Here is a 72,089-nt window from a genome sequence, read left to right as displayed (position 1 = left end):
ACAGGCACACATGTAAAAAAAATTAAGGTGGCAAATGAGATTGTTGTATGTGAGAGATACAATAAAAGACCTGAGTATAGAAAAGTACTTTTATTTCTGTGTGTGTGTGTGTGTGTGTGTGTGTGTGTGTGTGTGTGTGTGTGTGTGTCTGTCTGTCCACCTGTCTGTCCTATGTGAGTGTATGTACATATGTGTGTTTGGGTACCCATGAAGGCCAGAAGAGGGCATCAGATCCCTTGGAGCTAGAGTTGCAGGCATTCATGTGACATCTGGCATGGGAGCTAGGATCTGAACTCAGCAAGTATTCTTAACCACTGAGCCACCTCCCCAGCCCCAGCTATATAGGACAGAGATCCTGACAGGTAGAACAAGAGATAGAGTTCCACTTTCTACAATTCAGAGAGAGTTCCCACATAGTAACCCATGAGACTATATAAGTCACAGGCACTATCTCAAGGCAAAACCCAGGCAAATTCTTCACACCTTGGGGGAAAGCAAGTATCTGCAGCCTCATAGTGTAAAGCGCTTGCCTATAAAGTCAAGGAAGTGTTGCTCAGGAGCTCAAGTGCAGCTTCTCCGATGTGAACTAGCATCTAGGAAATGATCTGCTAGGACCTAAGCTCACAGTTGAAGGAAGGAGGAATCTGAGGTCTCTCTGCTAAAGGAATGGAGACAAGAAGTGAGCCAAGAGAAGAAAGGACTCCTGTAGAAAACATTCTAGGATCAGGCGAGGGAGAAAATAAAGAGGACACCCTTCAGTGCAAGCTAGGAGTATGAAGAGTTAAGGTCATAATTGTATAGCGAAAAAGAAGAAAGGAGGGGAAGAAGCCTTGTAATAGAACTGTTCTAATTGACTGCTGACTCTACAGTGCTCAGATTCGCCAGGTAATTGCTCAATTCTCCATTTCATTTCATCTGTTCGGTAAGAGCTGTAGAGCTACTTGGGGGGGGGAGTGGGCTTAAGAACTGATTAAGGGAAATCACTCCTTGCAGGCCTTAGGTTATTCTTGTAAAAAGTGATGCCAGAAAAATCATAATTAAAATGAGAACACGATGAATAACAAGAGCCCCTTTCCTTGAATGTGAAATATATTTTAACAGCTACCTCTGCTAAGAGACCCAACACGTTCGACCTTCCAATAAGGATAAGCAGCATTTCCTATCAGAGTGAAATAGAAACGATAAATCAAATGTTTCATATCTAACGTCTGAGCCAGCTCCAGTGAGTAAAATTCCTCTCTCCAACAGTTCGGTATTTTTTCACTGGCTGGCTATCAGACTTCCTTGACTCTGGAACTATATGGAGCCTGCTTCTTCATCTTAAATCTGGGAAACCATCATCAAGAGCTACAGTCTTGACTGCCTGTGACATACTATCCGAGATAAAGAAGATGGTCGATAATAAATAAGCCGGGGTGTGAGATTCTATCAAGTACATATGGTTGAGATGGAATCATGGGGACAGAGGAAAGAGGGGCAGAACGCCTGAAGCTGGCCAGGGCAAGGTTGCAAAATAAGTCCTAAGGAGACCGCAGACAGCAGGAGGCACAAAACAGCATTAGCTTAAATGCCTTTGGAGAAGAGTAAATTGGGATAATCTAATTCTCCTGATTCAGGTACAAGGAAATGCACCTTCGCTAAGCCTAGATTATTCCTCCATGGTCTTCGCAAACTCAGTGTGGAGCACGACAGCCTCCTTCCCTGGGGGAGAGCTTAGATTTCAAATGATTCAAGTGCTTATAGAAACTTCCGGTATGGTTTTTTCAGGGGTGCTGTTTGCTAATGGAGACTATTCAGAGCTATTCCGCTGACTGGTGCCCTCTTCCTACTGAAAGCATAGAAGCACCTTCCCTCAGCCATTTGGTTCAGAGCAAAATAAACTACACTACCATGATTATAGTCGCGCTCCACAAAGTTTTGAGAGCTCTTTGGTCATCCTGATGGTCCACTATAGAGTGCCAGGCTAAAGAACCTGGAGTGTGGTGTGGCCTGTGAGGCAGCAGGAACTACCCCAGAACAGGCACTTGACAAGTAACCACAGAGTCTTTCATAGGCCCAGCCAACATTTTCAATAAGAGACAGCTTTGGAATACCAGGAAGCCTTGGTGCCCTCCCCTTGTAAGCTTGGGCTAAATTAAGTAGGTGAGAGTGCGATTGACTATTACAGTAATGAGGCTCACCTCTTTCTCCCACGGCCAGCTTCCAGTCACCGTCCTAGCCACTCCTCGATACACTGTACTAGGAGAGCCTCAGGACAGCCTCAGAGCCATAGCTCAGAAAAAAAATGACGTTCAATGTAACTTGAAAGTGGAAAAGAAATTCATGAAAATAGAAGAGTACATGTAAGAAGTGGGGGACAGACACATGGAGGGGCAGAAAAGCCAGAGGAGATGATAAACCAAAATAAAGGATGTATGAAAGAAGTGGGGGACAGACACATGGAGGGGCAGAAAAGCCAGAGGAGGTGATAAACCAAAATAAAGGATGTATGAAAACACCATAAAGAAAGCACAATTTTGTATGCTCATTACATATACATATATAAATATATAAATATATAGTTACATAATTGTACATATGTGTATATATATATATATATATACAGTTAAACTTTTAAATAAATAAATAAATAAATAGATAGATAAATAAATAAATAAATAAAATGAGCCTAGAATTCTGAAAGCATAACTGCCCCATCTGGAAACAACTGTCATTTACCTCTGGCAACAACCATCCACCTTCTTGCCTGAAAATGCCTTGAGTTCTTGCCTCTAGGCCCCATTAGAATCATCTGGGGGTGTTCGAAGAGAAGAATACCAGCACTCCCAACACCTAAGCTGTACCCCTAGAGAGTCTGGTTTGGTCAGTTGGGAACAAGTTCCCACCTGGCAGCTGTATGCTACAAAAGCTCCCAGGAGACTGATAATGTGAAGACAGGGAGGCCTATCAGGTCATGTGCCATCTCCTCTGGGTGGCTCTTCACAAGACCGGTGACTATTCTGAGCACCTGGCAAAGATGACTAAGCTCTACTTGCATTTAGAACCTGGAGGTTATCAGATGTCCTCCTCAAGACCTGCTAGAATAAACATTGCCTGTTTGTTCAGATGCAATAACTACTACTGGCTGAAGGTTTGCTCTGGACCAGATACTGTGCAGGCAACAGAGACATGAACATGGGCTTCAAGCTGTTTCTCCATTTACTTAGTGCTCCCTTGGGTCCCTCCCCAAAGCCCGGTTGATTCGTTTATGTGTTTATATATAATACATATGCCCAGATTCATCTACCTAGTAATCTCACAGTTCACACGCATCTGCAGCTGATACGTTACATCTTTCTGAGGTTCTGTGTGATGAGCATACAAGAAAGCAGACAGTCTGAACATGAGTCACACACCCGCTACTCTCCCAAGACTTATCTCCTGATCAAGTGTCTATGAGATTAGCCAAAGGATGGAACTAGTGTCCAATATTAAAGAAGCCTAAACAAAACACCTTATTCTCTCTCTCTCTCTCTCTCTCTCTCTCTCTCTCTCTCTCTCTCTCTCTCTCTCTCTCTCTCTCTCTCTCTCTCTCTCTCTCTCTTCCTCCCCCTTTGCCCTTTCAAGTCTTTAATTCTTACCAAGCAGTCAGAAAAAACACAATCATAAAACCAGACTTCATAGTCCTTGTGTGTGGCTGAAAGCTTTAGGGGAAGGGAAGACAATCTGCTGTCATAAACAGCCTCATATTGGAGCTTAAAGATCAAAGATCCAGGCCCACAAGACGGCCCTAATCCACCACTAACCCCTCTCCTTCTGAGGTGCCTCTGGCACACTTTGACCTGCGTTCCTGACTGCGGTTATGTGAGCATCTGTCTTCCCTGCTGGAATAGCTGATCCTCAATCTGCGGTGCACTCACTTCTGTGTCTCTGTCCCCCAACAGAGACTGGATCTGAATGCTGTATCTGAATACTTACTGTGTGCTTTATTCTGGAGACTCTTGCTTGTTAGCTCTCATTGTCTCTGAGCCCAATGAGGTGGATAAGTCTACTGTCCCACATACAACTGTTAGCTCCAAATAACTGTGGAGATCACAGTGGAAGCAGATTGTCTTGCATGAATTCCGGCTTCTGACCCCCTCAGTAACATTTGGTATATGCACCAGAGTTGTACAGCGTCACTACAATCAATTTTGGAAACCATTAGGAATTTGGAAACCATTTAGAACCAATCTTAAAATCAAATTTGGAGATACTTTGTCACCCAAAAATTAAATACTGTATGCATTAACTGTGTACCTCCATCTGCCCTAAGCCCTCCATGACTCCAGCCTTTAATCTATGTTCTGGATATTCCACATAGCAGGACCGTGAGAGGTGTGGTCTTTATGACAGAGCCCTTTCATGATATCATTTTCAGTGTTGATCCTGCTATAGCATGTGTGTTGGTTACTTTTCCTGTTGCTGTGACAAAACACCCAACGGAAGGAACTGAAGAAGGGAATGTCTATGTTGGCCTGTAGTTTCAGGGGACGCGGTCTGCCATTGTTAGGAAGCAAGCAGATTGACTCTGTGGCTACAGAACAGAGCTGCTGCTTCTCACACGGCAGCCAGACCAAGAAGCAGAGAGCTAGACAGGAACTGGAGTGGATATAAGACTTGATCCCAATGATCTACTGCCACCAGCAAGGACCCACATCCCAGAGAGTCCACAGCCTCCCCCCCAACAGTACCCACCAACTGAAGACCAAGCATTCAAACTGGTGAGCCTGTGGGGGTGTTCACAGAGCCGGCCCATGGCAGTGTACATCAGATGCCATGTTTCCTTCACCGCCAAATCACTTCCACTGTCCTGACAGATTTCATTTTACTTATTCTCTTGTTAATAGACGGTAAGCTGTGTCTGCTTCAGGTGCATGGGTGGATGCATGGGTGCCTGGGTGTGGGAGGGTGAGTGTGTCTGTGATATATGTGGGTGTCTGTGTGTATGAATGTGTGTATGTATGCATGTGCATATGTGTATAAGAGTGTGAATGTGTGTGTATGTGTGTATATATGTCTGTGTGAGTGTGGGTGCGTGTATCTGTGTATGTATGATGTTTGTGAGTGTGTGTGATATGTGTAATAGTGAGAGAGAGAGAGACAGAGACAGAGACAGACAGAGACAGAGACAGACAGAGACAGAGGGGGGGAGAGAGAATAGACCAGAGATTGATATCAGGTGTCTCTATCACTTTTCACCGTTTTGGGTGCGAAAGGGATACACAGGGTCTCTTCAATGAACCAGGAACTGGCCATCAAACTACAGTGTTCCAACTGTCACTGTAACTGCCCCACCTCCAGTACTGCAATTACAGATGGTTGCGGCATGCCCACTGTTTACTGGGTTGCTGAGATCCAAATTCAGGGGTAAGCACTTTACCTACTGAGTCATCTCCCTCACCCTGCTTCTATAATTTTATATGTCATGAATAATGTTCCTATGACCATCTGTGAGCAAGTTCTGTATGGATGTCTGTTGTTAATGCTCTTGGGCATATGCATAAGAATAAATGACTGAGTCATATGGTAAATGTGTGGTTAACCTTTGAGTAACTGCCCATTTTCTGAATGAAATAGTCACAAATCTTGCCCTTGTGTCTGTGACCCGGAACAAATGAGTTCCCCTACCAAGTCTCGATTTCCTCATCTGACAAATGAGGTAATATATCCCAAGGGGACTCTTTATGCACAGTGCTGTCCACTGCCTGACAAGAGGTTTCTAACAGGAGCAAGCACCTATGACACTGCAAACGGCCTTCTGGTCACTCAGCCTCTGTACTTTGCGTTACAAGAGCTTGTACCATAGATGGCTTGAGCATAGCCTCGCAGCAAGTTAAATGGAGAATCTCAGACTGAAAAATCACACAGCTTCCCTGGGTCATTTCACCAGTCTCTGAATTTAGTGAAACCATACAATAAACTGGGCTCTGCGTGCGGGCGTGTGTGTGTGTGTGTGTGTGTGTGTGTGTGTGTTGCCGTAAACTGGACTTCTGCCCAGAAACAAGTAAAGAAGAAATCAATAGCCCAAGTTATATATGCTAATGTAATTTGGTGGGGAAAGCAGCACTGTGGACTCTGTTAGAACAACATTTTCTAGACTCCCAGAGTTGCCTGCCGACAGCAAAGCAAACGTCAGCAAAACCGGTCCTCATGGTAGGTATGCACCCTAGCTCACAGGGAAGTGTGAACCAAGTTCATGGGGGCAGTGTGAACCCCCAACCCATCTGAAGGCCCCATTAGCATTTCTGGTTCCACCACAAACAACTGAGGAGTTGTTATTTGAGGGGGTTGGGCTCCCTTAGGAAGATGCACTTCACTGCAGAAGCTGGTTGCAGAGTTACTTTGTAAATCCCTGGAGAGGAAGAAGACAGGAAAAGTTGGCAAAGATTGAGCACACAATATTTCACATTCTACATAATGTAGGCAACAGTTCTGCTTTGGGGACGGTAGTAGACATTTGGAGAAACCTCTCGGAACACTTGAGAAAACAAGGACTTATACCTGTTACCACAGATCTAGTAATAGAACCAAGCCGAAGGCTAAGAACTGGTGAGGCTGTACCATTATGCTCTGCTCCACATAGACACTGGGGTCACAAGCAGGAGTGAAGCCAAGAGCTTCGGTCTTCCAGCCTGAGCCACAGCGCTCTCTGCGTTAATGCAAATCACAGAGCAAGAAAAACTAATCTGTTCTTTTCCTAGAGACATTAATCAAACCTATCAAGATACGCAAGATGGGGAGAGGGAGAGAAGGGAAAGAGGTAGGAGAGATGGAGAAGAAACAGGGACAAGGCAGGCGGAGGGACGGAAGAGTGTGGTAAAAGATTTAAATGAAAAATATAGCTAATTTGCTTACTATTACCATGGGAAAATTAACGAGAAACATAAGTTTTCCAGGAAACTTTTAAGTAACTAAAAGCCACTTGGGAGGTTCATTATTTGAAAACAGATACACACACACACACACACACACACACACACACACACACACACACACACACACACTTCAAAATGAGCATAGCAGCCCACTCAATTTTGACTGAGAATCCAGTTTTTACTAAGTGAAAATATTTACCCGATGAATGCACCTGTCATTTGCTGCTGTAAAGGAGCCGGATTCCAAGGGTGGCAGAGAATCCTTCAGCGACCCCATCATAGGAGGCAACTCCCAGAAGGCCTGGAGCCTAGCAAACACTACTCATACATAGGGCAGGAGCCAGGAGATGGAGTCTGCCAGGGAACGAGGATGAAACCAAGGTATGAGGAGGGAGATGATTTTCTTTTTCTCTGGAACATATTAGCTGTAGTTCTGAAGGTAAAAAAATGGAAAAATTCCATTTCTGAATCTGAGATGTTCATGCTAACACCTGAGGCTTTGACAGGCTGTTGCCTTCCCCAAGCTAATCTGCTCATCGTTGGTCTCTCACAGACACCTCTTCGGTAGGCTGAGTTCCGAAGCTCTCAAGGCCTATGTGTGATTTGAGTGCTTCTTCAGTACTCTGAAGTCACTTCCATAGAACCGTCTGTCTCTGCTTCATCTCTCCCATGGATTGAAAGCTTCCAGAAGGAAAGGCATATAAGGTGTCTGCAGGACAACCCAGTGTTGACACATATAAGGACTACCAAGGAACACGGTTCATTTAACTGAAGTCCCTTGTCATGAAAGCAGGGAATGAGCCTCTCCCCAAGAGTGGAAGCAACACTGAAAGAACATGCCATCTAAGACAGGTCCAGTTCTGGGGAGAGAAGGACACCAGAGTTGGTTATGAAGAAAGATGCCACAAGAACAAGGTGCCACCCATCATCGATCACCACTAGTGGCCATTTCTTCTTCAAGCTGACTCAGCAAAGACACTGCTTGGTAGTTCTACATTAAAAAGCCAAAGTCCTCCTGGGCATATATCCACAAGATGTCCCAACCGGTAAGAAGGACACATGCTCCACTATGTTCATAGCAGCCTTATTTATAATAGCCAGAAGCTGGAAAGAACCCAGATGCCCCTCAACAGAGGAATGGATACAGAAAATGTGGTACATTTACACAATGGAGTACTACTCAGCTATTAAAAAGAATGAATTTATGAAATTCCTAGCCAAATGGATGGACCTGGAGGGCATCATCCTGAGTGAGGTAACCCAATCACAAAGGAACTCACACAATATGTACTCACTGATAAGTGGATATTAACCCAGAAACTTAGGATACCCAAGATATAAGATACAATTTGCTAAACGCATGAAATTCAAGAAGAACGAAGACCAAAGTGTGGACACTTTGCCCCTTCTTAGAAATGGGAACAAAACACCCATGGAAGGAGTTACAGAGACAAAATTTGGAGCTGTGACGAAAGGATGGACCATCTAGTGATTGCCATATGCAGGGATCCATCCCATAATCAGCTTCCAAACGCTGACACCATTGCATACACTAGCAAGATTTTGCTGAAAGGACCCAGATATAGCTGTCTCTTGTGAGACTATGCTGGGGCCTAGCAAACACAGAAGTGGATGCTCACAGTCAGCTATTGGATGTATCACAGGGCTCCCAATGGAGGAGCTAGAGAAAGTACCCAAGGAGCTAAAGGGGTCTGCAACCCTATAGGTGGAACAACAATATGAACTAACCAGTACCCCGGAGCTCTTGTCTCTAGCTGCATATGTATCAGAAGATGGCCTAGTCGGCCATCACTGCAAAGAGAGGCCCATTGGACTTGCAAACTTTATATACCCCAGTACAGGGGAACGCCAGTGCCAAAAAGGGGGAGTGGGTGGGTAGGGGGTTGGGGAGGGTGGGTATGAGGGACTTTTGGGATAGCATTGAAAATGTAAGTGAGGAAAATACCTAATAAAAAAATAAATTAAAAAAAAAAAGCCAAAGTCCTTTACAGCGACACAGGATTGTCATTAAATGAAGAACGTAAATCCTGAGCACAGATTAATGGAACAGATGCAGGCAATCCTGAGTTCAAATCTCCACGTTCCCCCCAACTCCCAAAGAAGTAGATCGCTTCATTTCTATGCCCTCGGTTTTCTTACCTGCAAACTAAAAATGATAACAGCTGCCACTGCAGAGTTATGCTGATTAGATTAAGTCACAAACGGCATATATTTGGCACTCTATTAAGTGGTATTTCTTGGTGATAGATGTGCATGTGTGACAATGTTTCAGCAGCACTTAGAGCTATGATTCCCAAATATTTACTAAATGTGTTCCTGTTGTGTCAGGCCGTGTAAAGACAAGCTACATTTTCTCTCCTTGGGGAAATGGCGGTGTACTCAGTTAAACAGACTCACATCCAGCTGCAGCACAAGGTTAAGACATTTGCCTGAGGTCCTCAGGTGGCAGAAGAGGGACAGAAATACAGATCTGATTATCTCTAGTTGTTCCTGTTCCCCATAGCTCTGCTTTAATGGGAATGAAAGATGGGCGCTTCTTCAGTGGTTGTGTCTTTTCTACAGAAAGAAAACCAGAGAAGAAAATAATATAATAAAATGTTGCGGGCTGGTGAGATGGCTCAGTGGGTAAGAGCACCTGACTGCTCTTCCGAAGGTCTGGAGTTCAAATCCCAGCAATCACATGGTGGCTCACAACCATCCGTAATGAGATCTGACTCCCTCTTCTGGAGTGTCTGAAGACAGCTACAGTGTACTTACATATAATCAATAAATAAATCTTAAAAAAAAAACAAAAACAAAAACAAAAAAACATTTCTTAAAAAAAAAAAAATGTTGCTGCATGGTCGCTTCCAATGGATGCACTGGGGGCTATAACAGAAAGGAAACAGGGACAAAATGATGCTGTTATATTTAGTGTGCCATCCATGGTCATCCAAACCAGAACTGGGACCAGTAAGGACTACAGAGACATTTCCTCAAGAGCAGGAAATACTGATAGGCTTCTAGGCTGGTCCTGATTCTTTGTAACAAAACAGATGGCTATTAAAAAAGGAATGGGGAACAAGCCAGAGAAAAATCCTGTGTAGACAAGTGTAGTCTTCACACCTCATCAAGGAAACTTCTCTTTGCAAAAGATAGAGTTCCACTACAGAAAACCACAACCAATCAAAATGCAGAGTTGTGTAGCCGAGTTCCAGTGGATGTATCTACAATACACTTCCAAACCTGAGGCTTAAGAAGAAACATTGAAGAAGAGGGAGCAGAAAGACTGTAAAAAGCCAGAAGACCAGGGAGTTTACCTGTGAGAACATGTCTCCTACTAACATCAGAAGCTACACGCATAAAGTCTCCCTAACATGACCACCCAAATGTGAGCTGAGCAAGGATCACATCAATGGACATGCCAAACTGGATGAGGAGAAGCCCAAAGGGCATCAACCCTACACAAAGAGCTATAGACAACTGGGGAAGGCTGGGAGCAGGAGAGGCGGCCTTCCCCAGGAAAGAGCCCAACAGCTGGCTATCCGGGGCCAAGTGATCAGCCCTGAAAACATACACAGGTACCATGATACAGCCTGAACAGGGTCTATTTAGAAATAAATATACACATATGTATGCAATTTAAAAAGAGTGAAAAAGGAGGTCATGAATTTGAAGGAAAATAGGTAGGGGTATATGAGAAGTTTGGAGAAAGGAAAGGGAAGACAGAAATGTTATAATTAAATGATCATCTCAAAAAATAAAGAAATGGAAACAATCCTGTATGAAATGGTGCCGAGGGGATGCTTCCACTGGTAACTGCTTGCCTTATAAGCATAGAGACCTAAGTCTGATCCCAGAATACACACAAAAAAAATAAATTAAGAAAAATCTGAGTGCATCTGGCACATGCTGAAGTCTCAGCACTGGGAAGGCAGTGGCCAATTCTTGAGGCTCACTGGCCTGTCTGTCTACCTTAATGGTTGAGTTTCAGGCCATTGAGACACCTTGTCTCACAAAACTGGAAAGGGGCTGGAGAGTTGGCTCAAAGAGTAACTTCTCTTTTTTTTTTTTTCCTTTTTTATTTTCTTTTTTTATTAGGTATTTTCTTCATTTACACTTCAAATGCTATCGTGAAAGTTCCCTATACCCTCCCCCTGCCCTGCTCCCCAACCCACCCACTCCTGCTTCCTGACCCTGGCATTCCCCTGTACTGGGGCATATAATCTTTGTAAGACCAAGGGCCTCTTCTCCCAGTGATGACCAACTAGGCCATCTTCTGCTACATATGCAGCTAGAGACATGAGCTCTGGGGGTACTTGTTAGTTCATATTGCTGTTCCTCCTATAGGGTTGCAGACCCCTTCAGCTCCTTGGGTACTTTCTCTAGCTCCTCCATTGAGGACCCTGTGTTCCATCCAATAGATGACTGTGAGCATCCACTTCTGTATTTGCCGGGCACTGGCATAGCCTCACAAGAGACAGCTATATCAGGGTCCTTTCAGCAAAATCTTGCTAGTGTATGCAATAGTGTCTGGGTTTGGTGGCTGTTTATAGGATGGATCCCCAGGTGGGGCAGTCTCTAGTTGGTCCTTCCTTCCATCTCAGCTCCAAACTCCTTTCATCTCTGTAACTCCTTCCATGGATATTTTGTTCCCCATTCTAAGGAGGAACGAAGTATCCACACTTTAGTCTTCTCCTTCTTGAGCTTCATGTGTTTTGCAAGTTGTAACTTGGGTATTCTAAGTTTCTGGGCTAATATCACTTATCAGTGAGTGCATATCATGTGAGTTCTTTTGTGATTGGGTTACTTCTCTCCAGCTGCAGAGTTGGCTCAAAGAGTAACTTTGCATTTGTAGACAATGAAAAGTCAGTTCCTAGTACCTACATGGTGGCTCACAATCATCCACAACTCCTATTTCAGGAGAACTGATACCCTCTTCTGACCTCCATGAGCTCTAGGCATATGTGGTATATATTCATATATACAGAAAAAAATCTATTCAAATAACAGCCACAAGATACAAATATATATATACATGTCTATATATATATAGAGAGAGAGAGAGACATGTATATGTGTGTGTGTTTGTACATACATATCAAAAAATAAAAAATGGAGATGGATCGCTGAATAAACCCATTTCTGTGCAAGCTTTAGGACCTGAGCCTGAATCCCTCAAGGCACAATGCCCACCACTGGAGACAGGCAGATCCTGGGAGCACACCCTAGCATGAGTTTTGAGCAGGGTGATAAATATGGATCTATTTTCATGCTTCTACATGGAGATGTTCAGTTAGACCAGCACTAGTTGTTGAAGATTCTTTCTTTTTTTCCATTGTATGGTTTTTGCTTCTTTATCAAAAATCAAGTATCCATAGGTGTGAGTTTACTTCTGGGTCTTCAGTTAAATTCCACTAATCAACCCATCTGGTTTTAGGCAAATGTCATGCATTCTTACTACTATTGCTCTATAGTATAGTTTGAGGTTAGGGATGATGATTTCTCCAGAAGTTCTTTTATTATACAGGATTATTTTCACTATCCTAGCTTTTTATTTTTGCATATGAAGTTAAGAATCGCTCTCTCAAGGTCTGTAAAGACTTATGTTGGAATCTTGATGGGAATTGCATTGAATCTGCAGACTGCTTTTGATAAGATGACCAGTTTTACTATGCTAGTCTTGCCAATCCATGAGCATGGAAGATCTTTCCATAGAACAGATTGGGAAGAGATCTTGACCAACCCTACATCCAAAAGAGGTAAGATATATCCAAAATATATATATTTTTTAAAAAACTCAATTAGGTACCAACAAACCAAATAACTCACTTTTTAAAATGGGGTACAGAGCTAAACAGAATGGATCCATCCCATAATCAGCCTCCAAATGCTGACACCATTGCATACACTAGCAAGATTTTGCTGAAAGGACCCTGATATAGCTCTCTCTTGTGAGGCTATGCTGGGGCCTAGCAAACACAGAAGTGGATGCTCACAGTCAGCTAGTGGATGGATCACAGGGCCCCCAATGGAGGAGCTACAGAAAGTACCCAAGGAGCTAAAGGGGTCTGCAACCCTAGAGGTGGAACAACAATATGAACTAACCAATACCCTCTGGAGCTTGTGTCTCTAGCTGCATATGTAGCAGAAGATGGCCTAGTCGGCCATCATTGGAAAGAGAGGCCCCTTGGTCTTGCAAACTTTATATGCCTCAGTACAGGGGAACACCAGGGCCAAGAAGTGGGAGTGGGTGGGTAGGGGAATAGGGGGCGGTATAGGGGATTTTTAGAATAGCATTGGAAATGTAAATGAAGAAAATACCTAATTAAAAAAAAAAGAAATGTTTAACATCCATAGTCATCAAGGAAATGCAAATCAAAACTCTGAGATTCCATCTTAACCCAGGTGATAGTACATGCTGGTGAAGATTGGAGCAAGGGGAACCCTCCTCCATTGTTGGCGGAAGTGAAAATTTGTACAATCACTTTGGAAATCAATCTGGTGGTTTTTCAGAAACACTGGTTAGTATGACTCTAAGGAGGAAGGGCTTGAATGTTAGAAAAATCATTAGTAATTTATAGGCACAAAAGGTGAAAGGAGATCCGGCCGGATCAGCACCGGGGTAGCTAGAGCACAGGGTCGGCTGACACCCGCCAGCTACCCACGACCCCCGCCACAGGATTTTGAGACTGCTGGTGAGTGGAACACAGCTTCTGCTCCAGTCCACTCACGCGGGACCTGAGACTGCTCTGGTTGGGGAGAGAGAAATCCAGCCTACATAGGGCCACAAGCCTCTTCCGGTCAGAAAAGCACCAGGTTAGCTAGGGCGCAGGGTCGGCTGATACTCGCCAGCTACCCACAACACCCGCCACAGGATCTTAAGACTTCTGGAGAGTGGAACATAGCTTCTGCTCCAATCCAATTGCGCGCAGGACCTGAGACTGCATTAGTTAGGGAAGCAGAAAACCAGCCTGAGTAGGACCACAGGCCTCTTCCGGCTGGACCAGCACCGGGATACTGCCAGCTACCCACGACCCCCGCCACAGGATTTTGAGACTGCTGGTGAGTGGAACACAGCTTCTGCTCCACTCTTTAAACAGTGACAAGGACAACAACTAACCCCAGAGATTACCAGATGGCGAAAGGTAAACGTAATAATCTTACTAACAGAAACCAAGACCACTCACCATCATCAGAACCCAGCACTCCCACTTCGCCCAGTCCAGGGCACCCCAACACACCGGAAAAGCTAGACACGGATCTAAAAGCATATCTCCTGATGATGGTAGAGGACTTCAAGAAGGACTTTAATAAAACACTTAAAGAAATACAAAAGAACACTGGTAAACAGGTAGAAGACAATAAAGAGGAAGCACAAAAATCCCTTAAAGAATTGCAGGAGAACACTGCTAAAGAGTTACAAATCCTTAAAGAAAAACAGGATAACCTAATCAAACAGGTAGAAGTCCTTAATGAAAAACAGGAAAACACATCCAAACAGATGATGGAAATGAACAAAACCATACTAGACCTAAAAAGGGAAGTAGACACAATAAAGAAAACCCAAAATGAGGCAACACTGGAGATAGAAACCCTAGGAAAGAAATCTGGAACCATAGATACCAGCATCAGCAACAGAATACAAGAGATGGAAGAGAGAATCTCAGGTGCAGAAGATTCCATAGAGAACATTGGCACAACAATCAAGGAAAATGTAAAATGCAAAAAGATCCTAACTCAAAACATCCAAGAAATACAGGACACAATGAGAAGACCAAACCTACGGATAATAGGAGTGGATGAGAATGAAGATTTTCAACTCAAAGGACCAGCAAACATCTTCAACAAAATTATAGAAGAAAACTTCCCAAATCTAAAGAAAGAGATGCCCATGAACATACAAGAAGCCTACAGAACTCCAAATAGACTGGACCAGAAAAGAAATACCTCCCGACACATTATAATCAGAACAACAAATGCTCTAAATAAAGATAGAATACTAAAAGCAGTAAGAGAAAAAGGCCAAGTAACATATAAAGGCAAGCCTATCAGAATTACACCAGATTTTTCACCAGAGACTATGAAAGCCAGAAGATCCTGGACGGATGTTATACAGACACTAAAAGAACACAAATTCCAGCCCAGGCTACTATACCCAGCCAAACTCTCAATTAACATAGATGGAGAAACCAAAGTATTCCACGACAAAACCAAATTCACACATTATCTCTCCACGAATCCAGCCCTTCAAAGGATAATAACAGAAAAAAACCAATACAAGGACAGGAACCACGCCCTAGAAACAACAAGAAGGTAATCCCTCAACAAACCTAAAAGAAGACAGCCACAAGAACAGAATGCCAACTTTAACAACAAAAATAACAGGAAACAACAATTACTTTTCCTTAATATCTCTTAATATCAATGGACTCAACTCCCCGATAAAAAGACATAGACTAACAAACTGGCTACACAAACAAGACCCAACATTTTGCTGCTTACAGGAAACTCATCTCAGAGAAAAAGATAGACACTACCTCAGAATGAAAGGCTGGAAAACAATTTTCCAAGCAAATGGTATGAAGAAACAAGCTGGAGTAGCCATTCTAATATCTGATAAGATTGACTTCCAACCCAAAGTCATTAAAAAAGACAAGGAGGGACACTTCATACTCATCAAAGGTAAAATCCTCCAAGAGGAACTATCAATCCTGAATATCTATGCTCCAAATACAAAGGCAGCCACATTCATTAAAGAAACTTTAGTAAATCTCAAAGCACACATTGCACCTCATACAATAATAGTGGGAGACTTCAACACACCACTTTCACCAATGGACAGATCATGGAAACAGAAACTAAACAGGGACACAGAGAAACTAAGAGAAATTATGAATCAAATGGATCTGGCAGATATCTACAGAACATTCTATACTAAAACAAAAGGATATACCTTCTTCTCAGCACCTCATGGTACCTTCTCCAAAATTGACCACATAATTGGTCACAAAACAGGCCTCAACAGATACAAAAATATTGAAATTGTCCCATGCATCCTATCAGATCACCATGGATTAAGGCTGATCTTCAATAACAAAATAAATAATAGAAAGCCAACCTTCACGTGGAAACTGAACAACACTCTTCTCAATGATACCTTGGTCAAGGAAGGAATAAAGAAAGAAATTAAAGATTTTTTAGAGTTCAATGAAAATGAAGCCACAACATACCCAAACTTATGGGACGCAATGAAAGCATTTCTAAGAGGAAAACTCATAGCTCTGAGTGCCTCCAAAAGGAAACTAGAGAGAGCACACATTAGCAGCTTGACAACATACCTAAAAGAACTAGAACAAAAGGAAGCAAATTCACCCAAGAGGAGTAGACGGCAGGAAATAATCAAACTCAGGGGCGAAATCAACCAAGTGGAAACAAGAAAAACTATTCAAAGAATCAACCAATCAAGGAGCTGGTTCTTTGAGAAAATCAACAAAATAGATAAACCCTTAGCCAGACTCACTAGAGGGCACAGGGAAAGCATCCTAATTAACAAAATCAGAAATGAAAAAGGAGACATAACAACAGATCCTGAAGACATCCAAAACACCATCAGATCCTTCTACCAAAGGCTATACTCAACAAAACTGGAGAACCTGGATGAAATGGACAAGTTCCTAGACAGATACCAGGTACCAAAGTTGAATCAAGATCAGGTTAATGATCTAAACAGCCCTATATCCCCCAAAGAAATAGAAGCAGTCATTAATAGTCTCCCAACTAAAAAAAGCCCAGGACCAGATGGGTTTAGTGCAGAGTTCTATCAGACCTTCAAAGAAGATCTAATCCCAGTTCTTCACAAACTATTCCACAAAATAGAAACAGAAGGTACTCTACCCAACTCATTCTATGAAGCCACAATTACTCTGATACCTAAACCACAAAAAGACCCAACAAAGATAGAAAACTTCAGACCAATATCCCTTATGAATATTGATGCAAAAATCCTCAATAAAGTTCTTGCTAACCGAATCCAAGAACACATCAAAACAATCATCCATCCTGACCAAGTAGGTTTCATCCCAGGGATGCAGGGATGGTTCAATATACGGAAATCCATCAACGTAATCCAGTATATAAACAAACTCAAAGACAAAAACCACATGGTCATCTCGTTAGATGCGGAAAAAGCATTTGACAAGATCCAACACCCATTCATGATAAAAGTCTTGGAAAGATCCAGAATTCAAGGCCCATACCTAAACATGATAAAAGCAATCTACAGCAAACCAGTAGCCAACATCAAAGTAAATGGTGAGAAGCTTGAAGCAATCCCTCTAAAATCAGGGACTAGACAAGGCTGTCCACTTTCTCCATACCTATTCAACATTGTACTTGAAGTCCTAGCCAGAGCAATTCGACAACAAAAGGAGATCAAAGGGATACAAATTGGAAAAGATGAAGTCAAAATATCACTCTTTGCAGATGATATGATAGTATATATAAGTGACCCTAAAAATTCCACCAGAGAACTCCTAAGCCTGATAAACAACTTCGGTGAAGTAGCTGGATATAAAATTAACTCAAACAAATCAATGGCCTTTCTCTACACAAAGAATAAACAGGCTGAGAAAGAAATTAGGGAAACAACACCCTTCTCAATAGTCACAAATAATATAAAATATCTTGACGTGACTCTAACTAAGGAAGTGAAAGATCTGTATAATAAAAACTTCAAGTCTCTGAAGAAAGAAATTCTAGAAGATCTCAGAAGATGGAAAGATCTCCCATGCTCATGGATTGGCAGGATCAACATTGTAAAAATGGCTATCTTGCCAAAAGCAATCTACAGATTCAATGCAATCCCCATCAAAATTCCAAATCAATTCTTCAACGAATTAGAAAGTGCAATCTGCAAATTCATCTGGAATAACAAAAAACCTAGGATAGCAAAAACTCTTCTCAAGGATAAAAGAACCTCTGGTGGAATCACCATGCCAGACCTAAAGCTCTACTACAGAGCAATTGTGATAAAAACTGCATGGTACTGGTATAGTGACAGACAAATAGACCAATGGAATAGAATTGAAGACCCAGAAATGAACCCACACACCTACGGTCACTTGATCTTCGACAAGGGAGCTAAAAACATCCAGTGGAAGAAAGACAGCATTTTCAACAAATGGTGCTGGCACAACTGGTTGTTAACATGTAGAAGATTGCGAATCGATCCATTCCTATCTCCTTGTACTAAGGTCAAGTCTAAGTGGATCAAGGAATTTCACATAAAACCAGAGACACTGAAACTTATAGAGGAGAAAGTGGGGAAAAGCCTTGAAGATACGGGCACAGGGGAAAAATTCCTGAATAGAACAGTAATGGCTTGTGCTGTAAGATCGAGAATTGACAAGTGGGACCTCATGAAACTACAAAGCTTCTGCAAGGCTAAAGACACCATCAATAAGACAAAAAAACCACCAACAGATTGGGAAAGGATCTTCACCTATCCTAAATCAGATAAGGGACTAATATCCAATATATATAAGGAACTCAAGAAGGTGGACTCCAGAAAGTCAAATAACCCCATTAAAAAATGGGGCTCAGAACTGAACAAAGAATTCTCACCTGAGGAATACCGAATGGCAGAGAAGCACCTGAAAAAATGTTCAACATCCTTAATCATCAGGGAAATGCAACTCAAAACAACCCTGAGATTCCACCTCACACCAGTCAGAATGGCTAAGATCAAAAATTCAGGTGACAGCAGATGCTGGCGAGGATGTGGAGAAAGAGGAACACTCCTCCATTGTTGGTGGGATTGCAAGCTTGTACAACCACTCTGGAAATCAGTCTGGCGGTTCCTCAGAAAATTGGACATAGTACTACCGGAGGATCCAGCAATACCTCTCCTGGGCATATATCCAGAAGATGTCCCAACCGGTAAGAAGGACACATGCTCCACTATGTTCATAGCAGCCCTATTTATAATAGCCAGAAGCTGGAAAGAACCCAGATGTCCCTCAACAGAGGAATGGATACAGAAATTATGGTACATATACACAATGGAGTACTACTCAGCTATTAAAAAGAATGAATTTATGAAATTCCTAGCCAAATGGATGGACCTGGAGGGCATCATCTTGAGTGAAGTAACACAATCACAAAAGAACTCACACAATATGTATTCACTGATAAGTGGATATTAGCCCAAAACTTAGGATACCCAAGATATAAGATACAATTTGCTAAACGCATGAAACTCAAGAAGAATGAAGACCAAAGTGTGGACACTGTGCCCCTTCTTAGAATTGGGAACAAAACACCCAGGGAAGGAGTTACAGAGACAAAGTTCGTAGCTGTGATGAAAGGATGGACCATTTAGAGACTGCCGTATCCAGGGATCCATCCCATAATCAGCTTCTAAACGCTGACACCATTGCATACCCTAGCAAGATTTTGCTGAAAGGACCCAAATATAGCTGTCTCTTGTGAGACGATGCCGGGGCCTAGCAAACACAGGAGTGGATGTTCACAGTCAGCTATTGGATGTATCACAGGCTCCCAATGGAGAAGCTAGAGAAAGTACCCAAGGAGCTAAAGGGATCTGCAATCCTATTGTTGGAACAACATGATGTACTAACCAGAACCCCGGAGCTCTTGTCTCTAGCTGCATATGTATCGAAAGTTGACCTAGTCGGCCATCAATGGAAAGAGAGGCCCATTGGACTTGCAAACTTTATATGCCCCAATATAGGGGAATGCCAGGGCCAAAAGAATGGGAATGGGTGGGTAGGGAAGTGGGGGGCGCTATGGGGGACTTTTGGGATAGCATTGGAAATGTAATTGAGGAAAATATGTAATAAAAGTATTAAAAATTAAAAAAAAAAAAGGTGAACGGAACAACTTAGAGTGGGAATGTGGAGGATCCCCTGGAATCAGTGGACTTTCTTTCCTATGCTGTGATATTTTCATGTGCTATTGGGAAAAGTTAAAAATTCAGCAATCACCAAATTACCAAAGCCCAACTCTACTTGCAAAACACTCTCTAGAACTCAAATGTGTTTCCCCAGACTTCAGCAATTCTACTTCCCCTGTAAACTCCATTTACAGATGGAAAAACCGTTCAGTGATATTAGGTAACTTGATTATAGTAAATAAAATAGAGTTCCTTTTACACTTTAGTAAGTAAATCTACTTAAATGGGCCTGAGAGTAAATTAACCTCTCATGCATTCCTAAGACAGGATGTGATTAAAATGACGTTTGATTGGATGTATTGTGTCAGTTCCTATGTTGACCCTGAGTTTAACATAAAGGCCTTTATGCCTTTTAAAAAAGTACAGATCTGGAGTAATACCCAGATGGCATATGTACCCATTGTTGACTGCAACAAAGTTTCTCAACCTGTAGGTTATACCTTTCGTGTAAATGAATGTGAGCTGATGAAAATTTGGTAACCCCAAAATTTTTCTTAATGAGAAACAATCAAAAATAATTTAAGATCTAATGCACAATGCATCTGCGATGTTTCTGCCAGTGCTGATCCTTGTTGCATTGTGTGGCTTTAAGGCAGCCTTGGCTCTGAATGTGTGACATGCATACTCCATAGTGTGCATGTGGTCACACTATGTATGGCCAGCAGTGGTGCCTGGTGCTTTGTCTGAGATTCAGTAGTATTGAGTGGTAATATGTTTTACTCAATTACAAAGTTTTCTGTTCCTATAATAATATAATGGCTTCAATATGAAAAGCATAGACTTTTAGAATTTTCTTACCATCATTCCTGAGTATGTAATTATCAAAATCATCAAACTCGGTAGCGTACTGTGTTAGACAATAGAGTATAAAGTTGCTTTTGGTCTTTAATAAATGCTAAGGTTATTTGTGTACAAAACAGAGAGAGAGAAAAGAACCTTTGCTTTTGGTTTAATTTGTTTTATCGGTTTGGCTTGGTTTGGTTTGGCTTGGCTTGGCTTGGCTTGGTTTGGTTTGGTTTGGTTTGGTTTGGTTTGGTTTGGTCTGGTCTGGTCTGGTCTGGTCTGGTCTGGTCTGGTCTGGTCTGGTCTGGTCTGGTCTGGTCTGGTCTGGTCTGGGTTGGGTTGACTTGGTTTGGGTTGGGTTGGGTTGGTTTGGTCTGGTCTGGTCTGGTCTGGTCTGGTCTGGTCTGGTCTGGTCTGGTCTGGTCTGGTCTGGTCTGGTCTGGTCTGGGTTGGGTTGACTTGGTTTGGGTTGGGTTGGGTTGGTTTGGTCTGGTCTGGTCTGGTCTGGTCTGGTCTGGTCTGGTCTGGTCTGGTCTGGTCTGGTTTGGTCTGGTCTGGTTTGGTTTGGTTTGGTTTGGATTGGTTTGGTTTTATAGCTCAGGCTGACTTTGAACTGTATGTGAAGCTGAGGATTACCTTAGACTCCTGATTCTCTTGCCTCTACAAGTATTAAGTATTAAGATTCTCGGCACATAGTACAATGGGCAAACGATCATGTTTTCAAGAAGAATGAGTGAAACCAGAGATTATAAGTGTTCCTCGGAGAACATAACTAAAAGTTAGTATGGGAGGCTGAGTAGGGAGCCAGCCCGTGTAGATAAAGCCTTCTGTACAAGGACGTCTAACTGTACATCATACTTTCAGCAGAATCAAAATTTGGGTAAGGTAGAGACTGACTGGATATAGAAGGCCTGTGCTTGCATCTCAGCTCTGCCAGAATGCTGACTCTATGGTTCAAACAGACAAGTCACTGAGTCTGCCTGGGTTTCACATATTCCCTCACCTACAAAGGAACCATATGTGCATCACAGCAAAAATGAGCTAATACCATTAGACATAGCTCAGACCCAGCACACAGACCTCAGAATACAGCCTATGACAAAGCTTTCTGAGGACTCCACTTTGTGCCTGGGCTTTGTTACTGTACTTCTCTCTCAAGCATCCTTTCACATAGGACTTGACCACATTATTCTCTAGGGAACAGAAAGATGTGTGGAGAGGAGATAGAGCAGGCTCACTGCAGGGCTAATTGTCAGTCGCCCTTGTCCTAGCCCTAGCTTGAGGAAATCACTTTCTTCTTCTGATGGAGTTTTCTCATCCTTAAATGTAAGGGCAGCAACTTATAAGCTCTAAGGTCCCTTGGGTCTCAATGTTCTATATTCTCTTGGAAGAGCCCCTTCCTGAGGCTGGGAGTCAACCCAGAGCTCTGGAACATTTTATCGCCCAATTAACATCATTTATCCAACATTTTTGTCAGGTATATGCTTCGATTCCTGGCATTCTGAGCCAATTCTGCGATTCAGACTTCTTGGACAACTCCAGTGTTTCAACAATCTTCAAATACATGGCATCAAGAATGCCATTTTCCCTTCATCTACCAACTTTGTACTTTTAATCAAAAAAAAAAAAAAAAAAAAGAAGAAGAAGAAGAGGTACTGAGTCCATCTGGCATGATTTGCTTTGAATAAAAGCCCATCTGCTTATTATTTTCTAATTTCATTGTCCTCTCAAATGTTTACAGTGGCTTCTTTCAATATTTATTGCACTGTGTTTCTAATTACTGAGCCAGATTATCCACACAAGCTTGGTGGGGTACCATGCTAGGATGGAGGTACCTCTCTCCTTTTCATCTCCACAGTTGTTTCCTCCAGCGGGACACTGTGGCCCTCAGCCATCATTACAGAGCCCTAACGTGATGATGTGAAGACAGATTCTGACAATCAAATCCTTTATCCCCAGTCTCCCTGAGGACTTGCAAAGCAGCCTCTGATGAATTTTTGCCAGCCTCAACGCCATTAATGTCATTGCAAGGATGGAGATAATTATCTGATTTATTATCTTGAGGTTGCCATCATCCTGGGACAGTGAGATCACTGGAAACAGAAGGCTCATCTCTGGTTTGGGAAGTCCTGGGGGGAGGGTCCAAATGATGGTATCTCTAAAAGGCAAGGGATGTGGTAATCTCTGGTATGGAAATATTTCCAACCGGTTCTTTTGAAAATACTCTTCCAAATCCAATATGATATTATAGATCTATTTAAAAATTGAAGTACTTTTCACCCAAAATGAGTTCCTGCTTCCAATTCCCAGGTTTAACTGCAGTGCTTTTGCTCTTCTCGTCCAAAGGCTTTGCTCACTCCCCACACTCAAACAGCTCTTTGCATTCCCTTTCTGCGGCATCTTAATGCTTCACTCTGTCCCTTGCTCCCATCCCCACTCCTGTACCTTATCTCAACCCCAGGTTAAATATCTCTATTCTCTCAGGATTCCATCTTGCAGTCCCCCCATGCCCCACCCACCATGACACTACCCCCAATACAATGCACCTAGAGTATGCCTTCACTTCATCATTCTCTGGCCCCACAATGTTCTCTGCAAGTGTCCTTTGGCCTGCAGGACAATCCCTGGTCTTAGTGGCTTTGGAGAGATCTGCTCTCTGGCCCTATGCCTGCAACTGGCTGTGCATCCAACTGCTGCCCCAGATCTTCCTTCCAGGCAAACAGAGGGTGTACCAGGCTCTGTAATCTCAGTTTCTGCCCACTAGAACTCTGTATGAATGAGTAAATGTTTGCAAATGAAATAAGATAAAATTTGAGGTGAGTTCCTAGTGTGGACACGTAGGTGTGCAGGGTAAAAGAAAATGTGCACTGCCTCTTTGTGGGAGTTTTTTGTTGTTGTTGTTGTTGTTGTTGTTAGAGTGTGCTTGATTCTGATGTCCCCCATAAATTCTTGCAAAATGTTGCTATTATGCAACCAACTAGATAGACCCCCATCTCACCCTCTTCTCACTCAGTGATTCCAACAGAAGTTCTATTGCACATATGCACATAAAATGTGTACACTCAGAAACTAGCAGATCTTATACAGCAGAGGTAGCAGGTTAAAACAGACTTTGGAATCAATTAGAACTGGGTTCATAACCCAGCTCAGAGATTTACTAATGCTGCAACTTGGGCATATTAACACTTCTAAGACCACTTACTTATCAGTAAAATGAGATAGATTCCATCACTCACAGGATCCATGAGAAAATTGAACTTAACACACCGTAATTGCTAGCACACACAGTCCCTAGTATTTAGGCTCAGTCATAGCCACCTCTACTGGAATTCAGTACCAACACAATCTGTCCCATCCACTCTAAGGATTTTCACTAGATTGGTCCATCCTCTCCTGGTTGACAAGTCTCTCTGCCAGCCTCCTGAAATCCTGTTCTGATGGTGTCTGAGACTAGAAAGTATAATGGCATCCTGACATCAAGCCAATAATTCTGGATTACTGCAAAGCACAGCTATTTGGTGGTCCCCATCAAGGTTATATTCCTCTGGCTGTTCAACTGTCCAGGTTCCTGCAGCTCCAACAGGTAGAAGGCCTTGGTTCTCCTCTAAGCATAATACCCTTGATCTTTTCTTGTCACCAGCTGCCATTAGAGACTTCAAAAGACTGAGCAACATTCACTCTGAACCATGACAGCTCATAGCAAATAGACAAGAGTGATGGCTGCCAAAAGAAAGTTAGTCTTTACCTGAACTCTGTAGTCAGACTGCTGACAATTGCACCTGACCTAGACATTTCTTAGTAAGATGGTCTTGTTCATATAGCTTAACTTCTCGGTGCCTTATGTCTTGATCTATACAAAGAAAACAGTAAAATTTAAATGAGTTACCTTGCAGGGAACAGTTATAATTCTGTGTGGCATATAGCATACAGTCAGTGATATTAGCTGGACTATTAATGACTAAAGTCTCCCAACATCTGCCTCTGACACATTTCAATCAGTAGCTGATGAGCTGGCTCCCTATGACACAGTCTTCTTCAAAAACAGCCTTCTTGTCTGTCATGTGCACCATGTGCACATGTACACACATGTGCATCATGGCAAGAATTGGGAAAAGAGAAGACTCATTCCCTAGAGCCCTCACACTTGACAATACAGGAACAGAGTTAGGAGAGAATGTAGGAAATAAGAAGATGAACAAGTGCTGGACCAAGGAAAGACTTTGGGTTTTGTTGTATACTTTTGGTTTCACCCTGGGATCAAAGAAGAAAGAATAAGTAGGGGAGCAAGATGATAACTTCTGAGTTCAAGTATAATTAAGAGAATTTCTGCTGTAGAAAAATAATGGAGATCAAGCAGTGATCATCTGGATTTGTAATAATCCAGGTGAAAGTTTATAAGAACCTGAACTAAGGACCTGTCAGTAGGGTTAAGAGAAATGAAGACATTTCAGAATTATTTAGCAGGTTAGATCATCAAGATATGAGGACTAGTTAGAGAAGTTAGGGAGTGGAGGGAGAGGCAGCAAATGGATAAATCCAAGTTTTCTGTCATATGAATGGAACGCCAAGTCTCAATTTCTGAGTTAAAAATCCCAAAAACACTTGGATTTAGATAATGCTTTTTATATGTGATATTATAGATATTCTTCATTTTAAGATAATGGTAAAATAATATGGACTGAAAAAAAAAAACCTCCTCGGGACTCCAAGTAGACAAGTTTCATATAGCAATAAATCTTCACTCAATGTATAGATCTACTACAGTAGTTCAGTTTTCAAGAAATCACAAACTATACTAAGAGGACCAGGTAGAAGGGAAAACATGTGAAGCAAAGACTCGAGTGCAGGACAAAGGCCTGTAGATCAAATAAGAGCCTGTGGTTAGAAAACCATTGAACAGGTGATTCTGAGTCAGACAACTACAAAGGGGAAGCAGTCACTGGGACTTTGGGGCTTCTGCTAATAAATACCACACTATTAGAGTCATAAAGGACCACGCCTTGGAGTTGATCCCATGTGAAGCTGCTGCAGTTTTCAACTGTGAACAGGTCAACATTAGTTCATTTCCCATCTTGGTCATTCTGGAACATTCAAAGTTCTTTTGTCAGTTTCTACTAACTGGAACCAGAAACGTCCATAAAAGAAAATAGAAGAGGAGGGCTCCAGAATGAGTTTTGGAGAGAAGGGAAATATCAACCCAACAAGTGTGACTTGCAGTTAGAAGCAATAAACAGTTACTGGAGCCTTTTAGGTGGAGCCAGAGTGAGATGAAAGCAAATGTTTGGAGGAGTAAGATGACAACAGCCCTGTGCAAAATGCATTGACTTGGCTCAAATCCACTCAAGTAGTAAAACATGGCTGCCATTCTAATTAGACCTTGCACTTCAACACATCCCTGCATCGTTAAACTCTGCCCCCTCTAAACCCCTGGTAATACTGCTTGCTAAGGGCTCTTAGCTCTCATTTCAGTGAGTTTTCAACTACAGGAGGCATTGAGTTTGGGAATCAGTCAGCATTTGTCTTTGGGGCCCTAGCTGTTTTCAGAGTCTGGAAGAAATGGAGTCCTAGCATGGAGTTCTGAAAGCATCTGTGATGCTTAGTACCCTGAAAACAGTCAACAGTCCTGTACAGTGAAGACTCCTCCTGCCCGAAATGCTACCAGCATCCTTCTCTAGAAACAGAGAATCTCATCAGTTTTGCCTCTCCTATCTTTGTCTCCTATAAATTTTCCCCTTCTATTTATCACCAGGCATCCTGCCAATGCCTGATTAGCAGGTTAAATGGTCACTCTGTCATCAAACTCCTTCTCCCTTTCAGGAGCCACTGGGAGAAAGCCAAGGTCCATTATTGACCTAGTTCCATAGCTCTTAGGACTTCCACGGTACTTGGCAATGGTTTCTATTAGCTGGCTCTCCTGTCAACACATCAATTGAGTTACTGTTGTTATTATCAGTGAGCAATTGGAAAGACTCGAGCCCTGAAGATGTGGGAAACTGTCTGTGTCGCTTACACTTAGCTCACACAGATTTGGAGAAGTTGGTTTAGAAGTCATAATAATTCTTTCAAACCTCTGTGAGACTCATTTAGGGACCGCTTGCAACTGAATTCTAGCATAAAATACCCCTTTCCTTTGAGAGTTTAAATACTTTGATGACCAAGTTACAAAAAGTGAATGTCCTTCTTCATCAGTTTCCAACGTATTATTAAAGCTATATTAATATTTTTAAGCATCTTGCATAACTGAATATTTTAGGGCAAACATTTTTTAAGGATGTGTGTGTGTGTGTGTGTGTGTGTGTGTGTGTGTGTGTGTGTGTGTTCACACGCACATGCGCATGTCCACACCACATGAATACAGGTTCCCATGGAGGCCACAAGAAGTCAGATCTCCCTGGAGCTAGAATTACAGTCAGTTGTGAGGCACCCAACAAGGGCTCTGGAAACTAGTCTTCTGGAAGAGCCGCAAGTGCTCTGAAGTGCTGAGCCATCTCTCCAGGCCTGTTTCTGTGCAGTGTCCTGGTTCATTTTTTTTTTAATGTTTGTTACTTCTTGTAACTATTATTACTGGCCTCTTTTATGGAATATCATATATTACTAATAGACCATCTTGAGGGAATTCAGCCTTAGTCTCTGTATTACTCCAATCACAATGAAGTCATCTGGGCTATGATAACTACTTAGAAAATATTTGCTGATAGATTGGTGACCAGGTTGGGGTTTCAGTTCTACAGTATGCAAGGAAGTACTTACTAGGATCTGTCACCTTCATCCAAAGTTTACTTTTTGAAAAACACATTGTCTTATTTTGGGGGAACTATTGTTATGGTGAAACACCATGACTGAAAGCAACTTGGGGAGGGGAGGATTTGTTTCATGAATCGTTCCATATAACAGTTCATCATCAAAAGCAATGACGGCAGAAACCTGCAAGCCAGTCCTAATGCAGAGGCCATGGAGGTGAGCTACATACTGGCTTGTTCCCTATGGCTTGCTCAGCTGCTTTCTTATAGAACCTAGGACCACCAGCCTAAAGATGGCACCACCCACAATGGCATGGTTCCTCTCCCACCAATCACTAATTGAGAAAATGCTTTACAACTGGATCTCATGGAAGCAGTTTCTCAACTGAGGCTCCTTCCTCTGTGATGACTCTAGTTTGTGTCAAATTGACACAAAACCAACTAGTACAATAACTTATTTTGACCAGTAAAGTAGGTCAGATATGACCATGTGGCAGTTCCAAGTCTAGGCCTTATAGGAACTGGAGTGAGGTGGTTTTTTGTTTGTTTGGTTGGTTGGTTGGTTGGTCATTATTTGTTTGTTATATTAAGTTTTGGTTGACTGGTTGGGTAGGTGGGTGGGTGGGTGAGTGAGTGGGCAGGTGGCCAGTTGTCTGGTTAGTTGAGCCCACTTTGGAGCCCCAACTAGCCTCACTAAGTATCCCAGGTTGCCTCAAACTTGTGATTTTTTTCCTGTCCTTCCTACCAAGTGCTGGGATTAAAGGCATGTGCCATCACATTTAACAAAACTCAGTATTTTTATGAATTCCCATGGGAACTTTTTTCATGCAAGAAACTAGTAAAAACAAGCTTAATTCACTACTCAATGATGAGATTCACCTGGCCTTGTCTGTCTTCACAATTTGACAGCAATAGTGAACCATCAAACATTCAAGACCAACCAATACCTGGTTGATACAACAGCTGATGACAGGCATAGAAGCCAGTCTAAGATCACCAAGCCTACTCCAGGTGAGCATAGCAACCAGCTACCCACGGTCTCATGGCTGTTGTTTCAAGGTCTGGGTTTAGAGATTACTTGGCATCCTTTAGACAATAAAAACCTAAGTTTAAAGGGATCTTTTTAACCATGTTCAAACTTAATAGGAAACCATCTTAATTTAAAATGTTTAGATAATGTCAAACAACCTGCAATTTTTTTCAATATATTTATCCAGAGTCATGAAAGAATAAGCTAAAGCGGGTGACAAACTTTTCAGATAATTGATGGTTTCCTCTTAAAGTATGAAATCTCTTATTTAATGTAACTATTTCTATGGTAATCTTTCTAAACCCCATTATGCAAATATCTATGCTACCTACATTAGCATAATACTTAGATTCTGTCCTTAGCTTTTCCTTAATGGTGTTATTAATAAATATGCTATCCAAAAGTACTGCTCCTCTGGGAGTATTGAAATACGTTGGACAACTGTCTCAATGTTAGATGGGCCCAGACCATTCGCTCTCTGTACTGAAAAGCATGCATACGTTGCTGTGACCCCTTTAAGAGATGTCTACCATTTCTTACTCCTGGGAGATAAGCTTGTCTCTAGGTGCTTTTCTTTTTCTCTTTCAATCTAGTATAGCTGCAAAGCCCTATAACCATAGAAACATATTTATTATTTTAAATTATTCCAAATTAAAGAAACTCTTAAGTGACTCAAACACCAAAATATTCTACCCTGAGGCAATGCATACATAAAGAAGTAACAAAGACTTATATCTTTCCCCTGCAAACATGTTAGCCGCTGAGCTAGATAGTAACCTCTAGAGTGAATAAGCTTTAGATAAAAATAACAAGATGTAAAAATTATAAAATAAAATAAATTGATCGACTCATGACGTATAGAGTAAATAGGCCACATAAATGTATATATCACTCCAGAGTTATGACTATATAGTTACAACTATAAATTGTGTGTGTTCATATGTCTAATATATACATTTCATATTTATCTAAGCAATGTGAAAAATAAACATTAATATCGATCCTACTGGAATCTATATCACTAGAAAATTCAAACCAGAGGAAAAATAAGCCAAGAAGTAAGGTATTTCTAAAATGATGACCATAATTTTCTAAGAATTAAAGTTATATGCTCTTAAGTTAAATGCCGTATATATTATCAAGGAAATTAGATAAGAAAATACATAAATTCATCATAGTAAAACTATGTGATCATAAAGCCAAAGAGAAAACTTAAAAATCTTTCAGAGGGAAACAGCCATCAAAGAAAAAAAAAAAAGAATCAGCACACACCTTCTTTTTTTTTAATTTTTAATATTTTTTATTACGTATTTTCCTCAATTACATTTCCAATGCTATCCCAAAAGTCCCCCATACCCCCCCCCACTTCCCTACCCACCCATTCCCATTCTTTTGGCCCTGGCATTCCCCTGTATTGGGGCATATAACGTTTGCAAGTCCAATGGGCCTCTCTTTCCAGTGATGGCTGACTAGGCCATCTTTCGATACATATGCAGCTAGAGACAAGAGCTCCGGGGTACTGGTTAGTTCATCATGTTGTTCCCCCTATAGGGTTGCAGATCCCTTTAACTCCTTGGGTACTTTCTCTAGATTCTCCATTGGGAGCCCTGTGATCCATCCAATAGCTGACTGTGAGCATCCACTTCTGTGTTTGCTAGGCCCCAGCATAGTCTCACAAGAGACAGCTATATCTGGGTCCTTTCAGCAAAATCTTGCTAGTGTATGCAATGGTGTCAGCGTTTGGAAGCTGATTATGGGATGGATCCCTGGATATGGCAGTCTCTAGATGGTCCATCCTTTCATCACAGCTCCAAACTTTGTCTGAGCACACACCTTCTTAAAAGAAACTCTGCAATCCCTGGCAATGGACAGACACCTTGTTGGTAATACTACTATCGTTCTTGTATCAGTCAAGGGCAGAGCAGATGGCAGTCTTTTGTTCATCCTAGCTTGATGCCTGGCTTGGTGGCCGAAGTTGTCTTATGCCTAGAACACATAAGAATCAAATCAAATTGAATCCAAGCAGTGTAGCATGGGAGGAAAAAGACCAAGAGTTACAAACCACCAAGCCACCCACAGAACTTCCCACCAGTGTCTAGCACAGGTGGACCATAGACAACAGCTTGTCACACATCACACAGCAATGGATGGAGGATGCACTGAGGGGCCTGCCAGCCATGTGGTTAGCCTGCAGCGGGAGCCATCACAATGTGTGAGTATGTGGTGGTCAGATGGGAGAGAAAGAGCATCTTGAACATTATGAAGCAAGATGGAACTGGAGACTCAAGGGTGGAGAGGGGTGGCCTGTTCTGAGTGGACAGTCCCACCATCTGGGACCATGTTGAGGTCCCAACCCCAGCTGCCACTGGAGCCCATGCTGAGTCTGTGGCTATTCTGTGGCAGGGGTTGGTGTCAATTCCATGACTCATAATACTACTACAGAACACAGGGATGTCCCCAGCCAGGGACCACAAGGACGTGCATAACTGGCCCTGCCCCTCACTGGATGCAGCACTCTGGAGAGCTGGTCCCATCTCCCCCTAGCAGCAGCAGCACTCAGGAGAGCATGACCTGCATCTCAACCAGGCAGCACAGCGGAGCTGCTCTGGTTGCACAAGGGTGTGGGTGAGCCACCCAAAGGTGTGAATGTGGAAGAGTTGACTCTGTCACTCATCTGCCATGAGGTGGCATGTGTGCAGAAATGATGCACCCTACCCATGCCCCTCAACACCTCCAGAAGACAGGAAAGCTGCCCACAGAGTAATGAGTTCGGGAGAGCTGGCCCTGCCCCTCACCAGCTGCAGCACTCTGGAGACCAAGCCCTGAACCTGGCCTAGACATCGACAGAGCTGACCCTGGTTGGGGGTTGGGAGGTGAGCTAACCTGAAGATTGAGAGCATGGGAGAATTGGCCCCACCATTCCTCTGCCATGAGGTAGACTGCAGGGGATGAAAATGATGCCACCCCCACCCTTCACTGCCTGCAGCTGTTGGAGAAATGACCTTGAGGTAACAAGAGTAGATAAGCTAGCCCTGTTCCTTGCTAGCTGTAGCACTTGGGAGAATGGGCCCTGCAACTCACCTGAGCAGCATAGTAGAGCTGGCCCTGGTTGAGATGCAGGTGAGCCAGCCCTGGGAGCGAGAGCATGGGAGAGCTGGCCCTGATATCCCTCTGCTGTGAGGTGGTGGGTACGGGGATGATGCCCTCCCACTCCCTTGCCACCTGCAGTAGCCAGGAGAGTTAGCACTGGGTTCATGAGAGTGGGATACCTAGCCCTGCTTCACTGGCTGTCGTGCTCTGGAGAGTGGGCTCTGCACCTCTCCTGGGAACACGGGAGAGCTGGCTCTGATGGCAAAGGCACAGTGAGCCAACCCCAAGAGTATGAGAGCAGGAGAGCTAAACCAGCCTCTCACAGGTTGCAGCACTTGGCAGAGTGGATCCTTCACCTTGACTGGGCAGCACAGTCCTAAAGGCATGAGAGCAGGAGAGCCATGAGGCAGTGAGTGTCCCTGCCTTCTGCTGATGGCAACTTTGAGTGGACTCACTGGAGCAGTGCTGCAGAGCTTGTACTGGTGGTGTGGATTAGGAAGAGCTCAACAGCTCAGCTACCACCCAGGCCCAGATCCAGGGTGATCTGAGATGGTCCACCCCAATGTCTACGTCATCTGTGAACAATTGTAGTGAATGACAGGACTAGTCCTGCTGATCCAAAGCTGCAGGATCTCCATGGGGATAACTGGGAGGAGGCCCAATAAGACCCAATATTGATGATGTCACAGAAGCCAGAGAGACCTCAAACCAGACCAATGACTCACTGCAATGAACATTTGCAAGTCAAGATGTATGGACAGAGGGATATATTGTGGGACATACTGAGACATACTGCAGCTTCCACAACGGGATGTTCTCTATGCTTTATTTTGGTGGTGGTAGTGGTGGTGGTGGTGGAATAGTGTGTGTTTTATTTTAGGGGGAGGCTGCAAGGATGAAGGGCAGGTATGAGGGCACAGGGAGATGAGCAAGACTAGGGTGCATGACTTGAAATTCACAAAGAATGAAATTTTTAAAAGTAATTCTGGACACAATAATTCAATAAATAATGATGTCTTGTGTACTCTAGAAAAAAAAATCAGCCAGGCAGTGGTGGTGCACGCCTTTAATCCCAGCACTTAGGAGGCAGAGGCAGGCAGATTTCTGAGTTCGAGGCCAGCCTGGTCTACAGAGTGAGTTCCAAGACAGCCAGGGCTACACAGAGAAACCCTGTCTCGAAAAACCATAAATGTTATAACTAACTAAACTACGATGTACATGAAACATAAGTAAAGATATGCAGTTCTCTCTCTCTCTCTCTCTCTCTCTCTCTCTCTCTCTCTCTCTCTCTCTCTCTCTCTCTCTCTCTCTCTCTCTCCCTTCCCATAGCTCTATTCTCTGGTACTTTAGGCCTCCTTTCTCTTTCTCTAAAACCCTCTCCCTTCCCCACCATGCAGTTACTTTTCACCATGTGGCTAAGTGACTTCTTAGTCTGCTTAACTCAAATGGCATTGCTTTCTTCTTCTTCTTCTTCTTCTTCTTCTTCTTCTTCTTCTTCTTCTTCTTCTTCTTCTTCTTCTTCTTCTTCTTCTTCTTCTCCTCCTCCTCCTCCTCCTCCTCCTCCTTCTCCTCCTCCTCCTCCTTCCCCTCCCCCTCCCCCTCCCTCTCCCCCTCCTCCTCCTCCTTCTCATTCTTCTTCTCCTTCCTCTTCCTCCTCCTCCTCTTCTTTTTTCTTCCTCCTCCTCCTCCTCCTTGTCTTCTTTCCTCCATTCTCCTCCTCTGGACAACTGCTGATATTTACAGCTTGTCAGTCCTGGGGTTTTTCTTTCAAACTAATAAAATCATCCTCAGGCTTCCACTTGGATTCATGCTTAAATTCTTTTATTAATAAACAAAGACCCTGAGCAGTGAACACAAATTTCCCTGGTATCAGGTCCATACATGGATGCTACAGCAGCTTCTCAGAGGATAAAACCAATAACCGTACCTAGGGAGAAGGAAAACAGAGACAGCTTCAGTGTTTTTCTTGCAACGTCCTCTTCCCTAGGTTGTTTTCTATCCTTCTGTGGCTGGCAGGTGGCATGTGGTAGAAGGTAAATAATATATGTTTAACTCCCCGTCTTCTCTCTTTGAGCACAGGATTCTTTCAGGTTCCAGCGAAGGAAGGAAAACAGACAGAGGGACTTGATGGCTTAGGCCCACAGTCCCCAGGCACAAGAGCAGGAACCGCACTATCTTTGATTATGTGGTACCCAAGCAGTTGCTTTTCTGAGGAAAGGCGCCACACAAAACTGCTAAGATTTTAAGTCAGGATTAACTTTTTTAACAAGTTGATTACTAAGGACCTATTATTTCTGAAAAAAACAGGGAACCACAAATCCACTGACCAGGCTACAGTTGGGCAGGACAAGATAGTACCAAAGCCATTTTCTCCCTCCCAGTTTCTCTGTATGCTTCAAGAGAAGAGTGTCACTGACAACAGGCATACATCCACATTTACTCTCCTTCTCTCAGGAGTTCTTTTCCTACCGACAGCTTTTAGATAAGAGCCAAAGGGAGATGAGACTGAGATCCAGAGACGCCACTTACTATTCCCAGTTATAACTGATTATATGGGATACAGACTTCACTTTCTGCAGTGAGACCATGGGATTCCTTACTCCTCTGCTTCTTTGCTTCCTATTTGGGGCCTATGTACCTCAATGCACTTTCTCCTGCCTGAGTGCTACCATAGCAAGCCCCCAGACCCTATAGTCCTCCAAACCTTAGCACAACTGAGCCCATCATTAGAAGTACCAATCAGGCCATAAATGCAGCACACAGACAGCACCACCTGCCAAAATTGAAAACAAAGACCTAATTCATCAAAGCTCACAGTTCTGAGAAAGTCTCTAAATGTACTAACCTTGCTTTTTTGGCTTTGGGCTAACTGTTCTAGTATATCAACCCGGAATGTGGTTTTGTGCTTAAAAGCTCACCCTAAGAAAAGGCTCTGGCTGATTGGTGGTGGCACACACCTTTAATCCCAGCATTCAGGAGGCAAAAGCAGTCAGCTCTCTGAGTTGGAGTTCAGCTTGGTCTACAGAGCAAATTCACAACAGCCATGCTCTGCAAAGAAACCTTGTCTCCAAAAAGGGGAGGTCTCAGGCATACACTAGGATCCTGAACACCCAATGTAGTCACTTGCTGACTGATAAAGACTTTCCATTTTCTTAAACCTGTGTTCAAGTAATCTCTGATGGATACCCATAACACTAGTATCTCCTGCTATCTGCATGCTAACATAACTTTAGTGCTTTTTTTTTAAATTAATTGTTCACATTTAATCAGTAAGGTACATGAATCTCATGGGGATTCATGCCCTGGCTTTGTGAGGATGTCCAAGACTCATTTTATCATGGACCACCATATCAAGCTCACCATAGTCAGAAAGTAACCATGGGCCTCTGTTACCATCTTGGTGTACCATCTGATGGTGTCAAGAGTCATGGGACTTGTCCACCATCTTGTTTAATGACTTCATTGAGATGGCAGCAACTATGTGACTTTGTCACCCTGTTAGTTAATGCAATTACATGGTATAAACCAAATTAGCAGCACCCATAAAACTCCTGGACACCACTGAGCCTTCAGGGCATTGCTATACTCCTAGAATTTCCAACCCATCCACCAGGCAGACAAGTATCCCAATTCTCTTCTCTTTTTGGTCTTTATCTTCTTAGATGCCTAGTAGGACCAGAAAATAGAAGACCCAGGTGGGCACTGTTGCCATGAGATAAGTTCAATGCATTTCCTACACCAGATTAAGAAAGTCATGCCAGGCCTCCATGGTGTGTGCTTTGATTCATTGATTCGCATGATATAATTTTTAAGTTATGGGGTTGGGGCTTAGAGTCTCCTCAGCCATATGCCCCCCAACACTGGCTAGCTAACAAAAGGAACTGGCGGCTTAACCTGGAAACTCATGAAAGCTGCTGGAGCCCAGGGTCAAATCTTGAGAAATCTTCAATCCCTATAAGGACTCAAAGGCTAGTGCCCAGTGCTAGACAAGCCACCACTACTCATCAGCTTCTACAGTCGAGGCATGATCAGACTACTTGGTCCAGAGACTAGATAGAGATGAGAGATCTACTGGGTCTTAACAACGCCTGTCTGGCATCCAGGCTTGTTTTCCTCTGAGATAGAGTGCTCTTTCCCTCCTCAAGGCTCCTTTGCGCCACATTCGTTGTCTGCTTTTGTTTCTGCCTCCATCACACCCTCGACACCACAGCTTTTGTTCTCACATTGTGTGGTTAGTGGCACAGAGAGGCTTAGGGAAAAGAACATTCTGGCATCATCTCCCACCAAGCTCTTTTAGATTTTCTTTTTATCATCTCTGTTGTTTGTTTTCCGTGCTCAGTATTCCCTAGATTATGGGGATCTAAATCCAGCTACATGTGATAAATTACAATATGGCTGTCCTAATCCAGGCAGCTGACTGATAGCTTTCCTTAATTAGAAAATTCATCCCGAGTGCTATTGAGCTTGCCTCCTATCTAGACTGAGAAATGTAATGTGGACTGATTATCATTTGGGAAAAAGGGCTCAGAAACAATGTTTAATGAGAATATTGGAGTTTCAACCCAGAAGGAAGCCAAACTTCTTGATATATAAAACCACTAGAATTTGACTGGTTTCCCTGGCACATAAGGGCCAACATTTATTCTAAATGTTCTTTTGGATGGTAGGTCCTGCACAGGCATGCTAAGACTAACCAGGAAAAATACCTTATCAAGTTCACAGGCAATCAGAGTCATGTAGAATCATGTAGGTGAAAGTGAGTTCTCCTCCCTCTGTATCAATAATGAAGGATGACAACACAGGAATCTCAGATCTCCAGAAGTAAGGGTGACTAGTCTGACAGACCTCCCCTTTCCTCATGGTCACTAATGAAGAAGGAAGGAGGGAAGGAAAGAAGGAAGGAAGGAAGGAAGGAAGGAAGGAAGGAAGGAAGGAAGGAAGGAAGGAAGGAAGGAAGGAAGGGAGGGAGGGAGGGAGGGAGGGAGGGAGGGAGGGACGGAGGGAGGGACGGAGGGAGGGACGGAGGGACGGAGGGAGGGAGGAAAGGTAATGGGGACATTCTAGGGCAAGAATGCGAAGAATACACAAAAGACGCTCTAATATATGTTTCTTTTGTCTTACAGAGAGGCAATAATATATTGGTTTGATAACAATCCTGGAGACAAGAAATGTCTGATGATTTTCCATACTCCAGTGTAGTGATAATTCTGGAATTTTGGTGTCTTTAAAAAATCACAGAAATATCATGACTCTGTTTTTATTTTCATCCCAGGTGTAATGATATGAGGCTGCTTCAGACTGTTCATAGCAGCTGACTATGATTTGCCTCATGCTCGAGCAGAGGCATAGTTTTGCCACCTACAGTTAGTTTCTGCAATTGTGTGGTATTTGAAATTCTGGAAATTTTTCAGAGCCTATAAATTCCAGAGCCCCAGTAGTTAGGGTGTATGGTTGTTGGTCATTTAGAGGGGTTAGTTTGTTAGAAGTTGTGCCCAAAGGGAAATAAGAAAAAAGAAATTAAATTCAGGGAACTCTTTCCCTCTACCCTCTACCCTCTACCTTTCTCTCCTACCTAGTGATAAGGGATGAAACCAGGGGGATAGAAGGTGGGAAAAAGAAGAATCCACAAAGTGGCAAAGACCAGCTACACACAAGGAAGAAACAAGGAGAAAGAAGTTAGATTTGGCGATCTCTATCTCTCTCCCTTTACCTTTCTTTCTCTCCTATTTCATGATGGTGGGTTGGGAAACAGTAGAATAAAGGGTGGGGAGAAGAAGAACCCACAAAGTAGCTAAAGTGGGCAACACTCCAAGCAAAATGGCCTAAGTTACACTAGATGATTCTTTAAAAATAGCCTATGGTGGAAATATCTATCAATATCATATTAACCTACTATTCAATCTCTTTATAGAAGGGAGAGTATTTAATACATTTTTGTGGGGTTTTTTTTCTTCGTTTTGTCTCCATTTTGAAGCATGGGTATAGGTTTTCAAACAGCTGGCTACCCAAAGTCCAGCCAGAAAAGGTGTCAGATTAGAAACTAGTAAAGGCAGGTATTCCTGTTGGCCTGATCATCCTTGGTTGTGGGTGCTAGATGACACTCAGCTTATAAAATTTAAATTTCAGAGGGTGACCTTTCAGAATCAAATGGTTCTGTCTCTGATAACACTCTAAAGGAGAAAAAAAATGTTTCATGGCCCCTTGTCAATCCTCATTCTGTATTCATAACCCAACTGATGACACGACTCGTCTGGACAAATCTGTATATGTTATAAGGTGGACAGCACTTTGAGTCCAGCATCACTGAGCCCAGCAAGTCTCCTTCCAGCAAATACCACTGAGTTCCTTCTCTCACTTCTCTGATCCTTTAGAAAAAGTAGTCATTTGCTATATTCTTCAGTTCTTCAGAGGAGAAGAGCAAATGCCTTTTGTGTATATTATATTCATAAAATATAAAGTACTGTTACGGTCACTGAAAAACTGGCTCTGAAGATGAAATTTGGCCCTCCCCACTTTAGACTCAAGCATGTGTGTTTAGAAGTATACTCCAGGTGGGATCCTCAAGCTGCTGCTATGTGGGGAGGCGGAGAGAAAAGGGGGTGCGGGGAATTTCAAAAGATGGGAAAGGCGCTTCCCTTTTATCTTAGCCCCTATCCTGTTGATTTCTGGACCAATGCTTCTTTCTCGGACGAAGAACATGAAGACGCTGCTTTATCTAACAGTCACCTCGGAGGAAACGCCATGGTTCTTCCACAAGGGAGATATATGGCCCGGCGTCTTGGATCCTGAGATCTGTGCGAGATCCCGGCTTTGCGCCCTGTCCGCCCTGGAGCTGGATTTATCATCAGTTTAGAATAGCATGGCTACGATGTGTGGTGCGGATGGATGGACGAGCCCCGCAAGTGCAAACAGGACAGTTCAGGTTACCTGCCAAAACAGCCACCAATGCAACGGCTCTCCAAGATCAGGCCTAGGTCGATCATTGACCTGGCTAAAAGCACCAAGAAGGTCTGGATCATTGTGGTGCCTCTCTCCAGAAAATGATGACAAAAATTGAAATCAACCAGCACACCAGGATCCTCTGTGGCAAGACCAAGATAATAATGGGGGCCACTGTCATCTGGTACTGTGGTTCCTTCACGGCAACAGTGGCTGGTGGGTCCTGGATTTATAACACCACTTCCGCTATCACAGTCAAACCCGCCATCAGTTTGAAGGAAATGAAGACCCATAAAAGTGTTACCGTTTGAGCATCCCTGGCCTGGAGAGAGAGAGAGAGAGAGAGAGAGAGAGAGAGAGAGAGAGAGAGAGAGAGAGAGAGAGAGAGAGAGAGAGAGAGAGAGAGAGAGAAAACCAAATATCCTAAAAGTAAACAACTTAAGAACAAGTGGGTAAGCTGTTTCCGACAGAGAGAAACATGAGGTGCCGGTACTAGAAGCAGTTACTGGGATGCTCTCCCGTGGAGAGGACAGAGAAGACTTTCTGTCTAAAAGATCTCTCCATCTGTAACACCAGTATAATTGTTTCAACAGGGCTCTTTCAGTTAGTTTCTCCAGGATGTTGTAAGCATGCATTTGATGATGTTTTTGCTATGTATCTGTTGCTGCCATGTATCTGCTACTTATAATCACTCAAACACAAACGCACAGCTACTATATCATGCTGTAGAGTATACAAAGCACAAAGAGATGGTTGACTTTCATGTGTTTCTATGGAGTTTTCCTGGGAGCTTACAAAGCCTCATATTTTCTTTTCGACTTTTCAGGGTTTTTAATAGTCACATGCAGAGGTCTGCTTCATTTCAGCGCCTTCATTGCCAAATCTGGGGGTAGGGACTGTTTCAGTTTCTCTGCCTTCTCTTTGTCTGTGATAATCAGGGTGTAAAGGTACCTGCTACAGCGAACCTTGAACTTCACATTATCCTTGTTCTTCTTGATCTTGACAGATTTGGCATCCTTCTGCCGGGCTGTGAGCAGAAAGTCCTTGATTTCCTCGATTTTCTGAGGCATGGCAATGGTCACTCTGCTCTAGCGTCCGCACCCCAGCTGCGGACTGCCTCTAAAGCCTCATTATTTAACAATGTCTGTGTGGGTAACTTTTATTTATTATATTACCCTATGTATAGAGTTTGGACTCAACCTTCTTTGAATAAGATGGTATTTTTACTTGTTGTGTACTATGTCTCGTGGTATTAAGATGGAAATACAATAAAGGGGTAGCAGTAAGCAAGGATAATGTTAAAAGGATGTAAGGATGAACAGCTTTAGAAAAGAAGGATTTCCGTGAGAAGGATGAGAGAGCTGAAAAGGAAAGCAGAATTGGCCTTAGCAAGTTATGAAGGTCCGAGTGAGTTACAGAAGGTGTGTAAAAGTGAAACTTAGAGATGATGTATATGATCCTAAAATTTGTAAGGCCAGTGCTGAATATGTCCATATCAAAACTCTACTTTTGTTTACTTTTATTGAAATTAGATATTTTTTCACATGAAATATTCTGATGTATTAAATATTCTAATATTACTCTTTCTACTCCCCCAAGTTCCTTCCCATCCCCCCTCCCATCCAGACCCACACTGTTTCTGTCTCTCATTAGAAAAACAAAAGCAGGGAGGTGGGGGATAGGATATAGGACACTTCCAGGATAGCATTTGAAATGTAAATGAAGAAAATATCTAATAAAAAAAGTGAGTCTATGAAATATAAAGTACTTTTTCATTCCAGGTCACAATGTGACCTTGAGGATGTCATATAAACCTTTTTCAAATTAGAAAGAAAGAAAGAAAGAAAGAAAGAAAGAAAGAAAGAAAGAAAGAAAGAAAAAGAGAAGAGAAGAGAAGAGAAGAGAAGAGAAGAGAAGAGAAGAGAAGAGAAGAGAAGAGAAGAGAAGAAAAACAAACAGGATTCTATGGGAAAATAATAAAATATAATCAGATAAAACAATTGGGAAGCAAAAGCAGGCGGATTTCCGAGTTCGAGGCCTGCCTGGTCTACAGAGTGAGTTCCAGGACAGCCAAGGCTACACAGAGAAACCCTGTCTCAAAAACCAAAAAAAAAAAAAAAAAAAAAAAAAAAGATAAAGCAAAAACTAACACATCAGAATTGAACAAAACAATCAGAAGAAAAAGAGCCCAGGAGAAGGCACAAGAACAGAGATTCATTCACATACTCAGGAATCTCATAAATAGGGAGTTATATATGCAAACAATCTATATAGTTTTAAAAAGGGAGGAGAAAATATATGTGTGTGTATAAAATAAAATACAAATTATAAACAATAAGATAAATATTTTTTAAGTAAGGAGCCCTGAAATGATATTACAAAACAAAGAATCCCCAAGGATGCTTTAAGTTCATTATATGTTGACCATCTACCACTGGGCATGAAGCCTACTCTTATGAGGAGTTAAACCTCTACTTAAATCAATGGAGTTCTCTTAAGTTATTGACTGTTTCTTGGGAATAGTTACATGTATACGCTTGAATGGACAACATTTATGTCTAGTAAAGATGTATCTTAAACTGTTTTGGCTTTGTTCAAGCTTTTCCTAAACATTACATAGTACCAAAAGTACCAGGCTGCTATGCCTAAACTAGGTGGTCAATACCATACTTAAAGGCCTGCCTATACAATGTGGTCAAGAAGACTGAAAAGGACAGTATTTTGCCCCTTTGGCCTCTAAAATTAATTAAACTACAGGAACTACAAAGATGTTTCTCAAAATGTCCTCTATCCTTGATGATGTATCTGTCCTCTTATTCAAAGAAGCCATGGACACTCTACTAGGTGGACTTTAACCAATCAATGTCCAGTCTACAAAGACAGAGGAAATTTCCTCAATGCTTCCAAGAAAACCCACAGTCAAGTAATGCTTTTGACTTATTCCCCAAAGATGGAGCAACTGATAAAAGAATCTAGAGGAGCCAGGGTTTCTTCCTAATTCTAGTGGCATAAGGATCAGATTCTCTACTATCTTTGACAGTAAAAAATTAAAATGGTCGTTTGGCCACCTGCATGATCTTAAGCATCCAACAAAAAGCATAACCAAAGACTAAAATAATTGGTAATTTTAATAGTTCAAGAGATTGTAATGCCCAGCCGTTAGACTTAAATCCATAAGAGATGTTACTTAGATGCCAACTATCTCTCACTAATCATTTTCTTCTTGATAAGGAAAATGCTACCCAGACATAAGACATCATGTCTTTGGCTCAACTCAACACCACAGCACCTACCTGAAGCTGAGAGAAACAGGTCCTCTATAGTTTTAAGATAAACATCAAGTTGTGGTTATATTTCTTCTCTTTCCCTCTCTAGAACTCATGTGGATGGGACTTCATGCTGTGATTCTAGCAACTCCAGCAACTATCAAGGTGCTTGAAAGCAGACTCTGCCATGAAGGCCAAAAAGTAGCTACATGGTCTTCTGAGATCAGGACATTTTAATAGACTTATATATAAGCACTTTAAAAATATCCTCTGTTCTGGACTCTCCTTGTTATTTGCTAGGGTTTGTGTTAGTAATAACTCTTGTGTTCACTTCTCACTCATATCTCTATCCAGGCACAAGTCAAGGATTTCCTGTCCCCACTCCATAACTGACTGTTATAACAATCGATATATTTTTGGGACCCTTAAATAGGCCTCTTGGAGGAATATCCTGTCATAGCCAGTGCCTCTGTTCAGCTCAAATAAGCCAGATCTGTTTTTGCCCCAGTTTCCTAATGGCAATTTGGGTTACCTCATCAGAAGGGAGAATGATTAAAAAGGGTGATAGAAATTGACAGCTCAGTGCAGGGACCCTGAAAACAACAGGTTCAAAAATGCCCTCGGGGGACTGGTGAGATTGCTCAGTGGTTACGAACACGGGCTGCTCTTCCAGAGGTCCTGTGTTCAATTCCTAGCAACTACATGGTGGATCATAACCATCTCTAAAGGGATTGATGCCCTCTTCTGGCATGACTCCTACATTTAAAAAAATACATAAATAAATAAATGAAAAAAGAAGAAAACTCAGAGAGAGAGAGAGAGAGAGAGAGAATCTTAGTTCTTGCTTGGTGGGATATGCCTTTAATCCCAAAACTTAGGAGGCAGAAGCTAGATCTCTGATATCAATGCCAGCCTTGTCTACAGAGTGAGTTACAGGATAGCCAGGACTATGTAAAGAAACCCTACCTTTAAAATGGGAGAGGGGGAGAGGGACAGAGGGAGGATGGAAGGGAAGAAGAGAGGAAGGAGAGAAGAGAAGAGAAGAGAAGAGAAGAGAAGAGAAGAGAAGAGAAGAGAAGAGAAGAGAAGAGAAGAGAAGAGAAGAGAAGAGAAGAGAAGAGAAGAGAAGAGAAGAGAAGAGAAGAGAAGAGAAGAGAAGGCCAGGATAGGAGTTCTAGGTGAGTTGTTTGATTGCTGGTTTGCTTGTTTGGTGGTGGTGGTGGCGGTGGTGCTGCTGCTGCTGCTGCTGCTACTGCTGGTGGTAGAGGTGGTGGTGGTGGTGGTGTTTTGTTATTAGTTCTTTGAATTTTTCATACAATAAGTATTGAGCAACTTTTCCAAGATCCACCAGTTCTTCCCTACCCACCCAACTTTCTTTTATTCTTAGGGCAATCAATACCAATTTGTGCTGCCCAAATATTCTTGGATGTGGCATTCCACTGGAGCATGATCAACTTGCCAGGGACTACATACACTCTTTGAGAAAACTGAGAGTCCTAAATGAGAAGCTCTGCCTAGAAACCACACATGAAGGTGAGAATTAAAACTCCACCAAGACAGCTTTGGAGCTGGATCTCTAGATTACAGTAACAATGGCTATGTATATGCATGTGTGTGTGTGTGTGTGTGTGTGTGTGTATTCTCCACCTTCAGCACATCTCCTAAATGATTTTGGAGTTATCTCTTCAGAGGCAAGAATGAAATATCACCAGTAAAGGCCCATTAGGAAAAAATTTCTTCACTCTGGTCAAGAAAATGAGAGAAGTACTATTCCAGTGGGTCAGGTCAATGATATGGCTAAGAGAATACCCATGAGGAAGGTGGGACCATCCCTAGGAAGGTGGGTTTACCTTAAGCCCTGTTTAAAAGAATAGTTACTGCTTTAATGGGATAATATACTCTCCTTCCCAGAATCCCTCTCACCCTTGGCACAGAAGCTTAGAGAGCTCTAGCCGTAGTTTCACAGGTCTTTCCACTTTCTGGAATTACTCGGAGAAGCATGCCTCCTTTGATAGCTCTATGATATGCAACCTTTCCCTGGTACCTTGGAATTCCTCTAAAGCCCTCCTCGCCACTCACCATGTGGCTGCCTGTCCTCCACATTGCTAGCAGACCTCATCCCAGCTTAACTCAAATGATGTGGCTTCTAATTTTTTTCTCTTCTCCATTCTCCTCTTCTAGAAAGCTGCTAAAATTTACAGCTTGCCTGCTCTGAGGTTGTTCTTTTAGGTGCTAATAAAATTGTCTATGTGTTTGAAAGCAAAATAAGAATAAAATTAAAATGAATAAGCAAATAAAGATATCCATGGACATATACTACTTCAGAACACTTACTCTATGGAACCCATAACTGAAGACATTTCTTAATTCCAAAAAGAAGATTTTAGTGCAGATAGGTACCATGGGATGTCCAAAGTGAGGCAGGAAGAGAAAAATGACCAAAAAATGAAAGTTAAACAGGAAACCAGGCTAATATGGTAAAAAATAAATCTTCATGTAACAATAGTATGAAAAATGAGTGCATTTCACAATTACCATGGAATGACATATTTTACGGACTACATACCAGTTTTCTAAAAGCAGGTTTTTAGATAAATATATATAACAGGCAGTTATGAATAAAGAGACACAAAGTGGCATTATATATCTCAGATGAGTTCAAGAGCAGTGTACAAGACACAAGAGCCAAAGAGAGCATACACTGGCAAAACAAACAATGAGCCAAAAGCTTTGACAATAGAATTGCCAAAATTGAGTATTAACACTTACTGAGCACTGTGTGAGTCATAATCTAAGATCTTTTCTCTTACTAACTCATTTAATCTTCATCAGAAGCCAGCGAGATAGCACTGCTACTAGCAATCATGTTATTATCACCAGTTTACATGAAGCAACTGAGATGCAATGTATGCCAGAATTATAAATATAAATGTCACTGATAATATAAGGCAATGACTAATAAAACTAAGAGCAGAAACAAAGAAATCAGCAAATGCAGTTAAAAACTTTAAATGCACCTTCCAAATCTATTAAGTCAAGAATGTGCTTAAGGGATCCTTGAGTTCACAATTAGACTAAAAAAGAGACAAAAGACTCTTGTTTTCAGAACAATACTAACTAACAAATGCAGAAGAAAATAAGTCCACAGCTAATAATGGAATTCTTCAGGTAAAGACCATTAGTCTATAATAAAATTGCTGAAAGAAGGGGGATGAGAAATTGAATAGCTAATGGTCTTAAAGTAATATCCCACAGCTTTGACTCTGAGGTGGAAATGACTTATTTATTTCAAAGGGTAGAAAGCACATAGCTTTATGATAAAAACAGTGCACAAGTGCATACCACCTCAATGAAGTTCCCAGTGAAGAGATGGACTGGCACCCTGTGCCTCTTCACATGCTGCAATAGAAAGAACACCAGTTTTACCAGAACACAGAGAAATTATGTGGAATGTGAGAAAGCTGCAGTGTCTACAAAACAAAACGAGATCACTGCGGTGGGTTGAATACACTTGGCCCAGGGAGTGGCATATTAGGAAGTGTGGCCTTGTTGGAGTAGATGTGGCCTTGTTGGAGGAAGTGTGTCACTGTGGGGATGAGCTTTGAGACCCTCCTCCTAGCTGCCTAAGGAAAGTATGACCCTGGCCTCCTTTGTATGAAGATGTAGAACTCTCACCAACTCCAGCACCATGCCTGCCTGGACACTGCTGTGCTTCCTGCCATGATGTTAATGGGATGAACCTCTGAACCTGTAAGCCAGCCCCAGTTAAATGCTGTGCATTATAAGAGTTGCCTTGGTCATGGTGTCTCTTCACAGCAATGGAAACCCTAAGACAGTTGCTTATAGGACTCTAGGTCAAAATTTAAAGTAGAACAGATATCAATGTATTGAAGAAAATATTGATTGCCTTAATTGGTAATGTTCGGTTCTATTTGTAACTTACACATCAGAAAACCAGAAATAAGAAAACACTTTAAATCAATGAAAGGGTCAACTGAAAAGACTCACAAGAGCCATTTTAATGAATTCCCTTACAACAGAAATATGACAAAGATGTTCACTATTTCTGAAACCACTTTACATAGTTCTTGATGTTTTGGCCAATGGTAAATGAAGGTTACAAGAGAAAAATCAAAACTGTCATTGTTTTCAAATAACAAACAATGGAGGCTAATTTCATAAAAAACATACTAAAAACCATTAAGCCATAAATTTCAAATGATGGATTAAAAACCCAATACTTGCGGGTGATTTAGTATTGTTCAGATAAACTCTCCAACCAATTAACATAAATTTAATGGAATTACAAGCAAAATTTCAGCAGAATTTTTAACATCTCATCAAACTAACTCTAAAATAAGGAAAGAAAACAAACACCATGAGTAATGTAGATTATTTTGAAGAAAAAATAAAAGAGCAGGAGCAGTCATCTATTAGAATCGATTTAGGGCTGCTGTAACAAATTGTTTCAACAAGATGGCATAAAACAACAGGCCTTTATTCTCTCAAAGTTCTGCAAACTTTACATCCAAACTCAAGATGTTGGCAGGGCCACAGTCTATCTGGAAGCACTGTGGGAGAATTCACACCCTGACTGTCCCAGGATCTGTGGAGTGCTGATATTTCTTGCTTTCCTTGACTTGTGGCTACATCCCTCCAGGCTCAGCCTCCATCTTCACATTGTCTCTCCTGTACAGCCAGGTCTTCTCCTCTTCTCTCTTATAAAGGTTCTTGTGATTATAGTAGGACTCACTCAGTTAATCTAGGATAAGACCCTTTGCTTAATTACATCTATAAAGACTCTTTCCTATGAAAGATGATTTTACAGGAGCCAAGGACCTGGATCTGTACATGTTTTTTGAGGGAGACCAACATTTAACACAGTGCACTCTCTCTAACACCTATGAGACACAGTGTGAACCCCATGTTCTAGTTCTGTCATACTTATGCAACCATTCCAAAGGTCCAACAAAACAAAATAAAATGCAGAAAGAGTTCCAAACTGGAAATTGAGTTTATGTGATAACTGATGGCATACCTGGATTTCTGTTGCTGTCATGAACACTATGTCCAGTAACAACTTGAGGATGAGAGATTTTATTTCAGCCTATGCTTCCATATTTATCATCAAGGGAAACCAGAGCAGGAGCTGAAGGCAAAACTGAAGACGAGATCGTGGAGAAATGCTGCTTACTGGCTTGCTCCCTTTGGCTTGCTCAAACTTTCTTACACCTACCTTCCCCAGGGATAGGACCTCCCACAGTGCTCCAGCCCCCCCCCCCATAAACCAGCAACCCATAACATGCCTGATGGAGGGTGTTTCTTGGTTGAGATTCTGCCTCTCCAGATATGGCATAGGTTTGTGTCAAGTTGACAAGCACTAACCAGCACAACTGACATGACAAACCAGCTAAATCACCAAGTGAAAGAGTTTAGGAAACAAAATTAAAGAAACAAACTATGTGGACATCATTGTAACTCAGACCTCACTTCATAAATAATGTCAAGCTGAAAAATACAAGTAGATTACAAAAAAAACCCAAAGATTAAGAAATGATGATGTGAATGTAGAAAAAATATGGGAGAAAAGACCCAAGCCACAAGGTTAAAAGTTGGCACCTTTTATTACAATAAAGTTAAAAATGTCTTCTTCCTTACAGAATTCCAAACAATATATGTCTGGAAAGTAAAGTTTGAGTCACCTTCCCTTAACTGTGGGCAGAATCTAATGATTCATGTTTAATATGAATAAATAAATCATACAAAGGAAATAAAATTAACTACATTTGGCCAGGCAGTGGTGGCATATGCCTTTAATCTCAGCACTTGGGAGGCAGAGGCAGGTGGATCTCTGAGTTCAAGGCCGGCCTGGTCTAAGAATGAGTTCCAGGACAGCCAGGGCTACACAGAGAAACCATCTCAAAAAGCCAAATTAAAAAAATTAGATAAATAACTCCATTATAGAAAAACCTACGAGAACAACACCACCACTGATAAATTTTCTTTATATTACATACCCTTTAGTGTTATCTGATGAGAGAGAGGTATTGCTTCTAGGGTTTTTGTTGTTGTTGTTGTTGTTTTGTTTTGTTTTGTTTTGTTTTTTCAGAAAATTCCTGAGCCCACTGTGGTCATAAGAAAACCTCAGACAAACTCAAGCCAGAGAACATTCTACAAAATGTTTGACCAGTACTCTTTAAAATTCCAAAGATTATTAAACACATGAACACACACTGAGAAACTGCCTTAGATAAAAGAGACTAAGGAGATGTGGCAGCTGAATGCATTATAGCGTTCAGAATTGTGTATTAGAACAATCTAAGGAAACTCATGTACAAACTGGAGAAATCAGAATGTCTGTGGTTTAGTTAATAGTGTCAAACCCATAACTGCCTTGCTTTTTTATTAACATGCCAACTTACGTGGAGGTTAGCAAGTAGCGAGAGCTTGGAGAAGCTAATAAGAGTACTCTGTAATTTCTTTATAACTTTTCTGTAAATCCAAATTACTGTAAATTAAAACATTTTGCCACATATGAAAGATTTTCTTCTCATCAAAAGAGAATAGGAGATGCTTGTACGAAGTAAATGACATTCTAAAAACATACAGAACTCCAATAAGTTAATGAGAAGTCAAGAAACTCAACAGCAAAATAGATAAAGCTATGGAAAGATGAGTACTAGACCAGAAATCTAAACGACTAATGAATGGATACGAGATGTTCCACCTCAGAATTAACCAGAAATGTTTTAAATAGCATCAAAATATATCCAGATCAGTTTGGGAAAGTGTGTGGATGGGAATGTGGAAACAGGAAGACTCACACCCTTCTCATAAGAAAGGAAATGGACCATTTGAAAGAATTCTCGAGAGCAACGGTAGCGTGTGCAGTGGAGCACGTGGGTCTCCCCTACCTGTGATCCCATTCGACAGTTACCATCCCAGACACACACACCATGGACTACAGAGAAACACAGAAAAGAATGCTCCTCACAGCATGCTATGTAGATTAAGTCAACAGTGCTGTCTATAAGTGGGATGGTAAGCAGAACATGGTGGGTGCACACTCTGGAACATGAGTCAATAGAATTAGATAGATAAACATTCACCCACATGAATTCTAGAAAACCAAGCCGAGTGAATACCACCAATGTAAAAAAAAGAAAGAAAGAAAAGAAAAGAAAAAAAGAAAGATTTTAAATGGTGTTCATTTACTTAAACAGTATGTTCTACACTCCTAGCGCATGTCTTTAAGATATTTCAAGGAACTCAACAGGCATCAAAATGAAGCATACGGAGGGAAACACTACATAAACTAGCAGGTGGGGGAGGCAAGGCACAGGCAGGCACTTGTGGGGCTAAGATGATGATTTCCAATTTCAGCTAAGGTTCAAATCAGGCCAAAAATAAAAAAAAATGAAAATAACAGAGTGAGGTCTCGGAATCTTACCTCTGAGCTGAGCACATGAGTTTTATGTGGGTAAACACAGGGATATCTATATTGTGTGTTCAACGGCAGCACTTTTTCTGTCTATACTGATTACAGAATCAGTCATTTGTTAATGGCCAGATAAGTCACACTCAGATAAGAAAGGCACTGTGGTATCGGATTTCATTACAGTAAGACACACTGAGAGTACAGTCTGATGCTTATGAGTAATTCTTTCTAAGACCTTTACAAATCCCCAGTTCACAAATAGCCACTATATCACACATTTTCCATATATATAATGAGTGACGACAATTTTTCTCTAGGGATGTGGGGGCAGGGTATCTAATTCATTTACTAATCATGTAACCCACCACTAAACTCCAGCATCCCAGCCAGCAAGCATAATTCTAATTCATGCTTCAGTAAAAATACAAATTATAATACAAATTTTGGACCCAGAGGGTCATTTGCAAATAATGAGAAATGCAAATTCTAAATCAATGAAAGTCCAGGGAGAACCTTGGCATGATGACCACTCTGGTTCCCTGGAAGAGCTACTGCAGCCTTTTAAAGTGTTTACTGTGATCTCTGAGACAACGGAGGCCATGAACAAGCCCTGCTCATTTTGAGTGACAATTTAGCCTGTGGCTCAGACCACTATCGACTCACAGCAAATCAGAGAAGATTGAAATTCTAAGAGAAGCTGTTGGTTCCGAGGCTTTTAATGATTCGAATTTTCAATCAGAAGAGTCTTTTTTTTTCCAGTTCATTACCCACAGATTCTATGGACCAACCAATGTGTACAGCCCATCTCGCCTTTCCTTCCTCTAGTACACAATCCTGTCCATCATTTTACTGAGCCCTGAAAAACAAAACCAAAATATACACGTTCATCTCTCCTTCATTTACCTTGGCAAGATTCCAAAAGCCCAAGAAACAAACTTGGGGGGGGAAGGAATCCCAACTTTTTCGAAAGCTTGTAAAACAAAGCTGATTAAACTGATGGTTCCTTAACAGCACGGAACTGATGGGAGATTCAGCATGGGCTGGCAGCTCTGTGACAGAGGAGCATCGGGTGCAGGAACAGGGGAAAGAGGAGAGCATCTCAGCCTCATACAATTGCAAGCACGAGGAGGGAAACAGGAATAAGTTCCCACTGTGTGAAATTGCATGTTATTGAATTGATTGAGTTGTCATTCAGAAAAGGTGATTTTTAGAAATGAAGCCAGCAGGCAAATAAATAGAGTAGAAATTCAGATAAAACTCATTCAAGTATCACTACTGGAATATGTAAAAATGAAAGGACTGTAGCGAGTAGAGGTAATGTCATTAAACAATGACAGTGAAGGTCATTTCTTACTCCATTTCTTCTTTGGCTTATGGGCTGTCATTCAGAAAAGCCACTGGCGGCATATTGACTTATCAAGAGTCAGGGCCAGTAAGACCTCAGTAAGATTAAGAAATTCCCATGTTCTGTCCACGACATAACCCACCCTCACCTCTAGCCTCTTCTGTGTAACACTCTCACTAAGATGGTTCCTGTGGTCAACCAGTTGCAGGAGCTATAAAGAACTTCCCTACCTCACATCAGGCAAAGCACACCACTAAGTATACATTCTTTTTACTAACATATAAAGAATTAGGTTTCATTAAAGATTTTTTTTTTCAAAAAAAAAAAACTACTCCAAGTACACTTTCTCTAAATATGTGGCAGATTTATGTTTTGTCAGAGTTACTGCTATTCAAGGGAGATCAACCCGGTGTATTGTTTTTGTGTTGTTCTAACCAAAGTGGCCAATAGAAACAACTTAAGTGGGGAAAGGTCCTGGCTTAACAGGTTCAGAGACGTTTCAGTCAGTCCATGATAGCAGAGAAGACGTTAAGAAGACTCAGTCGAACAACACCTGGGTTGTGTGTGTAGAACGTAGTAGGTTCTCAACAACAAATGCTCTCAGTGAACGAAGAAATAATGACCCTCTGGCAGCTCCCTGTAGTAGCAGGAGTCTGGAGGTGGTGGAATGAAATCCCAGCAATACATACAAATTTTGGAAGAGGCCAACTCAGCAAGCTTAGAGGACATATGTATGCACTCTCCCCAGTGCTCAGACGCTGTGAGCACTATCAGCCAGGAGTGGACAGGAAATCCTGCAGAACAGAAACTAGGCAGAGCCAAAGAGAACACGTTTACTCCTGTTCCAAACCAGTGCCTGATCGACAAATATAAGAGTGAGCTGAAGTGGCAAGATTACAGTCAAGGATGTTCATCTGAAACCCAGGGTTCCAGCCCCTGCATAACCAGACTGTGCCCTCAAACAACTCATTTAACTTTTCTAAGTCACAGGTCCCTCCTCATAATTGAGGGCAGCGGTAAGACTGATTGGAGCATTTGAGAAGCAAAGAGCCTATCCGGATGAAAGCATCCCGTGGCGCTCTCAATGTGGCTGTTTGTACATTAAGCAGTATTCTATGTGAATCCTATGCTAAATTTATCGACTCAAATTGTAATTATAGAGCTACAGCTTTAGTTTCTTGTTAAAAAATTTAAACATCGAGCAGGCAAATTGAGTTTGAGGGGAGGCCAGAGAGGCTTTCCCTAGACCCCTGAAATTATACCATCAACTTGGTGGTGTATTGCCTCTTAGCAGAGCATTGCTTGAAGTTGTGAGGGGCAGCAGCCTCGGTATGCAGAATGTTTAACTGTCCGCTGGAGGGCATGTAAATAAAACGTTCACTAAGGTAAACACTTGTTCAGTTTTACAGCCTACTCACACGTAAATTTTATGTCCCATTATGATATATGACTTCTATGTGTTTGGAAGTCTTGGAACATCACTCAGTTGCAGAGTCCTCTAAGTAACTGACCGATAAATGGTTATTTACTCACTAGCTTTCATGGCCCATGAAAGTCTTTAAACTGGAACACTGTCCCTAACTACCCATTAGTGATCATGGTAATTCTTCCTAACGGCATGTGAGCCAGTTCCTCTTGACAGCCTTAGTGGCATGGATGGAGTGAGGGAAGATCCATGCTCAACCCAGGGGACTCAGTACATTGTCTAGACAAAAGATACAAGTGTGCCATGTGCCTGTTATCTCATCACATGAGAGGGTTAAGCAGGAGTTCAAAAACAGCTTGTGTTCAGCATACAGTCTGTGTCATTAACATGGGGTCAGTCCAAGAAAGAACATGGGTGTTAAATGCAGCATCTGCTCCTAGATCAAGTCACCAAGTCCTCAATACCTACTTGCTGGTCTCACATTAAAATGACTGTTCAGCCTTCGCGGCTGCATTGGCAGCCATGGGTATGCTCAGGCTACAGAAGAGACTTGTCTCTAGTATCCTCCACCGTGGTAAGAAGAAGGTCTGGTTGGACCCCAATGAGACCAATGAAATCTCCAAGGCCAACTCCCATCAGCAGATCAGGAAGCTGATCAAAGATGGGCTGGTCATCCAGAAACCTGTGACTGTCCATTCCCAGGCTTGCTGCTCAAAAACCACCTTGGCCCGACGGAAGGGCAGGCATATAGGCATAGGGAAGAGGAAGGGTACTGCCAACGCTCAGATGCCAGAGAAGGTGACCTAAGGCTGAGGATCCTGCACCAGCTTCTCAGGAGATACTGGGAATCTAAGAAGACTGACCGTCATATGTATCACAGCCTGTACCTGAAGGTCAGAGGGAAGGTATTCAAAAAAAAGCAAGCAGATTCTCATGGAGCATATCCACAGATTGAAGGCTTTGTCTAAGGCCCAGAAAAAGCTACTGACTGACCAGGCTGAGGCCTGCTGGTCTAAGACCAAGGAAGCACATAAGAGCCAGGAGGATAAGCGCCTCTAGGCCAAGAAGGAAAGGATCATCAAGACTCCATCCAAAGAGGAAGAAACCAAGAAATAAAGCTTCTCTCGTGTCTGTACATAGTGGCCTGGCTGTGGCCTCACATGGATCAGTCATTAAAATAAATAGATAGATAGATAGATAGATAGATAGATAGATAGATAGATAGATAGATAGAGATATATATTAATGCATGGCACACTTTTATATATATGAATGAATGACTGTTCAGCACTTGCGGGGATCTCCAGGTGTAAAAGAGACATATGCACAGGAAATCCCTTCCCTACAGGCACCTGCATTCGCTCTGAAATAATGTCAGATCATTCTAGGGCAAAAAAGCCATCCGCAGACTAGTAGCAAAATGAATCCAGATTTTGCTTGTAGGATTTGCTTTGCAATACATTTGTACAGTGTTATAAAAGAAATGTGGGGGTTAAAATGGTTTTTAATATAACAGTGGTTATTCCCACAGTAACCATAGTATAATGGTTATTATAACAACAACAAAAAAATCAAGTGTTTTTTTTTTCAGAAAATGTGCCAACGTTGCATATAAGCATTTCACATAGAACATTCATGTGATACAGCAATCCCATTAAATAGGTTTATCATCCCCACTTTGGAAATGAGAGTTCTGAGGCTCAGAAAGGCTAAGTAAGTCTCTCCAGTGTTGCAAAGCACCCAGACCAGGAAATGGCTCCACCCACATTTAGGGTGACCCTCCTCACCTCAGTAAAACTGATGAAGATGATCTCTCCCACCACAGAAAAGGTTTGTCAGGGACTCTAGACCAGTGCTTCTCAACCTGTAGGTTGTGACATATATGTCAGATATCCTGAATACCAGATATTTATGTTATGATCCATAACAGTAGCAAAATTACAGTTAAGAAGTAGCAACAAAATGATTTTATGGTTGGGGGTCATTACAACATGAGGAACTGTATTAAAGGGTCACAGCATTAGGAAGGTTGAGAACCACTGCCCTAGATCCTGTCAAGTTTGCAATCAATGTTAACCATCTCAAAGTGCAATGGTAAAAGCTTTTGAGTGTCTAATTAAAAGCTGTGGACTCAATTCTACCTGCTAAAACAATACCACTTTTCACCTCATAGATTTCATAACATAAAACTGTAATAAATACTAAAATAGCTATCCATCAACTGGAAAAGAGGAGAAGTGATTGTTGCAAACTACAAAAAGAAAATTTTTTAAAAGAAATGAGATTATTATAATAAGAGTCATCTCTTCCTTTGAAGTAATGAAATGTGATTTTTCACATTTTCAAAATACTAATGATAATTTGGAGGCTAAAGTATCGAAAATGCTTAATGGGTGTGATCAGGGGCCATGTCGCTCACTCCCCACCCCACCCTGCTTTCTCTGGTTCAGCCAGTTCATAGTTTACAGTGGATTAACTGGGTAGGCCTCCAGCCTCAGTTTTCACTAGGGTGTTAAAACAGGGAAATGAAGTTAACAGCTTAGTCTGAGGCATTCTAGAAGACTGCCTTTTGGAGACTTCTTGGGTATTCAGGGCTTAGCCACCTGCAAGAAAAAGGTTAAATACCAGATCTCTCTCTGCTCAGAACCAAGATACTCACTGAGCACCTGCCTGTTGGGTACTGTGCTGAAACTGGGGAAACAAACAGAAAAGATGGGCTCTGTGAACATGCATTTTAATATAAATGAATGTAGTAAATTAATATGGCAGCTGTATTTCTTTATCCTAACTAGTCCCTCAATAACAACACAGAGAGGCGAAGTACTTGGGCAGTGTATCTTAATTCCCTAAATTAATCTGGCTACCTCCTAGCCAGAATTTCCATAATACTGGCATTTAGTGCTTTCCATTCTCCACCTGAACTCTGTGAACTCCTTCCTTCTTCCTCCTTCCTCCTTCTGTCTCATAGCTCAATCAATCAATCCCTTCTCCCCTCCCATCCCCACCCTCTCTCCACCCCCATCCCCACCTCCACCTTCCCCTACCCGATGGAAGTCCCACCCTATTCTCTCTTCTGCCCAGCCATTGGGTACTCAGCTTTTATTGACAAGCCAGAGATTAAATATATGGTAAGAATTGTTTACACAAACTTGAGACAGGGAGTTCTTGACACAAGCATTACAATATTATGTCCAGACTGAAACAAGATCTGAGAGCAGAGAAGTCAGCATTTGAATAACACAAGGATAACCTTTACACAGTACACAAAAACATTATGCCTACAGGCTCCTACCCTTCAGTTGCCCACAGTCTGGTAAAACTTTCCTAATCCCCTGGGACTGCTGGAGCAGAGCATCTGTGAGTCCTGAGCTGAGATATTACCTCCATCTTCACACCTTATCTGCACCTGGGCAAGGAAAAGGCCTCTTCTCCTGCACCTAGCAATGGGGAAGACATTTCCTTTATCTTTGGTTTGTTTGACATCACGTCCTGGGGTCACATGTTAATATCCAGCTCATCAAAGGCCTGGCCCCTTGGGTTCATTTCCTTCCATCCCTCCTGCAGACATCATAGACATTTACCAAAGTAAATGTACCAACCGCTTGGGACCCTTCCACAGTCTCATCATTCCAGCAGGAATACTCTTCTCTCTCCTTCCCAGGCCCTCTGACCTCCTCCAGGGTTCTTGCATTCAAGTATTAGCTTAACCATCACTTCTGAAAGGTGGATCTTCTCCCCTGACAGCAGGCTGCACATCTGGCAATACCCCTCCCCCTACCCCGTGTCCCCTTGTTCCCTTTTTATGGCTCTTACCACACTCATAAAAATCCACCTGTTGTCTCCTACCCCCCTGGACCATAAACTTTAGAACAACAAGACTTTATCTGTCTTTCTCCCCATCAATACCCCAATCATCCTATAACAGGTGCTCACTAAATATTTGTGATGCCCTGCGTTGTGCTGAAATAATTCACTTATAGAAGAAGAAAAGGCATGATGCAGGATTTCCTGGCTCCAGATTTCCCTTCCAACTCAAAAGAGCAATTTGATTTCTCCAACCACACTAAACCTTTCTTCTCGCTCCCACCACAGCTTCCTCGGCTCTCTGCCCATGTTACACTTGTCAGCTGCTGTCTTTTCACCAGTTCCTGAAAGGAAAAAGACATGTCTTCCTCCCTCCACACTCTGGGTTCTGAATTCCTCCTGCAGAGCTGAGGCTCAAGGAACATTGACTGATGCTGGTGCTCGCCTTTAATCCCAGCACTCGGGAGGCAGTGCCAGGCGGAGCTCTGTGAGTTCAAGGCCAGCCAGGTCTACGGAGTTCCAGAACAACCAGAGCTACACAGAGAAACCCTGTCTCCAAAAAAAGGGAAGGAAGGAAGGAAGGAAGGAAGGAAGGAAGGAAGGAAGGAAGGAAGGAAGGAAGGAAGGAAGGAAGGAAAGAAGGAAGGAAAAGAGAGAGAGTCAATTGAGAGATGACAAGAAATTAAATTTGTTTCCAAAAAATATTTTATGATTTTCTACCTAGTAGATTTTTTTTTCAATCTGTGACTCTTTATTAACTGACCAGATTACAAAAATATCATGGGAAACACCTTAGTTCATCTGTCTAATAAGCCTGTTTATCTGGATCTTCCCTGTTGCCAGCATCTCCACCTTCCACAAAGTGAGTTGCCTTTTTCTTCATTCCCACCTCATGAGAAAGATAATGTGAAGGGCCATGGGAAGTTATTTGCTTCCCTGAATTGTTTCCCAACTGTATAGATCCCATGACCTACATCCTCCATGCAGATGATGCCAAATTTACCAAGAGGTCGAGCAATCAAGGAATCACCTGTCAAGGCGATCAGCTTCTTGTTGATTTTGCCATAGCCTCGCTTGTAGGTGAGCTCATTTACTGACTTCAGGTTTGGGGTAGCCCCATGCGATGTACGGTTCCACGATCCGCAGCATGGTAACTAAAGCCTTGTTGAGCTAAACAAAGGTACCACTGAAGATCTGTTGAAGACGAAGAAGCTGCACTACCTTGCGGACCTTTGGGCTTACTCCGTTGATACCTCAAATTCTGATGACAAAGGCCAGTTTTGGTTCTGCGGGCACATAGAAGTTCCCAGCTTTCCTTGCCATCCTGGCCATCTGAATCTCAGTCCGGGACATCTGCCTGCACTCCTTGTGATAGTGCTGTGCCTTCTCATAGATGAGCTTCCTCCTTGCCTATCACGGTGTCTTCAGGGCAAACTTCTTCCTCAGGCGCTTCACCTTCAACTCTGTGAAATTCCTTTGCTCTTGCTTAAGGGTTTGTGGCACAGCAGAAACCTTTTTCTTGAGAGTTTTTGGCACAGCAGGAAGTTTTTTCTTAAGGGTTTCTGGCACAACTGCAACCCTCTTTTGCTTCTCTGGAACAGTCTCCATGTTTCCAGTCAGAAAAGGAGAGAGATTTTTTTAAAACAAAAGATAGCTTTCTAGGCATGGTGGTTTGAATATGCTTGGCCAAGGGAGTGACACTATTTGGAGGTGGGGCCTTGTTGGAGTAGATGTGGCCTTTTGTTGGAGGAAGTATGTCACTCTGGGGGTGAGTTTTGAGAGACCTTCCTCCTAGTTTCCTGAGAAGCAGTCTTCTCCTGTCTGCCTTTGGAGCAACATGTAGAACTTTAGGCTCCTCCAGGCCCACATCTGCATGTGTGCTGTCACACTCCAGCCTTGATGGTCATGGACTGAACCTCTGAACCTGTAAGCCAGCCCCAATTAAATGTCATGCTTTATAAGAGTTGCTTTGGTCATGGTGTCTCTTCACAGCAATGAAAACCCTAACTGAGACACCGGGTGTGTGGAAATCTAAGGGGGAGCCTTTCTGCAAACAGGAAACTCTATGTGTCCCTACCCAAGTCTCCAAATCAGAAAATAAGTATCTTGTCGGCACTGAAAAGAAAGTGTTCTTTTTGCCTTCATTGATCACAGACAAAGCCTGGTCCTGCCAGATATAGTCATGTTCTAGAAGGCTCTGAAATAAGGTTCCAATGCCCACTCTGACATAAGTCAACACAGACTACCTTCCTCTCATTGGGACTACAAGGAGCACCCAGGTGTGAAGACCTGAGGACAGAGTCTCAGCGTTGGCAGGAAGTATTAATGGCACCCTATTGCTTGCTAGACAGGTCCAGCCTCCATAAGGGTCTCTCAATAAGGTCCCTGTCTCCATACCAACTGACACACTGTCAAAACCACAGAGAATCTGTGCCATCTTGCCTGACTTTTGCACCAGCATCCGGCCTCTCAGGAGCTCTGCTAAGACTCTCAACTACTTTTTCTCATGGGCAGAGCCAGGAAAGGCCCCCGCACAGAGACCCCTGGGTATGACACTAATCCATTCGCCTGCTTCTATGTCACATTTAATTACTCACTCGATACAGAATTATCCGTACTGAAACTCCGAACTAATGAGATGCTGTGAAGCCTTCGAATTGGGGATTACAAACTGCCGCGTGTCTCACCAAGGTCAGTTTAGATTGTTCTAAAGCTATTAGTACATGATCACCTCTCTTTAACCTGAAACCCCTTTACTTTTCATTTAAAATTTTTTTAAAAAAAGGAAATATCAGAGTGTTTTGGAGGAGGCAAAGGGCGACGCTTCGTTGTTTGTTTTAACTACGTGAACGCTTCAGCCATCAATATCTGACTCCTCCCTCGGAGCAGCATCAAAGTTCTTTCCCATAATCTTCCCAACAGGCTATGTTGACCTTTGCCTCCGGGGGATAAGAAAGCACAGCCTCTTGATAACAGTTTTCTGGGAAAGGATGCAGAAGATGCATAGACATACACAATTTTAAATTGAGCTGTATTCCTGTTTCATAATCACAAAGGCTCCAGGCAGTCTTTACATTCCATTCCTCAGCACGCGCCTCTTTAAAGGGTAGGACGAGTATACCGCAACATATTTGTTCTCCCCAGGAAGTACATGATAGCCCCAATAAACTTCCATGCACGACTTTGACTATGCACTCTGTACACATTGGTATCTACTACAGCAGCTCAAGCCACAGATGACAATTAAGCAGCTGAAATATGGCTAGGCTAAGCTGAGACACACTGTAACTGTAAAAGAAAGACCAGAGTTAAGATTTAGACTGGAAGCAGAATTGAAGTACTCAGGTTGGTAATTTTTTATATTTGACTGCATAGTGAGGTTGTGGTTTGGATGTGTTAACAGAATTTCTCAAGCTCAATTGATGTTTGGGGTGAGATATTCTTATTGTTTACATCTGTGTCCCACCCCCACCCCATGTGTCTTCTGAAGCATGAGATACTCTTCCCCATAAGCCCTCAATTTGTATCTCTACCTAATTGGCAAGGAGAAAGGAATCACCATGATTGGCTTAGAGAAATGGTAGAGGACTACTTAAAGAGTAGTCCTCAGACCAACAGCGTCACTTACACAATTGGAAATGCATTTTCTCTTAACCCATTGCACACCTATGAAATCAGAAACTTCAGAAGTAGGATTCATCAGCTGGTGGCTTAAGGTGACTTTGTTATGAGCATTAGAAGTGGAGAGCCTAAGTCAGGAAATAATTAATTAAAAAAAAAAAGCGGGGAATCACTGACTTAGACCAGCCAAAGCCTGTTTTTTATTTAAAGCTTCATTCTCCTGAAGCTTCATTCTCCTGAAAGATACAGTCAGGGCTGACTCTTAAGGGGAAAAAAAAGTCATAATTCTTTCATAAAGCAGAAGAAAGGGGTGGCGGGAGCAGGGGCGTTTAACGGACAACCAAATTTATCTTTTATAATCAGTATTGTTCGTTGTCTTTCTTTTTTGACTAGAAAGAGCTCTAATGCTTTCCTATTGTGCGTGCTCTGTAACCAGTAACTTAAGAGGGTATTTACAGAGAATGCTTTTCAAACAATATTTTGGATGTCCTTAGCAAAAGTTTGACTATCACCATACAACACTCAAATAAAACACCAACCCTTAGCCATGCAGAGTCTTTAAAGGAAGTTCTCATAAAGGGCTTTATAACCTCCCCCAGGATGATCCCTTATGGTGGAAAGATGAATTATTGTTTTTAATTTTCATTTTACAGATGGGAAAACTGAAGCTTAAAGGGGAGAGGAATCACACAGCTAGCAACTTTGCATGCCAAAGCTCACCATGCAGAACTGGCTCAGAGCTGGCTGGAGCATCTTCCGTTAAAAAGTCTTCCGTGGAGAAAACCATGAAGATTTCAGCAGCATTACCTGCATGGCCTGATCAACTACAAGACTTTGGAATTCCAACTGCAGTATAAGAGAAATTGACAGCTAAAATAAATGGTAAAGATTTCCCCACCACCACTAATTGCACGGCAGAGGAATTTTGCATGAAGCTGCCCAAGAAAATGAGCATTTTCATTACCTACTGTAGCTTTAATGAATGGCCTAAGACTTGGCTGCAGAACTGACTGCTACCTCGATCACATTGCGATGCCTAACAGCCCATTTTTCTCCAGAAAAATCCCAAAGATTTTTTTTCTTGTTGTTGTTTTATTTTCTTGTGAGCTACAGGTATGAATTTTTTTTTAATCTTAAAGAAAAAAATACACATGGCATGTTGTCTGCTAAGGTAGATTTCAACTGTGACTTTTCAGCTAGGAAGGATTAAAATCAAATAAAATCTCAGTCCCCAGAAGACCACAGCAAAATAGCCCAAGATACAGAGTTCTCCATCCCAGGTATCTGCTCTGTTCTGCAGCCCTATCAGCAATGCTCTTCAGACCCAGGAGCAGCTGCTCAAACAGTCCTGCTGGGGGTTGAGATTGCCTGGTGATTACAAGAACCTGCCGCTTTTCCAGAGGACCAGTGTTCAGATTCCAGTACCCACATCAAATGGCTGCCAACCACCTATAACTCCACCTTCTAGGGGAATCCGATGCCCTCTGAGGCACACCCATGCACGCTCGTGCGCGCACACACAGAGAGAGAGAGAGAGAGAGAGAGAGAGAGAGAGAGAGAGAGAGAGAGAGAGAGAGAGAGAGAAAGTTAGACAGAGAGAGAGAGAGAGAGAGAGAGAAACAATTTTATAATAGCTCTGCTGAGCATCCTGTGAGGTTCCAATCTCTATCACAACCTGGGTGAACACTGCGAAATCCTGAGACCAGCAAGCAGTAAATGCCATTTGATGGGAGATAGCTAGGAGAAAATAAAGAGCCGATGTCAGTAGGGACACTCTGAATAAAGGGCAAAAGCAGCATGGTCTTCATGCCCTTTGTCCTAAGGTTTCCAGAGGGAACATGTTATGTCCAGAGTCTCTACTTCAAGCCTTCCCACTGATTTGGGGTTAGTGTTTCTCCTCTTGGGGCCTAGTCCTTGCACATCTCCCAGGTCCTCTGCTGTCTTAATCTGAAAGTTAAGCATCTCCCTGTTTCCACCCAGGTGGAAGAAAAGCACATTCCTACCTCAGCCCTGCAGGAGCACTGAAGTTCAAAGCCCCAGGCAGAGCTCCGCCTAAGCTGGCTTCATGAATGCTGTATTATTGTTCTGCTGAGCAGTTACCCCCATGCCAAGCAAGTCAGAACAAGCCTTCTAAGCTGTGCTGATGGATGTTTGCAGAGAACCCGTGGGAGTTATTAATATTCATGTTCCCGTCACACTTTCTGCAAGTAAAGGAAGCTTGTTTTCTGTAACACATCATTAGGTGAGGAAGACAAGGGACCTCCTAGGGTTTTGAAGCAAAAAGTGTGGTCACCTCAGTCCCAGAGAAGCTGAAAGAGGAACAGCCAAGGTGAACCGGTCACAGGCAGTTAACTTTCACCTTCTAGAGATGCACAAAAGATCCTTTTCGTCAAATGTAAACGTTTGTAGGCTCTGCAAAGAGAGCGGTGATGGGATCTGGGGCTGTTGACAGTCTCTTTCCTCTGAGAGGGACAGCAGGATACAAAGGCTGTGTCTGAGAACACAGCTTTGAGAGTACAGAGTAGGGACTTGGGGACTCTGAGCTGAGCCTCCCTACTTGCCTGTATAACCCAGAAGGAATCTTTAGATTTGGGAACGGAATCTAGTTAGGATAGCTGTCATCAAGAAGACAAAAACGTAACAAAAGCTGACAGGGATGCAGAGAAAGGGGAACCTTGGTACACTAGCCATGAGAATGCAAATTAGTACAGCCATTATGGAAAACAGCACGGAGTTTCCTCAGACCGTTAAAAATAGGGCAACCATATGATTCGGTAATCCCACCACTGGGAATATATCCAAAGGAAATGAACTCGGCATGTCAACAAAATATCTATACTTCCGTGCTAAGTGAAGCAATATTGACAATAGTCAAGTTATAGAATGTCTATCAACAGATGGGGGATAATGAAAACATAGTGTGTATACTCAATGGAATACTATTCAGTCATTAAAAAATCCTGCCATACGTGGCTGCATGACTGATGGGTGGCACTGGGGGACACAGTGTTAAGAGAAATAAGCCAGGCTCATAAAGTTGAGTGCTATATGATCTCAGTGGTGTGTGGAGAATAAACATATTGCTCATATAAAAGAAAAGTGTCAGAAGTCAGCAGCTAGGAAGGCCAAGAGAGAGAAGCAATAAAAAGAGAAAAGATAATAGTTATCAAGTAGATAATAGTCAGAAAAACTCAGTTCGATAAGAAGTTCTCCTGCCCACAGCACAGTAGCAGGATTCCATTAGCAATTTCCTGTATATTCCAAAATAGCCAGAAAAGAGGATTTTTAGTGTTCCCACCACAAAGAAAGGATAAACATTTGAGGTGATAGAAATGCTAATTACGCTAATCATTACATTTGATCATTACACTTCGCATGCACGTACTCTCAGATTTCAGAATAGCACCTGTCTCAGACCACATGGCCACTGTGTGTTGAATGAATTAATAATTTAATGATTTGAGTAAAGAAATGAAATCTGTATTCCCCAAGGGTGGCAGCACACCTTAGCAGATAAGGTTCAAAACACATTCACGGGCACCAAATCTCGATTTTTCACAACAAAGCGAGCTTTAACCTTCTGTTCATTTTGTAGCTGAGGAAGTAGGCCCAGAGAGGCTGCACACCTATTTACGGTGCAGCGTGAGAAGTGTTCTGCAGAGTGTGAAAGTGTGAACAAACACAGGAGATCTGGAAAGGTAAATAGAATCTCAGACCTTCTGAAGATTACCTTCTATGAGTGTTGAGGGAAAGAAGACAATAAGAAAATAAACTAATTTAAAAGTAAGAGGTCTTGTTGAGCTAGATTAAGAGACAGGGAATAGGGACCTGGACTTGTGGATTAATAAGGAAAGGCCTGCCTGAGAAGGGACATGCATGGAGGGTTGACCCAGATGGCCACAAGGCTGTAGGGAAGGGTCTTCCAGTGAAAGGGAGCAGAAGTGCGAAGACTCACTTGTTTTTACTGTATCCGGCAGGTACATCACCATCTCTCTGACTTGTTTTTACTGTACCCGGCAGGTACATCACCATCTCTCTGAAATGGAGACGGTTTCCTTCCTCCCAAGGCCAGCTTATAAAATGGATTCTCCCACAAAATTAAAACCTTCTTACAAACACCAGCAAGACAATGTGAGTGCCTCGCCCTGCACCTGTCATGCTGGAAGCAGCTATAGCGTTTGCACTGTATTTACAGTGTGCAGGGGGCATTACTAGCCTGTTATTCCAATCTTGTTCCCTTGCCCTCCCAACTTTCCAAAGTCCCACAAAGGACAGAAGATGCTGGAAGGGGCTGTTGCCATTACTACATGGGAAGAATGGATAGTGAGGGGGGAAGAAAATTTTAATTGATTATTAATGTATTTTCCCACGCCATGCTGAGAACGGTGTGACTTCAGTGGTCTCCAGCCTTCTGACTATACAGTGCCCAGTGGAGAACCTGGCACATAGTAGCTATTCAATAAATGCTTGATGAAAGAAGAAATGGAAACTACTGTCCAGTAGCATACGCTGTGGCTCGGCAAAGGCCCTCTCCTGGGCTCATTTCCATGTCACCCAGCAAGAGCTAGGGACCCCCACAGAGCCCTGACATCTCAGAAAGGAGCCTCAGCCCTCCCCTTCAGCGCACACTCCCTCATGCCCCCCACCCCTGTGTCTGTGGGTACAACTGAGTGGCAGCCCACAGAGGAAGTCGGGGTGATTTTACTGCAGGTTAGCTTTGTTGGCATTTACATCAATCACCTCTTTCTGTAATTTTAAACTCTAGCTCAGCATTCTCAGAGAAGACATAAATTATTAAACAAAAGAAAGCCACTCTGGCTTCAGATCAGATGGTAATAAGCATCACCAGGTATGCTCAAAGTCCCTTCATGTGGCCCAAGTGGCAGCAGAAGGAGTTTTAAGATTTGGCAGCGCTACTCAAGTTCTGGCTAGTGTTAATGGCGGATGTGTCTGGAACTCACAAGGATTATTGGAGACAATTGGGGCACTTCTCCCCATGCCTGAGGAAAGAGGAGGGTGGGAGAGAGAGGAGAATAAACCTTCACATCAAAACAGAGTAATTTTCACTGCCTGCACATCTTCTATGTCCTATTACGATATATCTGTGGGGCTATGCTAATGTTTATAACACGAAGTAGGTATCACTGTCTCTTCAGCCAGTGACGACATCGGGGCACAAAGATATTAAGTGGCTTACCTGAAATCACACAATGGATGGAAAAGCTGGAACTGGAATCTGGGCCTAACCCATGTCAGCTGTCCCCTCACCACAGGCGGCACCAGGCCCTATGGGCAGCCATGAAGCCCATCCTAAAGGATGCGATAGGTGACGAACCCTGGCATTAGCTTTGTTGTGGGACACAAGCTTTGAATGGCACACTAGGGGAGGAGTGAGACCATGTACATTCTATAGCACAAGAATCATGTCCTTCCAGTGCAGAGGGGAAAGATAGCATGGTGACAGACAGCAAAAGTCGTGTGTCCCTGGAGCAGTGGCTTCTGTATGTCCTCTACTGTGACTCTTGCAAAGCAGTCCCTTAGACATGTTCGTCTGTAAAAACTGTGAAAGTTTAATGCCACACCTAATATATAATACATGATATATAATACATACCCTTTTATATATATATATATATATACATATATATATATAATGTATACATATACATATATATGTGTATGTATATATATATAATGTATACATATACATATATATATGTATGTGTATATATATATATATATATATATATATATATATATATATATATATATAGAGAGAGAGAGAGAGAGAGAGAGAGAGAGAGAGAGAAACCATGCTTGGTGAACAAATAACCCCAGACTGATTTCTGTTCCTATGGAGAATCTGCCCTCTAAGCAAGTCAGAGCTGCCATTCTGCACCTCATTCAACAAGCTTTGGAAACAAGCCCCAGCCCCAGGCTGCAGCATCTCGCACACATTCTCCTTCCTGAAACTGAAGAGGAAAGGCTTAGTGAAGTAGGGAGCCTCTGAAAGCTGAGAGAGAGGTGAATAGAAGACATTGGATCTGGCGGGGTGAAGGATCTAGCAGGAGCTGGGTCAGAACCCATTCAAATCCCCCAGAACCTTCACTTCCAGATAGGTGTCTGCAACACACACTGAGGAGCACAAGACTCCCAGAAGAGCTGGTCCAATGTGCCCATCCCCAGGCGCATGCCAAGCCCATGCTTGTGTTAGACAGCTCCAGGGTATTGGGGGAGGTATTGGTGGAAGGGTGTCTTTGATCGCTTCTAACAACCCTACCCATTTCACAGAGAAGAAACTAACATGCAGAAGGAGATCACTTGACCATAATGACAAAGGAACAAGAAGCCAAGCATCCTGGTACCCTTCCCAGAATGTTGGTCCACTTCAACCCTGGGATGTCTCAGCAAAAGATGCTGATTGAGAGATCTGACCCAGAGAGTGTCAGGCAGAGATTTCATCATGCAAATGAAGACCAACACACTGGATTCCACTCTGGAAGGCCACACATGGGCATCTGAAGTATTATGTAGACAATACCCAAAGCAGCTTGTGTGGGGTTTCAAAAAAATAATAATAATGTACCCAAGAAACTGCAAGAAGACTTAACCCTCAAGCATCAGTGAAAAATACCACTTCTCCCAGGAAGCTTTCAATTCTCACCCCCATTCAATTCCAAATAAGTTCTCCTACCTCTCAAAACCTTCAGGCTTTATCAATTCTGTAGCACCACAAGGTCTTAGAAGATGTTGCTATTGGAGCTGGAGAGATGGCTCAGAGGTTAAGAGCACTGACTGCTCTTCCAGAGGTCCTGAGTTCAATTCCCAGCAACCACATGGTGGCTCACAGCCATCTATAGTGGAATCTGATGCCCTCTTCTGGTGTGTCTGAAGACAGCAACAGAAGATGTTGCTATTGAGTTCTCTTTCAGAAATCAGGTCTCTTTGTTATGGTATTTTATGAGCTCATACAGCCTAGAGATATATTGTCAAATTTCCATCTAATACCTAGCACTGAGCCTTGTCCACAATACACACTTAGTAAATATTTGTTGAATGAATATTCTTATGCAAAATCCATCGTGGGAAATAGAAGATTATAGCTGATCCAACTAAATAGGGTTCAAAGAAGAGAAGGCTTTAGGCATAGATATTTCTTCTAATTCCAAGAGCAAATCTCCCTCTTGGAATTCAGAAAGAGATAGGGGCTGTTGACACTGGAATATGGGAGAAGACGTTGAATTAATCAGGTGTTAAACCAGAAATCTTTGTTTGCAGAAAAGCCCCTCTGCCTGAGGCAAAAGCCTGTTGGGAAGTAGTGGAAGGTGTTCCTCATAGAATTGTGGGGCAGTGGACATGGCTGAAAACATTCATTTTAAAAAGTTTAAAAGACACTATCAGAAAGATATCCAGCACTTTCATTTCAGAATGACAACTGGTCTCAGGGTCAAGAAAAGAGCAAGAGACTACATTGAAATGACCCTTGGCTGCCAAAGCAAACAGAAAGGAGTGCCCAGGTGAGTTAGGAAGAAATTCCTGCCTCCAAGGAACCTAGGAAGAGCTTTCTACCTCACCTGGAAAGAGCACACACTTGTAACTGATGAGAACGCCCTCAGGCCTGGTAACCTTCCAACAGCCATCCTTGCCAAATGCCTTGCCCTTTGGCTCCCAAGCCACCTGCCTAGCATGACAGGAGCCAGAAATTCCAGCTGTGCATCCCAGAACCCTGGAAGTTCCCACTAGCCAGGTGACTTTTGAGCCTGGAGGATGAAGCCAGCTCCAATATTTCTTTTGGGAATCACGCCAAAAAAGCAGCTGCCTAAATAACAAGCCCCACAACCAGCTCCAGTAAGAGTTTCCCTCTCGATGCCAAGGGTCATCTACACTGCCAGGGAACAGACTACGAGGCTGGAAGAAATATTCAGACAAAAGAAGCTAAGAACATTATTAAAGCTATATATTTCTTCCTTGAGAATTTCAAACTTTCTTGGCTACAGAGTCCTAGAGATGTCCTCAGGCGCGGCCTCTCTCTGCTATTCTGTTGTCCTCTCACGTTTGCCAAGTAGCTAGAATTTACCCAAAACCATCTTATTCACCCAATACTATTCGGGGCATTTGTAAGACTGACTCATTTAATCAAGACAAAATGAAAATTCTTTAAGGTAAGTGATAGAATCACTTCTATATTACGGATGAAGAAACCAAGGCCCTAGGAGGTTAAATCACCCAAGGTCACATGACTGTGGAGCACCCTCAAGCTTACACACAACTCCTGGGTTTTTGTTTGTTTGTTTGTTTTGTTTCTTATTTTTCTTTCTCTATTGCTGTCACTAATGCAGAACAACCCCTCAGTCTTCACACTGGGGAGCTATGTGGGGTCCTAAGGATTTATACAATTCACACAAGCAAAAGAGAGGTGGGTTCAGCACATGCTAAGTGAAAGTCAGGGGAGGGGGGAGGGGACAGAGGGAAGAGCTGTCTGGAGGAGGGAGTCAGGGATTAATGGTATTTCACTCCAAGGAAGAAGTACCTATGGAACAAAGGCTGAGAAACTCCTCGGCCACAGGGCTGAGAGGGTGCTCAGTGCAGTGAAAGAGTAGCTAACTCCCCATGCCCCCTTGAGCAACTCTCTTCTTGCTTCATCACCCTGCCTGATTTCATTTCCAGATTATGTCCCTTATATCTGGCTAGCATGGTAAACTAAGCCCTTGGCTTCCTGCTAAGCCCTGTATTCACAGTCTAAGAAGAAGGACATGACCCATCTATTCTCTGATGGTCCCCTAGACTGGCTCGCTGTCTGATTCTGTTGCCCTCACTCAAATATTCACCACCAGAGATCAGTAGCTGGATGTAGTAGCCCTCAGGGAAAGGGACCAAAGAAGCTGGATTGAGGTCTAGTCTGAGAAACATGAAGATATTGTGGCACCTGCATAGTGAAACCAGTTCACTTAGACTATGGGGTATATAGGAAGAGGGAGTCCAGCACCCTGTGGTTTAAAAAAAAAAAGTGTGCTCATAGCTAGTCTTGCCCTCGTGTATTTCTGCATCCAAACAAGGAGTATGAACTGTGGCTGAGGGGGAGGGGGGTCTAGTTTGTAGCACCCTTATTATATCTATGTCCATTTTAGGGATACAAGAACCAATGAAATATGGTCCTATTTTTACAGTCTAGGAGAGACAGACATGTACAGAAGTCAGGAAGAAGGCAGGCTGTGCTCTGAAAACACGGAGACCTCATGATAGCTTTCAACTAAAAGAAATCAGAAAAGGTGGTGGGAGGGAAAATAATGTGTGTGTGTGTATATATATATATATATATATATATATATATATATATATATACATACATACATATGTGTGTGAAAATATAATGAAGACTACCTAACAGCACAGGAAGGAACCATATCCCAAGTCAAACAACACCACAAGCAGAGATGAGGAAGAGGATGTGATTAAAGTGTGAGCATGAGAGAGGCCTAGAGAGAGGCCAGGCAGCAAACGGGCCATAGGAAACCTTTCATGTACTAAATGGCTAAGCCTTGTCTCTTAACAGAGAAGTGAGCATTCGGGTTACAAGCATTTGCTTCTAAAGGCTTCCCCTTATCTTCCCTTGAATCCTGGACTAGTAAACCAAACTATATGGGTTTGCCATATCTCAACTTGTTATCAGTGTACACACACACACACACACACACACACACCTGCGGTCTGATACATCCAAGCCAAATTGGTGTGTCTTGATTTTTCTCACATCTGCCTTGCTCACCTTTTGCTGCTGGAGCCAGTCACCTGTCAGTCAAATTTGACTTCCTTCATTCTCTCACGTCTCACAGTCATGAGCAAATTCTAATAGCTGTAATATAAAAACACATCCAGAATTCAGCCTCTTGGCACCACCATTTCCACGGCAACCTCATATACTAGATGATCTTTTACATACTGGATTATTGAGAGACCCTTATAGCCAAGTACAGTCCAACCCAGGAGTCAGGGTGACCTTGAAAATTGTAAGCTTGGACAGTCTTCTACGGAAAGCCTCTAAATAGTTTCCCTCTAGCTGGGAATAAAAGCCAGATTCTTTCCCTTGACCTGAGCTCTGTGTTCTCCTCTGCTGCCTGCTCCCTCTGCACTAGCACCGGCGTGCTGGCCTCTTTGCTGTCCCTCACACACAAAGAACACTTGACCTCCAGACACTACACTGGTTTTCTTGGCCTGATTTGTTTCTCTCCATGTACCCTCATGACTTGCCTGTAGCTCTCCTCAGGTCTGTACTCATCTCCTGGTCACCAACGCTACGTCTGATGTCCTTCTTAAGAACAGCAACCCTGTGTCTCTTATCATTTTGTTGCCTGATTTATGCCTTATTTCTTTGCTTGATCACAAAGCGACTTCCTTCTACCAAGACTACTGTCCCAGGACAGTAAAGACTTGGTCTGTTTTACTCACAGATGACTCCTGATGGCTGGAGAGGTAGCAAGTATGGAGTACACGCTGTGCTTTTTAATTTTTATCATCACTACCATCATCATCATCATCATCATCATTCAATGTCTAGATTAATTAGGTGAGTTCTCCAGTTAGCACTCCCCACCAAAGACTACTAGAGAGGTGCTTATTATAATGGTCCAAGACAACACTGAGGGGGTCCAGAGCAAGGTCAGGTCCTAGACAAACACACTCTTGTGTTACAAGAATGTGTGGCAGGTGATGTCTTCAAGTCACAGAGTCCCCAGATTAAAAGGGCCAGAGCTTTAATGGAGCTCCATCTTCGTAGCAAGCACAGACACAAAGGCTGTAGGGATGGTTAGATCAATAATCCAACAATGACATCAAGGGCTAGGCTTCTCTTCCATCTTTCCAGTTCACATGTGAAGCTAGCTTCACAAAGATCATAGAGCAGATTTCTTCTTATGTACCATTGGCAGAGCTGGATCCCATGCCCATTTCTAGTCAGGACCTTGCAGGAGGAGTAGAGCCAGAGCCTTGGGTACCTAAATAAAATTGTTTTGCTTGGGTTTGCGTTTTTGTTTTGTAAGGGAAAGGGGGAAGTGGTGCTCTTGTCTATTGTGGGAAGCTAAGAGTCCTGAAAGGTGTGACTAGATAAAAGAGTATGCACTGCTCTTCCACAAGACAGAGTTTAGCCCCTGGCATCCACATCAGATAGTTCACCATCTCCTATAACTCGTACTCCACAGGGATCCATGGAGATCTGATGTCTCCTGCCTCTGTGGACAGACACACACATATGCAAATAATTAAAAGTAATAAACTTGCCATGATAGCCCACACCTTTAATTCAGGAGGAAGAAGCAGGTAGATCTCTGTGAGTTCAAGGCCAGATTGGTCTACATAGACAATTCAGGCCAGCCAGGGCTGCACAGTGAGACAGACAAACAGATAAAATAGTATTTTTTTAATCCTGAGATGTGCAAATCTTTTTTTAAAGATTTATTTATTTATTTTATGTATGTGAGTACTCTGTAGCTGTACAGATGGTTGTGAGCCTTCATGTGGTTGTTGGGGATTGAATTTTTAGGACCTCTGCTCACTCTGGTCAGCCCCACTCTCTCTGGTCAACTTTGCTCTCTCAGGCCCAAATTATTTACTATTATTATACATAGGTACACTGTAGCTGGCTTCAGACACACCAGAAGAGGGTGTCAGATCTCATTACAGGTGGTTGTGAGCCACTATGTAGTTGCTGGGATTTGAACTCAGGACCTTCAGAAGATCAGTCAGTGCTCTTACCCACTGAGCCATCTCGCCAGCCTGAGATGTGCAACTCTTAGTTCCTGGAAACTTACAAACGTGATCTTAGATAGCAATCATAAATCTACAGAAATGTCTAAATTAATGATAGTACATTAATGATGTGCTTGGTAGAAAGCTTGCCCAGAATGTGCACGGCCCTGGGCTTAATCTTAATACCACATAAAACCTTGCATAGTGCCACCAGCCTGTCATCCCAGCCCTTGGGAGATGGAAGCAGGAGAATCAGAAACTCAAAGTAATAGTGAGCTTCACAGCAAGTTTGAGTCAACTGTGCTCCATGAAACTCTCCCTCAAAATAAGGAATTAGTCGATTGATTGATTGATTGATTGATTGATTAATTAAAACAAATTTAGAATTATGATGAAAGATTGTCTTGAAATAGCCAGTTGAATCTATGTAATAAAAAATTTCTTATAGGGGTGCTTATAAGGGGAAGGTAAAAGGAGACTTGATAAAGAAGAAGACAATAGAGTCAGAAAACAGGGACTGGAGCTACAGTCCAAATGCCCACTGCTGGTGAATAAGGCAGCTCTCCTAAGGCTTCTAGCAAGACCCTCCCCAGCAATACTTTGATTCCAGCTCCCCATGCCCCATGATTGGAACTGTGAGATAACAAATGTGTGCTTTGAAGTTACAAAGTTTATGGTCACTTGTTCCCCAGCGAATAGGAACTGTATTGCTACAATGTCTCACAGAGCTGAAGAGAGCCCTGCACTTCCCGCATCCCTTTACTCTTAAGGTCCCAGCAAGCAAAGCAGGGGCAGGGATGGCTTTTTAAAAATCAGGATAGGCGTGTATGAAATTATCAAATCATTTTAGAAGTCCTTGCAGCCTCCACCCAACTAGAAATGCTTGGTTTCTCCCCCAGCACAGCACCAGGAGACAAGGCAGAGATACTCCACTCGACTCCATGGGTCGTCTTTGTAACAGCTGCTTTAGGAAGTACTATTTTCAGCCCTGAC

At 42.5% G+C, this 72,089-nt stretch overlaps 3 pseudogenes; 1 reads left to right on the top strand and 2 right to left on the bottom strand.

The window, feature by feature from the left end:
- Positions 1–39,311: 39,311 nt before the first annotated feature.
- Positions 39,312–39,524, bottom strand: LOC110304881 (large ribosomal subunit protein eL38 pseudogene; annotated as a pseudogene).
- Positions 39,525–52,451: 12,927 nt separating this feature from the next.
- Positions 52,452–53,045, top strand: LOC110302846 (large ribosomal subunit protein eL19 pseudogene; annotated as a pseudogene).
- A 3,480-nt stretch (positions 53,046–56,525) lies between these two features.
- LOC110305019 (large ribosomal subunit protein uL30 pseudogene) lies at positions 56,526–57,341 on the bottom strand (annotated as a pseudogene).
- Between the last annotated feature and the right edge of the window lie 14,748 nt (positions 57,342–72,089).

This window comes from Mus caroli, unplaced genomic scaffold (assembly GCF_978045245.1).
Source record: "Mus caroli unplaced genomic scaffold, Mus_caroli_1 scaffold_1, whole genome shotgun sequence".
Classification (NCBI taxonomy): domain Eukaryota; kingdom Metazoa; phylum Chordata; class Mammalia; order Rodentia; family Muridae; genus Mus; species Mus caroli.
The sequence above is the reverse complement of the archived record's forward strand: the minus strand, read 5'-3'. Positions and strand labels throughout refer to the sequence as shown.